This window comes from Desmodus rotundus, chromosome 12, assembly GCF_022682495.2.
Source record: "Desmodus rotundus isolate HL8 chromosome 12, HLdesRot8A.1, whole genome shotgun sequence".
Lineage (NCBI taxonomy): Eukaryota > Metazoa > Chordata > Mammalia > Chiroptera > Phyllostomidae > Desmodus > Desmodus rotundus.
The window spans coordinates 31,434,478-31,495,425 of NC_071398.1; the positions used below are offsets into that span (position 1 = coordinate 31,434,478).

The 60,948-nt window shown below is 54.8% G+C and overlaps 5 protein-coding genes across 11 annotated transcripts; 2 read left to right on the top strand and 3 right to left on the bottom strand.

The window, feature by feature from the left end:
- Positions 1-2,902: 2,902 nt before the first annotated feature.
- CDT1 (chromatin licensing and DNA replication factor 1) lies at positions 2,903-7,769 on the top strand. 2 transcript variants are annotated; one of them, XM_053915842.1, is made up of 10 exons: positions 2,903-3,424; positions 3,931-4,086; positions 4,160-4,314; positions 4,905-5,102; positions 5,189-5,334; positions 5,487-5,587; positions 6,050-6,238; positions 6,534-6,674; positions 6,748-6,949; positions 7,366-7,769. In XM_053915842.1, exons 1-10 carry the CDS (start codon positions 2,936-2,938, stop codon positions 7,554-7,556), a joined length of 1,968 nt encoding a protein of 655 aa, XP_053771817.1. In that variant the 5' UTR covers positions 2,903-2,935; the 3' UTR covers positions 7,557-7,769. The 2 variants fall into 2 exon arrangements, with proteins under 2 accessions (XP_053771817.1, XP_045047864.2); XM_045191929.2 differs by having other exon boundaries at positions 7,393-7,769.
- Positions 7,770-8,437: 668 nt separating this feature from the next.
- On the bottom strand, positions 8,438-11,067 carry APRT (adenine phosphoribosyltransferase). The gene is made up of 5 exons (XM_024555908.3): positions 10,927-11,067; positions 10,620-10,726; positions 9,324-9,457; positions 8,990-9,068; positions 8,438-8,798 (listed from the first exon to the last, which is right to left on the bottom strand). Exons 1-5 carry the CDS (start codon positions 11,004-11,006, stop codon positions 8,656-8,658), a joined length of 543 nt encoding a protein of 180 aa, XP_024411676.2. The 5' UTR covers positions 11,007-11,067; the 3' UTR covers positions 8,438-8,655.
- A 3,717-nt stretch (positions 11,068-14,784) lies between these two features.
- Positions 14,785-46,371, bottom strand: GALNS (galactosamine (N-acetyl)-6-sulfatase). 4 transcript variants are annotated; one of them, XM_024555989.4, is made up of 14 exons: positions 46,230-46,371; positions 38,451-38,574; positions 37,612-37,686; positions 36,710-36,812; positions 33,428-33,571; positions 31,898-31,964; positions 31,687-31,814; positions 31,188-31,327; positions 28,479-28,582; positions 24,138-24,274; positions 23,382-23,484; positions 19,266-19,387; positions 17,456-17,573; positions 14,785-15,764 (listed from the first exon to the last, which is right to left on the bottom strand). In XM_024555989.4, the coding sequence occupies exons 1-14, from the start codon at positions 46,353-46,355 to the stop codon at positions 15,678-15,680; spliced, it is 1,578 nt and encodes a 525-aa protein (XP_024411757.1). In that variant the 5' UTR covers positions 46,356-46,371; the 3' UTR covers positions 14,785-15,677. The 4 variants fall into 4 exon arrangements, with proteins under 4 accessions (XP_024411757.1, XP_045047667.1, XP_045047668.1 ...); XM_045191732.2 differs by having other exon boundaries at positions 36,710-36,894; positions 46,230-46,368; XM_045191733.3 differs by lacking the exon at positions 19,266-19,387.
- A 46-nt stretch (positions 46,372-46,417) lies between these two features.
- Positions 46,418-50,561, top strand: TRAPPC2L (trafficking protein particle complex subunit 2L). 3 transcript variants are annotated; one of them, XM_024555932.4, is made up of 5 exons: positions 46,418-46,529; positions 47,956-48,128; positions 49,088-49,175; positions 49,294-49,373; positions 50,351-50,561. In XM_024555932.4, the coding sequence occupies exons 1-5, from the start codon at positions 46,497-46,499 to the stop codon at positions 50,394-50,396; spliced, it is 420 nt and encodes a 139-aa protein (XP_024411700.1). In that variant the 5' UTR covers positions 46,418-46,496; the 3' UTR covers positions 50,397-50,561. The 3 variants fall into 3 exon arrangements, with proteins under 3 accessions (XP_024411700.1, XP_024411701.1, XP_045047670.2); XM_024555933.4 differs by having other exon boundaries at positions 46,464-46,529; positions 47,979-48,128; XM_045191735.3 differs by lacking the exons at positions 46,418-46,529; positions 47,956-48,128 and adding an exon at positions 48,135-48,278 and having other exon boundaries at positions 49,021-49,175.
- Positions 50,562-50,763: 202 nt separating this feature from the next.
- Positions 50,764-57,844, bottom strand: PABPN1L (PABPN1 like, cytoplasmic). The gene is made up of 7 exons (XM_053915093.1): positions 57,581-57,844; positions 57,010-57,148; positions 56,619-56,686; positions 55,996-56,102; positions 55,812-55,899; positions 55,079-55,224; positions 50,764-50,866 (listed from the first exon to the last, which is right to left on the bottom strand). Exons 1-7 carry the CDS (start codon positions 57,842-57,844, stop codon positions 50,764-50,766), a joined length of 915 nt encoding a protein of 304 aa, XP_053771068.1.
- Positions 57,845-60,948: the final 3,104 nt, after the last annotated feature.

The following is a 60,948-nucleotide window of genomic DNA, read 5'->3' on the forward strand; positions in this document are numbered from 1 at the left end:
TTACGAAGGGTTACTAAGTAACCTGATAATGTCAGTGTCACTAAAGTTGGTATACAAGCCCCCAATGCTAAATTTGACTGGCTTTGAATAAAAGTGTGGGGGGTGGGGAATACAACCTGCATACTCTCTCATTGTCTCATCTGGGGAGCCCAGAGCTACCCTGAGGGTGCCATGCTGAACACCAGGAGGAGAGACCCACAGGGTGGGGGGGGGAGAGAAGAGGCCCACACAGTCCCCACTCTTCCAGCCCTGGGTGCTGAACTCTTCCCATGTGCCACACTTGCGAAGGAGGGAGCATTCCAGGCATCTCCAGCCCCAGCTGCCATCTGTCTGCAGCAACATGAGACCCTGAGTCAGAACTACCTAGCCAAGCTGTTCCTGAATTTCTGACTCAAAGAAGCTGTGGGAGGTAACATGATTATTTTACGCTGCTAAGTTTGGGGAGATTTGTTATGCAGCAGTAGAGAACCAGTGCACCTTCTTTGGGGACACATATTCACCATATATTTGGGTACCTGCTATGTGCCAGAAATGAGTTAAATCAAGGCATAGCACTAATTCTTCATTCACCAGTTGGCACTCTGGAATAAAACCATACTCCTCTGTGTTTGGAGACACACATGGTAGAAGCTGGCACCCTACTCCATCTCACTTCTTGAAATCAAAAAAGACAGAGAGGTGATTCCAGCTCCAGAATCTCAGATCCCAGGAGAGGATCTGACTGGCTGGCTTTGCACCTCTCCTCGGGAGTGGGGGGTTGTCATATACTTTGCATTCCTTTGTTGGTGGGTAGGAAATTTTTGAGAAGGTGCTGCCCTGAAAAGGCCTACTCCCTAGGGGTAACAGTGGCCCAGCCAGACCCTGTGTCCAGGCATGGATACTGACCATAGCACTGGAGAGGGTACCGAGGCCCCAGATGTGTGGCATGCCCCCTTCTTGCTGGCTGATTGTGAGGGGTCAATGCAGACCACACTGTTAAGTCCCTAGAGTACTAATGTTTCTGGCCCCTCATCCCACATGAGACAGACTCATTTTACATTCACTTTCTAGGTCTACAAGACCCTTTGGATGGTCCTTCCAGGATTCAGCTCATCCTCAGAGCCATTTGGGCCCACTAATGCCTCCAGGCTCTAGCCCTGGGGCTGGCCAAAATGATTGCAATGTTGTGCCTGACTCTTTCCTTCCCAGGAGTCCCCTTAAGGTGGATGTGCCTGGCTGTGCATGCCTGTCACACAGCTGTACGGTGGTCAGGAGGGAAGGGAGTCCCCTCCTTAGGTGGTCTCCTGGATTTCTTACAACCCTGGGACCTGCCTCCAACCCCTTCATACAGCACTGGGATGGCATGAGCACAGGAAAGCACTCTGTGTTTCCACCACTTTGTGGGTGGTCAGGTGGCAAGACAAATGAAATGTTGGTGGAGACTGCTCAGCATTTTGGAGGCTCTGAGGAGGCCTACCTGTCACATCCTCACCATCAACTTATCTACAGCGGGCAGGGGCAGGGCCAAAGTGCCAGCAGCGGGAATTGACAAACCTCTTGCAATTAGATCCAGCTGCCTTTACCTTTCCAATAGCAGGTGCTTCTTTATTTCCTAAATGTGAAACAGAGAGTGGAGAGCCACCATGTCACTGGGAGAGTAGATAACTCCCTCTCTCCTGATGAGCAGCTGTGAGTCAAGAGATTATGCTCCCATTACAGTTCTGGAATCATGCAAGCTTTCCCTCTTTAATGAATAGTAGGCTTCATTCATTTGGAGTGCTCCACTTTGACTCAGGTCAGTTCCTGCCTCCACCCCCCTACCACTGTTTTAAGAAAAAATTTTAAGTGGTGGCCCACAGCACACATACCAAAACAAAACTTTAACAAAGACATGGCCTTAAAAATGCTGGCCGCAACCTTCCACACTGCTTTCTGTTCTGCTAATACTTTGCCACTGGCTGTTTACAAAATAAGGGTCTAGTTGCTGGCACCCTTTGTACACCTAGGAAACGCGTTGCTTCACCCGCCTGTTCCATCAACTTCCAACTTTATCATTCTTGTCATTTTGCAAGCACCAATGGCATCATCTGATATTTCTGTTAAACTTTTTTTTTAATAAGGCACAATTCATGCTTTTTACAGAAAACTTGAGAAAGTAAAGCCCCTTTCTCAGCCCTTACCCTTCCCAAAGACAACCCCTGTGATTTCTTTCAGATCTGTAGACCCACTTCGGGACCGGAGGAACGGCATTCTTCTGTGATTGGAATCACACCGGTATTGGGACTTGCTTATCTGCTATCGGGCTCTCAAGTTTTCCAACCTAAGCTTTAGGTTTTAAGAACACATCTTTTAAACTCAGCTATTTTCACAGCAACTCTTTAAAATAAAAACAAGCTTGAGCTATAATTCACATCACAAAGTTCACTCTTTAAAAAAGTATATAATTCTAAAATCAATAAAAATTAAACAGTATATAATTCTGTTTTTTAATGTTTCCCTAATTCCGGAACATTTTTCTTTCCGAGTTGTACCCTCCGCGCCCCCGGCCAAGTTCACTCTCCAGCTGGGGGGACCGTTGACAAGTCGCCCACGATCTGCACCTGACTTTTCTTGTCTGTAGTACGCGCGCACAGAGAGCCCTGGTTGTCTTAGGAAACGCTGAGGCCCGGACTGCGCGCCCCGCCCTCGTCACTGGCGCAGCTAGGTCACGTGTGTAGCCGGGTGACACGCGCAGCCTCGCCACCTAGCCTACAGCGCCCCTGCGCAGTGCAGTTTTATTGCAATATAATTAAATTTAATCTGTAAACAGCGTAGCATTTTCCTGTTAAACACACTGTATCCTTTCCCCGTACTGCACTGGCTTGGTGTCCAAGCCCAATCGCGCCAGCCCACGCAGACCCCACGGAAACCCTGAGACGCGGCAGATCAGCGAACCCGCAGAAGGAGCTGCAATGAGATGCGCGCGCACCGCCCGCGCGCAAAGACAAAGCGCTCAAGCGCAGGGGCCCGGATGCGTCCATTTCCCATCCACCCCCACGCTCCTGGTTCGGCCCGCGTAGGGGGCGGGGCCACGGGTGGCGGGAGAATCGGAGTGAAGCGCGGCTTCACTTCCGTCCGCTGCCGGTCTCCTGCTTTTCTGTTCCCGCTGTCCGGCTTCTCCTTCCCTGTTCCCGCCCCCGGCCCTGGTCTCATCCTCGTCATGGCGCAGCGCCGCCTCACCGACTTCTTTGCGCGCCGCCGCCCGGGACCCCGCGCCGCGTCGTCGCGGGCCAAGCCAACCTGGAGCACCCCGAGCTCCGCCCAGCCCGCGCCCCACGCCCGGGCTCCCAACTCGGGCGGCAGGCGCAAGCGCGCCCTCCTGCCCGACGATCCCGCTTACGACGAGCCCACGCGCGACGAACCCGCGCCACCCGCGCGCAGGAGGCTGAGGTTGCTTGCAGATGCGGTGAGGGTGCAAGGAGACCGGGGCCGTGCGGGGAGGGCTTCTGCAGACACACAACCCGGAGGGAGGACACAGACCAGGGGGGTACACCGAGGCCCCAAGTGGGACGACTGGGCATTGGTCTGGGCGGAGAGAACAGACTGGGAGTCATTGCAGGACCTACTGTAAATCCGAGCCACCAGGCCGGCGTCCTGTGGCCACCGTAAGGATTCAGCTTGGAAAGGACTTGAGTGATGGGGAAGAAGTTTTGAGCCCGCTGATCTGACTGATGCTGGGGAGGGCCAGAGCTGGGCGGGCTGGTAAATACCAGGCCCATCTGCAAGGCTATCTTGGGGGTCAAGCCCTGTATCTCTTCCTGAGAAGAACAAACAGGTGGGTGGGCCAGGTCCTTCCCTTAATGGAGATGCTTCTAAGAGGCTGGACTGAGGGCAGCAGAAGATCTGCCTTGTGTAGAGCCAGTACCCCACAGAGTCTTGTCATTTGTTCACCTATGGGGTCCTTTCCCCCAGGTCCCTGGCCCTGGCTCTGCAGAGGCTCCTATTTCCCTGCGCCCTGGCTCCCCAGATGCCCCTAGCTCTGCGGAGCACTCCTGTCTGAGCAAGAACACAAAGAAGGTTGCCTTCTCAGCAGGTCAGCTGCCCAGACTGGTACCCCAGGAGGACAAGGTGAAGAGGCTGGACCAAGGGCTGGGGGTGGGAATGGGGTGACTGGCTGGCTGACAGCACCCTGTGTCTACAGGTCCCCTCAAAAAGCACCTTCTCAGAATTCAAGTCGTGCCTTCATTGGGCCCGGGAGCTGGGCACACGGGTCCAGGAGCTGAGGGCAAGTGCTCAGAGGAATGATGCTGGGGAACCCAATGCACTGGAAGCCAATGGGCACTCATCAAGGCCAAGGTGAGTTTTAGTTTGGGTGGTCAGGCACCCCAGGAAAGGGTAGGCTGGTGGGAGGCCTGGTAGGCCAAGGGGTAGTCAGGGCTGGGGCTGCTATGTAAAAGAGCCAGCACAGTTCATAAGGCACTCAGACCCCAGGAGTGCCAGTCACTAGATCCTTCACCTCTTTCATCTGGAAGAGGGCTCCAATTCCTGCCTCAGTGAGCCCTTGTGAATTTTTAATGATATTGACTGCCAGCGGTTATTATTTGATTCCTGTCCTCATGTCTGTTTTCCCCAGGTCCTGTGGTCATCATGCATCCCTTAGAGATAAGGAAACCATGGCTGGGGGTGGCCAGGGACCTCCCTAGGTGATGGGGCATGACATGGCAGAGCTGGGTTGGAAGCCACCCCTTTCTGACTCCATCCCTGATAGAGTGCTTGTCATGGGGAGCTGGGCATATGAGGAATTTATAATGTGGTATGCAGTGTGTTGTGGGAGTAGTTTTGTAAGCCCCAGCTCTGGGGTATCCCTAGCTGCTTTGCCAGCCATTGGGTCCTGGAGGGGGTATAGGTCTGGTGCTTCTCTCAATCCCTGGCTTCCTCCCTGGCAGTGGAGAAAAGGCACCTGCCTATCAGCGGTTCCATGCCCTGGCCCAGCCAGGGCCTCCTGGCCTTGTGCTGCCCTATAAGTATCAGGTGTTGGCTGAGATGTTTCGCAGTATGGACACCATTGTGGGCATGCTGTACAACCGCTCGGAGACTGTGACCTTTGCCAAGGTCAAGAAAGGCGTCCAGGACATGATGCGCAAGTGAGTGGGGTCCCTGGCAGGGTAAGGGCCTTGTCATGCAGTGGAGGCTGACCGGCTCTCTGACCTCTGGCCACCTCATCCCGCAGGCGCTTTGAGGAGCGCAACGTGGGCCAGATCAAAACCGTGTATCCTGCCTCCTACCGTTTCCGCCAGGAGCGCAATGTTCCCACGTTCAAGGATGGTGTCAAGAGGTCTGATTACCAGCTCACCATTGAGCCACTGTTGGACCAGGGTGAGTGTGCTGTGGGTGCACCTGTGACACTGCAGTTTTGAGCATGGGTGTGAGGTGTTGGGCACGGGGCCCCTGGTCTGAGACCCATGGTTGTGGGGCTTGGTGACTGGGCGGGCCTATCCCAGGGGCTCAGACTTGGATTCTTCCTGCAGAGGATGGCAACATAGCCACCCAGCTCACAGCCTCACGCCTTCTGCAGCGACGACAGGTCTTCAGCCAGAATCTGTTGGAGCGCGTCCAGGAGCACCACAGGGTGAGCCAGCAGCCCCAAGATGCCTCAGCCGTTGCTGTACGAGTTATCTCCTCTGTGCTGAGCCTTGTGCTCCATACCCTCTGTCAGAGCTTGTTCTGTCCTGTGTCAGAGCCCCATTTTACCCAGCAGGAGATGGGTCCTCCTGAGAGGCTGTGTTCTAGAGCTCTCCTCTCAACTACTGGCCTCATATGAATGGGGTGGGTATGGGCTGAGGGGGGATTCTGGTCTGGGCAGCGACCCTGGCCCTGGCTCCCAACTGAGGGGTTGGGCTGCCCTGAACACAGGAGCAGGGAGCTCAGAGATGCCGCCTCAAAGCTTAGAAGTCTTGTGGTAACTTCACTGGGCACTGGTGAGTTCTCTACTTATGCCTGAGGGTGCCCAGCTGGATGGGAACCAGGACAGCCCTGCTGTACCCCAGCCAGATGAACCTAGGGTCATCTTGTGCCCCCCTTACTTGGACAGGTATTCCTGGCCTCCCTGAGCCCCCCCATGGTGGTGCCCGAGGACCAGTTGACACGCTGGCACCCCCGCTTCAACGTGGATGAAGTGCCTGACATCGAGCCTGCTGAGCTGCCCCAGCCACCTACCACTGAGAAGCTGGCCACCGCTCAGGACGTGCTGGCCCGAGCCCGAAGCCTGATGTCACCCAGGGTGAGGCTGGACCCTCTTTCCCAGGATGGGGTAGCCTGACGCCCACGTGGGCACCTGACAAGCTCTATGAGGCTGTGGGCCTTGATGGTAGTGGGATGTGCCCTCCCTGTATTCAGAGTGCTTGGCGGGTTTTACCCTGGGGTGCCCAGCACAGGTCTCTGACATCCTGGGGTAAACTTGGGCTGGACATAGAGGGCCTCGTGGGCAGGGGGTCCATGCAGATGGGGTGTGAGGGGCCTCCTTTGGCTGGGCCAGGAGAGGCTTCTCCTGAGCTCTCCTGTCTGACCTGCTCCAGATGGAGGCGGCCTTAAGTGACTTGGCCCTGCGTACAGCTGAGCCCAGCAGCCCCCAGTCCTCCAGCCCAGCACTGCCAGCCACCCCCCCGGCCACTCCACCTGCTCCCCTAAAGGGGGTGTCCCAGGACCTGTTGGAACGGGTGAGTGTTTAGGGTCTAGGGATGGGGGGAGTGGGGCCAGCTGTCCACTGACCACTCCCCATGCCCAGTGCAGATCCGGGCCAAGGAGATGCAGAAGCAGCTGGCACATATGACACGGTGTCCAGAGCAGGAGCAGAGGCTGCAGCGGCTTGAGCGGCTGCCCGAGCTGGCCCGGGTGCTGCGTAACATCTTTGTTTCCGAGCGCAAGCCAGCGCTCTCCATGGAGGTGGCCTGCGCCAGGATGGTGAGCAGCTACTGCGTGGCCATGAGTCCAGGTGCGTGCAGGGGCAGGAGCCAATCCCTGTGTCCCTGAGTCCCAGGAGGGTGGGCACCATTCTCCACACATGCTTGTGTGCACTGGCTGGGCACAGTGCCCTTGTGGTCACCTCCTGAGCCTCCGCCTGGTCACTTTAACCCTGTAGCCTCTTGAGGCAGCCTCTCCCTCACAAACCTGCCCTTTGCCCTTGAGGTCCCAGGAGAACCGCCCCCCCCCAAAGGCTTCTGGTCCCACAAAGCGTCAGGATACCTCTGCTTCAGCGTTTTGGAGGGCTGGGACATGTGACAGGCTCAGTGGAAGAGCTACCTCCTTGGGAAAGTTGTCAGTTACTGCCCTGATCCCAGTCCTTGTGGGGGGAAGTGCTGGGGGTGGGGGCAGACACTGGGAGTAGCACCTGTGTGCACCCACTTACAGATTTGCTCACAGGCCCCCTCTCTGCAGGGGAAATGGAGAAACACGTGCAGCTCCTGTCCGAGCTGCTGCCAGACTGGCTTAGCCTGCACCACATCCGCATGGACACCTATGTCAAACTGGACAAGGCTGCTGACCTGGCAAGTGTCGCCGAACAGCTGGCTCGCCTTACCCGTGCCGAGGAGGTGCTGTGAGCCTGATGGCTGTGCACTAACATACATGTGAGCTCAAGGCCCAGCCTGGCCGTGGAAGCCTGTTTTATTCTCGAAGAACATGATGAACTTTGCTCACATTCCTGAGTCCCCATGAGCGTCAGAGGCTTAGCCGGGCTCTGGCTGCAGGGCCTGGGGGAATTGTCTGGCCACTGTGGGTGGTGCGCCCACCTCATACTGCATGCTGTCATTAAACTGGTTTCACTTGGCTTTGTCTCTTGCTGCATGGAGTGCAGGTGTAGGGTGGCTTTGCTGCCTACCGGAATGGGTTTGGGCAGTGTGGTTGGCAGAATAACCCCTCCCCCAAACCCATGGAGGAATCCTGAGACCGGACTGAACATGTATGGATGAGCCTGTTCCCCAAACAGTAGAATATAACAACTATTTAGTGCAGAGGTTATATGTAAATACTGTGCTATCTTTTAATCCTCACTCAAGGACATTTTTTCATTGCTTGAGAGAGGGAGAGAAGCATCAATGTGAGAGACAGTCATTGATTAGTTGCCTCCCGTACATGTGTGGACTGGGGATTGAACCCCCAACCTTTTGGTTATGGGACATTTCAACCAAGCCACACTGGCCAACGCATAAATAATAGGCCATATTATGTAAGGTACTTCTAAAGTTTTAAGCCACCAAGTTTGCATCTTCTGATGCAGCAGTGGGAAACCAAACCAATTTGAGCAGCACCTGCTTCCTAAATCAGCCTGCTTCCCTACCAAAGAGAACCACAAATGGGCTGTAAATGATCGGAAAACACGCACATGCACACCCAGGCCAGCACGCGGCCCCCTGCACCCCTCCCCCGCCTCCTGGTCCTGAGGCCAAGATCCCACCCTGGGCACTGAAGAACACCACTCTAGTAAAATTGGTCATATATGTTCTCATTTCACCGTAAATAAACCTGAGTAGTCTGGGCTTGGCTTTGTCCTGGGCTATGGGCTCCAGGCCTATAACTTCCTGAACCCACAGGAAGGTCTCTGGGTGCTGGATAAAATCCAGGTGGGCAGTGAGTGCCTGCTGGCAGCCAGTGGAGGCCGGACCTCTTCTTTTCCTAGTTGGTGTGGGCAGGGTATCGAGGTCACTCATACTGCAGCAGGGAGAAAAAGGGCACAGCCCCCAGCTTCTCCCTGCCCTTCAGCGACGTCAGCTCCACCAAGCTCACGCACTCCAACACCTCAGCCCGCAGCTGGCCCAGCAGCTCACAGGCTGCACGCATGGTTCCTGGTGGGGTGGGGGTGGAACAGAGTGAGGCCCCCATGTGGCCTAGGCCACCCAGGGGGTTGGGGGAGGAAGGAGCTGGCATTCCAACAGGGCTCCCTTCTGGCAGACAGATGAACTAGTGTCAAAGACTTAGTCCACTTCTCACATGCAGCAAGGCACCTCCACCCCCACAAACTTGGGGAAACCCTCACCGCCAGTGGCCAGCAGATCATCCACAACTACCACCTTCTGCCCTGGCTCCAGGGCATCTTTCTGGATTTCCAGGTCAGCCTGTGGATGGGAAGCAGGCATGTGGTCAACACATCTGCGGACGGCTTTGGTGCGCAGAGCCCAGGAGCTGACAAGGGGCTGCCACCTGGGTCCCAGTTTCAACGCACCCGGCTGTTTCCTGGCTGTGTGAACCTGGACTAGTGTCTTGGCCTCTCTGAGCTCCCATGTCCACTCCAACTGTGGCAACTCTACTTGATTCTATACCTTTCCCTTTTGGAATGGAAGGTCCATGGCAGCAGCCCCCTGCCCTCTCACCTTCCCATATTCCAGTGTGCAGGAGGCGGACACTGTAGGGCCAGGCAGCTTTCCTCGCTTTCGGATGAGCACACAGCCCAAGCCAAGTTCCTGGGCCAGGGAGGGGCCAAACAGAAAGCCCCGGGAGTCCAGGCCTGTTGGAGAGAGCTAAGGTACTGGGAGGCAGCTGTGTGGCATGGCAGCATCAGGGTTCCCATGGGTCAGGGCTGGATGATGACAAGTATTTGCCTCAGTGACTTAGGGTGCCTGACCTTGTTGGTGCCAGCTAAAAGGCCAGTGATGTCCATCCATTTAGGGAAAGTTGACCTAAAAGGTGCAGGGACTGCTGGGTGCTGGAGAGTGGGAAGTTAGAGAAGCTGGGGCCAGGGACTAAATACAACCTACAAGGTTCAGTAAATAACCAAGTGACCCTGGGGAAGTCACCTGACCTCTTGCCAAAGCTCAGCTGTATCTCTAATGGGGCTGGTAGTAACTACGAAACACGTTCAGCACAATACTCTTGTCTTTACAGCAGCGCCTGCCCCGCAAACTTCTCCAGGAGAGGCAGTGACAGGCCATCTCTCACAGTGTACGGAGACGTGGGGTGAGAGAGGGCTTCCGAGAGAATCCTCTGAGGGACACACACAAGTGAAGAGGGGAACAGCAGTGCTGTGCCCTCAAGGCAGGCGGGTTCCATGGGAGGGTCAGCGGTGGGGCTCCCACAGGGAGACAAGACCCCAGGGTCCTCCCTGATCTCCTTAGCTCCCTTCTGGAGGCCCCACACTGGGTCAAGGGCCTGGCACAGGGTGGGTGCTCAATATGTGCATGTAGAAGGGGTACAAGATAGCATGCCCTGCCCAGTGGATCTGGTCAGACACTCCCTAGAGATATTCCCTGGAGCTGGAGACCAGGAACTGGGTGGGGGTGGGGGTGGGCTGTCCTCAGCCCCACAGCCGGAAGGGCAGCACCCGCCCAGCCATTCCCCAGGCCGCTGGAGGGGCCTGTTACACGTTGCAGGTCTGCAAAGTAGTGGGCAGCGTGTCTATCCTTATAGCCCACGCCAGAGTTACTACCCAAGTACCCTGCAGGCAGGTCCCCTGAGGAAGCCCCACCAATGACCTCCCCGGAGCAGAGGTGGAGCCGCCCCCTCCTCTCTCTGCCTGGCTTAGGCGAAAGGAACCCCACACAACCCGCCTACTGGGGCTTGGCCCAAACCCAGTGACCCTTCCACCTCCCAATCCCGAGTAGGACAGAAGCCCCCCCGCCCGCCCCCCCCCCCCCGCCCCGCGCCCGCCCCGCCCCAGACCCTCCACTTGCCCACGATGTAGTCTATCTTGCCCCCGTGGGTCTTCTTCAGGTGTTTGGTCAGGAGGTTGATGGAAGCGCGGAAGGAGTCAGGGTCCTTTAGGAGGGGAGTGATGTCCCTGGCGCGTAAGCACAGGCCCGGTAATTTTGGGAACGGGTCCCGGCATGCAGGTGGCGGTACCCTGGGGAGGATACCACGGCACCCCGACAGCCCCACTCTACGCGCCGGATGACGGCCCAGGCCAGCGGGGCCCAACGCCCAGCGGGGCCCTCAGGTCGCCTGGTCCCAGGTGGCCCACCAGCGCCCACCCGCGCGCACCTAAACAGGACGCCCGGAGTCGGGAAGTCTGGGAAGCTGCGGATGCGCCGAGCCACCAGCTGCAGCTGAGGGTCCGCCATTGCCGCCTCCACTTGAGTCCTTGGGCGGGACCGCTGGTGCGCGCCTGCGCAGGGGCGGACAGGCGCGTGAGGAAGGGGCCGCTGTTTGGAGGGAAGGTGGAGCTGGACACTAGGGGCGGGGCTCGCTGGCTCCTGTAGGAAGTTCCGTGTTTGATGGAATACCCTTGAATTTAAGAACTGTGTTTATTTTTTTAGCTTTTTTTTTGTTTTAAAATCACTTTTTATTTTTCAATTATAGTTGATGTACAATATTATACTAGCTTCAGGTGTACGCCCCTGTGATTAGACATTATATAACATCCCAACAAATCATCATACATAGTTAGAATATTATTGACTGTATTCCCTATGCTGTACTTTACATCCCCATGACTATTCTGTAACTGCCTATTTGTACTTCTCAATTCCTTCATCTTGTTCACCCATCCTCCCACCACTCTCCCATTTGACAATGCTCAAAATGTTCTCTGTATGAGTTTGCGTTATGCTTGTTCATTTATTTTAACTCTTAGGTTCAATTGTTGATAGATATGTATTTATTGCCATTTTATTCACATTTTAAAATATTTTCCCCCCTCCTTCTTAAAAAAAGACTCTTGAATATTTCATGTAATACTGGTTTGGTGGCGATGAACTCCTTTAGCTTTTGCTTGTCTGGGAAGCTCTTCCATTCTAAATGATAGCTTTGCTGAGTATTGTAATCTTGGCTGTAGGTCCTTGCTTTTCATCACTTTGAATATTTCTTGCATTTCCTTCTGGCCTGCAAAGTTTCTGTTGAGAATCAGCTGCATGTCTTACGGGAGTTCCCTTATAAGTAATTAAATAACTGCTTTTCTCTTGCTGCTTTAAATACTCTCTTTAACCTTTGGCACTTTGATTATGATGTGTCGTTGTGTGGGCCTCTTTGGGTTCATCTTGTTTGGGACTCTCTGTGCTTCCTGGACTTGTATGTCTATTTGCTTCCCCAGGTTAGGGAAGTTTTCTATTATTTTTAGAAATCCTCACCCAAGGATATATTTACTGATTTTGAGAGACAGAGAGAGGGAGAGAGAAAGAGGGAGAGAAACATCAATGTGAGAGAAAAATATCAGTAGGTTGCCTCCCTTATGTGCCCTGACTGGGGATCAAACCTGCAAACTTTTTGTGTATGGGATGATGCTCCAACCAACTGAGCCACCCAGCCAGGGATTTCTGTCATTTTTTCAAATAGGTTTTCAATTTCTTGCTCTCTCTTTTATCCTTCTGGCATCCCCATTATGCATATTTTGGCTTGAAGTTGTTCCAGAGGCTCCTTACACTATCTTCATATTTTTTATTCTTTTTTTTTTTTTTGCTTCTTTATATTCCAAATCACTGATTTGATTCTTGGCATCATCTACTCTACTGTTGGTTCCTTGTAAATTATTCTTCATTTCTTCATTTCAGTTAGTGTATCCTTCATTTCTGAGAAACCATTTTTTATGGTTTCTATGTTCTTTTTCATGCTGTTAAGGTTCTCACTAAGTTCCTTGAACATCTTTATAACCATTCTTTTGAATTCTGTATCTGGTAATTTGCTTGCCTCCATTTAATTTAGTCTTGTTTTCTGGAGATTTATTCTGTTCTTTCATTTGGGACCTGTATCTTTGTCTCCACATTTTGGCTGCTTCCCTACGTTTGTTTTTATGTATTGTGTAGAGCTGCTACATCTCCTGGACTTAGAGTGGCCTTATGCAGTAGGTGCTCTGTAGTGCCCTGTGGTTTAGTCTCCCCAGTCACCCGAGCTGGGTGTTCTAGGTGCACCTGTGTGGGCTGTGTGCAGTGTCCTGTTGTAGTTGAACCTTGATTGCTGTTGGTGTCACTGGGAGGGATTGACCCGCAGGCCAATCAATCATCTGTGAGGAATGTGTCATTGGTGGAGGTGGTGGGGTTGTAATCCGGCATGGTCTGTGGGTGCACTGGCTCTGGGGCCTACTGAGAGATGCAAAGTCAGCCACTGCCTGTACCCTGCCTGGGGCCACCTGGCATGAGCTCCAGAGCAGTCTGCGGATGGCTGCTACTTGTGTTGGGCTTGGAGTTGCCCAAGAGTCCAAGCTGTGAAACAAGACCAGCTGCTGCTAATGCCAGGCCTGGGGCCACTTAGCAAGAGGTTGCAGGTATGCAGAGGCCAGATGCTGCTTGTTTGAGGGATTTTAGGAAAGTCCAAAGCATGAGGCAAAAGAGGTCAGTTGTATGGAAAAGCCATTGGAAACAACTTGGATGAGCCTACAAGTTGGATGGGGTGGGTTCTCAGGGAATCACCAGGGTGGGGCAAACTGTGTGAGCCAAGATGATGGAGACTCAGATATGGTGCCTACCTGTCAGCTCTGTGTTTGGGGTGGGGAGCCTCATAAAAGGAACAGTGGCCTCTGCCAGCAATTTTGCCTGGCAGAAAGCTGCCCCCCTCCCAACTCTCACCCTGATTCTAGACAATTCAGTTCCTCCCAGTACGTCTCTGGTTCCTTTCAAGCTGCTGCCCCAGGGCTGGAGCTCAGAGGGAGTGAGTCCGAGTAAGTCTGAGAGTGGGCCCTTTGAAAGGAAGCCTCTGTTTCACTCACCCACAATCCCTGCTGGTTTTTTACAGCCAGAAGTTGTGGGAACTTGTCTTTCTGGCACTGGAACCCTGGGCTAGGGGGTCTGGTGTGGGGCTGGGACTTCCTTGCTCCTCAGGGGGAAACTCTACAGCCAAGATATCCCTCCCAATTTTATTGCCATACGTGGGTGTGGGACCAGCCCCATCCACATCTCTGCCCTTCTTCACCCTTTCTTCTGGTCTCCAAGTGGCTTCTTCTTTAAATCCCTAGTGCAGGACTTCCATTCAGCTAGATTTTAGGTGGCTCTACATGATGGCTGTTCAGTAGTTTAGTTGTATTTTTTATGTATTTTGACATGAGAAAATTCGAGTATCCATTTACCTATGTGGCCATCTTTACCAGAAGTCGCCTACTTATTTCTCCTACCCTGAACACACACATCCTGCCTCAGGGACATTTGTGTGGGGCCAAGGTGCAAGTCAAGGTCGATGGGATAGATCCTCTATGCAGGCCGGGCCGGATTTGGGGGAAAACCCTCACTTGGTTTTGGCCTTCCTGAGTGCGTCTGGCAGGCCCTTTGGGAAGCTTTGGCAGGGACCCCCAGGGCAGGGGCAGGTGCATTCTGGTCCTGCCATGCTTTCGGTATGTACTCTTCTTGCTGCTGCGCCCTGCCCTTCTTGACATCCTGAAAGTGTGGCTGATCTCCTGCTGAGAAGTGCCAGTGGGTGGACACATGGGTGTGGCACGAAGGCATGCAGCAGCACACACCAAGGACTTGTGTGCAGACGTGTGGGAGTGGTCTGGGCCTTCCCTCCAGGAGCACGTGGGGTGAATGAGAATGGAAGCAAGGAGGTGTACCCAGCAGGACAGCGGTGCCATGCAGTAGCCTGGAGGGGAGGGCCAGAGTTGGGGCACAGTTCGGGGAGGACCAATGAGCCTGGGTTGGCCTGGCCAGGGAAGGAGCCGAACCAGTGGTGGAGGCCTGAACATAGGGTGCCTAGTGCCTGGCTTGGGGTGGGGTTTGCAGTAGGAGGAAGCCCTTGCCAGCCTTTCTGCAGAGGGGGCAGGAAGGAGGCTGGAATGCTTGGCCTGGCCAGAGGCCCACCCTTGAGAGCAAGGCGCTCGTTTCTGTGGAGGAAGCTAAGGGGGGCACCACTGAAGCCCCCCACCATGGTACCTTTGGGACAGTTCCCCTAAAACATAATCTCAGTTTAAAAAACAAGAGCTAAAATGCCTGTTACTTTATTCTGAAACCGTTTTCTTTATAATTTCCAGACTTACGCAATTACAGTTTGGGCAGATAATCACTGCAGGTGTGCAAAGCCATTCACTGGAAGGAGGTCCACGTGTTTTCAAGGGAGTGACCTTGGAGTCTGTGCTTGCTTGGTTACTTCCGATCCGGGCCTGTGCTTTGCCACACCAGGCATCAAGGGAAGGTGGGTGGTCAGGATGGCTGTGAGAGAGAGACACACCTTACAGTGTGCTGGAGTCCAGGGTCTAGATCCCTATGAAAGGTGGAAAATTGAGGGTGCGACATCCTCATGTCCCAGGGAAGCAGCAGCATCAGCAGTCCCCACTGGGTGCGGGAGGCCTTGGCTATGCAGGATCGAGGTCAGGGAGGCCCTCTGCCTCCTGGTGTGGTACAGTGCAGGGAGGTGAGACCAGAATCTCTCTGTGCAGCACCAAGGGGCTCAATGCAGCATTGGCACAGCCTCCCTTGACACCGTGCTGAAGTGCTTGAGCTGACAGGCCAGGGCATCCACAGTTGTAATGCACTCCGGGTCCTGGGATGAAGGCCAGTCTGAAGGTGGTGAGAGCCAAGTGGAGGGGAAGAGAAAGGTGGGAGGACTGAGACCTGTAGGCAGCACAGTGTTCAGCTCCGAGGTTTGATGTAGGGCTCAAGGCAGCAGGGCCAGGTGGGCCAGGAAGAGGGCTGAGGAGTGACTTCAGGGCCAGGGAGTGTATCCTTGCAGGTCCAGCTGCAGGCTGCAGGTGACATCCCTCTGGTGGTGGTGGGACAGAGGGCAGCTGAGGCTCTTCCAGTGTGGGAGCCAGACTCTCCTACCCCCAGGCACTTGCAGGGCCAGTGGGAGGGCCTGGGCCTGGGCCTGAGCAGGTGCTAGTGGGGCCAGGAGCACTTCTCAGGGACAGACTCTGGGGGTGTCAGGCACTTCCCTAACTTTTCACAGCCTGGAGGTGCCCAGTTCTGGAAAATGAAAATTCAGAAAGAGAATGTGCAGTTATTTGACACTGAGCACTTAAAGACTTAGCAGGTTCTAGATGGCTCCCTCACTTGGCCCCTGGCCCGGCCTATTCGACTGGCTGCGGTGTGGAAGGCACGATTGTCTCCACTGCAACCCAGGTGATGCCAGCACAGGAGGCCCCCTGGTTCCCGGAAGCCTATAAGATCAAGAGCGTGAGGCCTTATGGTGTGGGTGGCCACTGCGTGGGGCCCACCTGAGCCTTCTGTTATCCAAGGGGACCATCTGCTAGCTGCCCCAACCCCTGGCCATGTTCCCAAGCAGATCCAAGGCCAGGGCCTGCACACAGCCTGCTGGATAGAGAAGGAGCTCCGTGTTCCAGCAAGGGCGGGCAGGCTCCATACACCTCTGCACCATTCCCCACAGAAAGCTCTTTACTTGTCAGGAACCCTTTCTCCAGCGGAAAGCCGGCCTGTTCCACTGCAGCCCTAGTCCAGCTGTGTACTTTGACGTGTGGACTTACTTTACGTGGCCATATTTTTCCTGGCAACAGAAAGACCCATAACCTTAAGAGGGAGTTGTCCTGGTTTTGCCGTGTCCCCTAGTGTCCAGGGGTTGTCCCTGTGCCACACTTGGGAGACTCAGAATGACTCCAGGGACAGTACCCTGGGACAAAATCTTAGGTCTGAGTGTTAATGAGTTGGAGCATCAACAATAGGGGAAGCTCCCTCACGCCCCATCTGCCCACGTGGGGAGGGGCTGGCCATCTGTGTCCAGACAGGTGTGTATGAGGAAGCCATCCTTGGTTTTTCAGGTAGAGCAGCAGAGAGGGCAGCAAGTTCCTGTAGAACAGATTTTTGGCCCAGCCTGTGAGTCTGGGGGTTTGGGAGGGCCAGTGCCTTGGGGCAGGACAGCCGACCACTGCTCAAGGGCCACAGCGGGCTGCATGGGACTGGGCTTGTCAGAGAGCCCAGAGGCCGCCACACTGAGTCCTTATGTGGGCTGGCCCGGAACTGCAGGGGCCAAGAGGTGAGCTGGAGGGTGGAAGTGTGTGTGTAGGGGTTCAGGGCTTAGCTAGATGGCCTGGAAGCATGGGTGGGTGGAAGTATGGGGGCCAGGGCGGAGCTTGGGGGGATGTGTGAAGGAGGGGCCAAGAACAGAGAGTGGGACCTTTCCTCCATCTGGGGATTGAGGAGGGCCAGGGGTATGGAGAGAATAAGTGGGGGACCCCTCACACTCCGCACACACTCACACACACCCACATGTGCTCACACACATGTAAATCCACACACCTCTCCAGTGACTGCTCATTTTAAGTCTGGGGGCTGACTCACATTGTTCCCACTTGTCTTCAGTTCACTTTCGATGTATGAGGGGGTCCCCCACTTTCTCCCATTCCAGGGGTGGCCAGGCTGTGGCAGTTCCCACAGTGGCCAGGTCAGCTGCCTCGCCTCGGCTCCCCTTCCCTCCCCTCCCCTGCAGTCACTAAGACTCTTCTTTCCCAGACGCTGGGACTCTGCCTGCAGCTATACAGCAGTCACCAATGGGAGATGGTGTGTTGGGGGTGGGGACAGTACCACTTTCACAGACGAACAAGCCAGGGCGTGCAGACCCCACAGCACTTTCATGGTTCCAGGGATGTCCCCCACAGGAATTGCACCGTCCCAGCATCAACAGCCACATATAAGCCACTTACCATGACTGCCTGGTTGCACACATTGAGCTGGGGCTGCCCAGGGACCAAGGCCTCCTGGTGCTGCTGAACAACCGGGGTGATCCTGTGGAGGACGTTCAGGTACTCGGTGCTGGCAAAGCTGGAGACGAGAGAGTGAGAGAGCACCAAACCAGTGAGGCGGGGAGGGCCGTGATAGGGTGGGTGGGGCAGGACACCCAGCTACGCTACCAGCTAGGCTGGGAAGAGGCCCCAGGAACCAGGGGGCCCAGATCTATTTCTCTCAGGTGTGGCTGGCCCTGCTGTGACTGCCACATCTCGGGCCGTCTGACACTGTCACCCCCCCAGGCCAGCCCGGCCCCTCAGGCCTCCCCACCGGACTGGCGCCCCTGCTCCGTTGGCTGCACGCCTTCCACATGCAGCCCCCAAGCTATTCCAAGTAGGTTGCAGGCATGTTTCATGTCTTTCCAGGATCCATGGCCAAATGTGCTGGAAAAGAGGGGCTTAACCAGGTTCAGCAGTTTGGGGACAAGGCTTCTCTAAACAGAGTGTGAGCACAGGTGGGAAGCTCCAGGAGGCTCTGCATTCAACCCTGCACAGTTCTGGCTCAGGCGGTGGCTCCAGGGTCTTCTTGCCCAGAGCTGTGCCCTGTAAGTGACCCTGGGCAAGTCATGTCCCAACCCAGGTCCCAGCCTCCTCTTCTGGAGCCCAGGAATGAGGTGCTGTGAGCTCGTGAGGGAGTAGGGGGTGTGGGTGGGTGCCCAAGGGGGTGTCCAACGGGGGCAATAACCCTGAACGCCACAGCATCCCTGCACAGTGACAATGTGGATCTAGGGAGGGCCCTCTCGGTGGGTGAGGTCCACACATCCTCGGTCTGAGCAACAGGCGCCATGGCCTCTTGTTTCTGGGAATGCGGAGGCAGGGGAAGTGGTGCCTTCTGGCCATACCCACAGCCAGCAAGGGGCAGGGACAGCATTTGTACCAAGCCTCATCCACCTCAGCCAGCTCACTGCATCGACTCTGAGAGGCCACATCATATGTGTTGCCACAGGGCAGGGCTATCAGAGGCTCAGCCGCCACCTCTGTCCTCATGACCTTGAGGGATCCTGAGCCTGGGTGTCCAGGTTTGCTCCAGCCATGAGGGGATCAGCAAGGTGAGCTAAAGGCTTGGAGGCTGTGTGGGCAGGAGTGTGCGCCCTGACCAGTCTGCCTATAAGAAAGCCCTGGTGGCCACAGACTGGGGGGATGCTATTTCATCCATGACGTTGGCCCTCCACGTTTCTTCCCCATGGTCCCAGTCACTGAGCTGGACAAAGCTCCAGTAGAGTGAGGTGCCATTAAGGGATCCCCCGGGGCTCCCCAACAGCATGGAGAGGCCCCATCTGACCTTCAGTGGGTCTTTCTGGGCTGGCAGTGCTGCCCTCCACGTCCTCAGCACTGCTTGTCACGGAAGAGGGTGGCCATGTGGGGAGGTTCCCATTCACCCCACACCTGGACCATCACCCTCCACTGAGGCCATCCCTGAAAGCAGCTTGGGGCGGGGGTCATGTCTGTCACTGGGCCACACGGAGTGGGGAGACAACCAGGGGAGACAGAGGCACCTGGGGAGGAAAAGGCCACAACACACATGCCCCATGTGGAAAACTGCAGAACAGGTTTCAGAGCTCCAGGGGGAGGGGAGGCCTCATGCTTCCCTTCCCGTGTTCATGCATCTCCAAGTGTCCACAGCATGCTGTCTCTCCTAGAAAACTCAGCACGCTGGTGTGTGCTTGCACTGGTTGGGCCTGGCTAACATTTTCTTGGCAACTTCAAGGCCTCCTTGTGCCCTGCTCACCTGAGGGGGTACCTCTCCCCTGGGTCTCGTCCCAGGTGGAAGATGAGAGGCAGCTTCGTGTGCTCCTCCTGCATGTGGGTGGTGACTCCCGAGACATTCTGTCCGGGGCAGAAATCAACGCCCTAAAATGAGAGGCAGGGAAGGCAGGTGAGTGCTGTCTCAGAGGGAGCTCCTGCCACGAGGCTGGCCAGTCTGTCCTGAACGAGTCCAGGTGGTCAAGGCCCGAGCAGTTATGCCCTGTGTACTGACCCCTAGATTTTCTGGAACCCCCTTTTGTGGGGGGAGGAAGTGAATCTCGAACTATTTTAGCCCGTCTCACATCTCAACTACCTCTAATTTCTTCTTCTTTTTTTAAAATCTCACCTGTGGGCCAGTTTATTGATTTTAGAGAGAAAAGAAGATGGGGGTGGGGGGAGAGAGAGAAATATGGACGTGAGAGAGAAACATCAATGTCAGTCGGCTGCCTCCTATACACACCCTGACCGAGGATTAAATTGAGACCTAGGTAAGTGCTCTGACCAGGAATCGAATGCACAACCCTTTGGTGTACCTACCGGATGATGCTCCAACCAACTGAGCCACTTGGCTTGACTACCTTTAATTTCTAGGGCAACGGTTTTCAACCTTTTTCATTTTGTGGCACATAGAAACTAATTATTAAATTTCTGTGGCACACCTAAAAATGTTTTTTGCCAATCTGACAAAAAACGTCGATATAATTTTGATTCATTTGAACCAGATGGCTATTATTGTGTTGGCTGTTGTCATTTTTTAAAGTGTGACAGTCTAAGAGAAAAGAGTCAGTGCCCCGGACTGCACAGTCAGGTGTGCGTGTTTTAAACACTCTTGCAGTGCACTGGCTGAAAATCGCTCTAGCTTTTCACCATCACTCAACCCACTTCACGGCTCAGCATTCTCTCAAGGCTCCTTCACTGGTCAGGAAGGATCACAGGCCTGAAGGCTGGAGATACACAGAGACAGGAATGGCCCACAGGTGACCCATATGCCTAAGTTAACAGGCAGGGACCCTAAAATGACAACAGTTAATATCTTCAAGAAATAGGAAGAGATGGAGAGAGCAAGTAACACCAGGCCCCTCTAAGGCTCAGGTGTGGCACCCATGGCCCCTCAGTACAGCCTGACGTGCATCTGGAACGGGCTTCCAACATCTGTGTGTGGGCTGAGCTTTGCCCAGGTCTTCGGGCAGCCCTGAGGCCCCAAGGTAGCCTTGGGCCAGGGGCTCCCTTGAAGCTGTGGCCTGCAGTCTGGAATTCTGTCCCTAAGGCCGGCTGGCTGTTCCTGGGCCTTTCTGAGTTGGAAAAAGTCCCCAGCCATCCAGGGGGAATCAGAAGAGGCCAAGGGCCACATCCTGAGGCACTGGTGACCCCAGGGCCCCACAAGTGGCTTGGCATCAGTCCCCAGGCAACACAGGGCACTACCGATGGGTCTGGAGAGGTGGCCATGACTCATATATGGTAACCAACTGAAGGGCTTTCTTGTAAGTGTTAGTGCCATTGATGGGCAGACCATTTCTAAGCCCAGTGTGTCTGTAATTGACAGATGGTCACTGGAGCACTTAATATTATGCTTTTCAATAAAGCAGAGAAGTTAGGAGCCCATGAAATTCCATTTGTTTGCACTTAGCAGTCTATTCCTGAGCCAGGGCTGCAGTCTAAGTCATTGAGGGCGGCCAACAGGGGTGTCCTTTCAACCTTCTGGGAGCAGAGCTGCTAGAGAGCAAATATGGATGGAACAGTGGGAGAGGTAACCACAGCGTAAAAATGCTGAGCAGTTCAGGGAGAAGTATCTGAGTCCAGACAGAAGACACAAATTATAATTTGGATGCAAATCAAAGAATCTATTTAATTAAGATCCCGCTAATTAGTACAGGGTTTTTCTCTTACAACTGTTGTCTTGCCAGGAGGCCTCACCCTGGGGGCATCACAGCTGAGCCAGCCTCTACCTCTCCCTGAACCTCTCCTCCTCCTCTCCCAGCACTGAAGTTTTGGAGGGTGGGAAGGGAGGAGGGGGAGGGGTGTGCCCTGGAAACGCAGGCACACAGGTGCCTCCCTCTGGCCTCTCACCCAGGGCCTCAGGTAGCCCCCATGGCAGGAGGTCTGGGGCAGTGGCCTCCCCGTCAGGCCTCCACCATCCAACAGTCCTGAGAAGACGGAAGCCTTGGTGGCTGCCACACAGCAGGACCCCGGATTGGGAAGGGGGTTCCTACAGGGCGAGTGAGATGCTCCAGGACAAGCATATAGCCAGGAAGCTAATAAGGTCCACTCAGGTGACCCCCAGACCTGGGGACCACAGACTGGCACACATGCAGCTTAGGCCATACCTCAGGCCTCTCCCTCAGGGCAGAATCAGCCCAGGACTGGTTGCTGGGCCCCAACTGGGCGCTCCGTGGCCTCTGAACAGAGCTGTCCCTAATGTGTTAATAGTCTTGAGGAGGATCGAGTCTCCCCTGGTACTCAGGGGAGCTACTGATGGCCACAGGGCCCTTCCAACTTTATGCACCCCCTTAGTTTTATTGATCTCTTTACTGACCCTGGGGAAGAATGCCCATCAAACAACAGTGCAGCCATCCCCATGAGTGCACTGTGATGCAGTGAACCCACAGCCTGACCCTGTGTCCAGCAGCTGCCTTTGGGGAGGGCCTCCCCTGATGTCTACACACTCAGAAGAAAGGGGTTGTTTGTGTTTTACCTCCTGAGAGACAAAGGCCGCATACCTTTTTGAGTCCCAGGTGGGTGGAAGCTGGACTGTGTCTCACTTGGGTCATGGCTGATGGGACTTGCCCTGAGAGGCCCCGAGAGTCCACACGGCCACTCAGAGGCCTGGAGAGCGGCTCCCAGACTCCCAAGCAGCCAACAATGGGGACCATAGAGGCCAGGTGGGGGCTGTGGGTGTGATTAGGAGAGGCAGGGAGGGAGAAGCCAGACCTCACAGCTGCTCCCTAGGGTCTCCAGACTGCCACCCCCTGGGCCCCTCCTGGGTGCACCTATGGCTTCTCAAAAAAGGGCAAGTCAGGCATGGCCCAGCCTGTCGGGGGACAGGGACAGGTGATGACCACAAGTCAGAAGGGCCAGTGGGGACTGGGGAAGTAAGTGTGGTCACGGGACAAGACTCTGCCATGCTGCTCACCGAGAGTTCCGGAAGAGGCCAGGCTGGGGGTTGTTGTCACAAAGTCTGAGGTGCCCACAGGATGCTCAGGAGCTCAGAGGGCAGAAGAGAAGCAAAGGCTCACTTGGTCCAGCTGAGCCCTCCCCATGCCAGAGCGTGTTTCAGGCACTGGGCCACGTGGAAGAAGCACACACTGTCCTTGGCTCTGCCCAAGTGACCACATCTGCATGAGGCACCTGGGTCTGGGCACTGCACGGGCGGCCCCTGGCTGTGCCACCCACTCAGCCCGGGACCAGACCTGGGGCTACTAAATCTGCAATCTGCATCCCAAGTGGTGCGGAGTGTTCCAGTACTTAGGTTTTTCACTAACTTAAATTGCTTTTCCTCCCAATTAAGGCACATTAGCAGTCTTTTCTTGTGTCTAAAGACCTACTGCTGGGAGGGAGGGGTTGTATGGGAGAAAGCAGCAGCAGGCACAACGGGCAGTGGGGAAAAGGTGCCCTGAGAGGCAGCAGGAATCCCAGAACAGGTGCTGACAACTCTGAGGCCCCACATGTATGTGGCATTTCCCCCCCAAGCCCTTGGAGCGGACACTGTGATGCGCACACTATGATAGCCCTTCAGAGGGGCCACAGAGCCCCTGACCAGGCCTGGAGGGGGACAAGCAGGAGGGGTTCAGGAGAAGGCACCCTGGGTTCACCTGGACTTTGAGGTATCTGGCTTGCAGTCTGAGCCTGCCCAGAGGCCTCCTTTCCCCAGGTACTGGGTGGCCTGAGAGGGTGGAGTGCCCAGGATCCTAAAGGGCCATCCTTGTAGCTACACCACGGTGCCCCAAATTCTTGCCACAGATAAACACGCAAGGTGGGAATCACAAGGCCATGTGGCTGTCACCACTCCACAGAAGCCTCCTGCCAGCCTTCTCTGCTTGGCTGTGTCCTCCTCAAGGACAGGGTATGGGGGTGCAGAGTCCATAGCCCCGAGCCTCCCTACCTGACTGAACTCCTCCCAGGAATTGGTCCAGGTCCAGAAGTGGGCCTTGTACTGGCCAAGGGTGACTGCCATCAGTGTGTTGCCACGGTAATAGAATATTGGCCTGTTAGGGAGGGAGGAGAGGGTCAGGTGATGTGAGGAGTTTGTGGGCACAGGGTCAGGGTAGAGGTTTTACAGAAATGACCATGCTGATATCACATGGGCACAAGCTGCAAGGCCCCTGTGACTGCGGGGTGAGCCCATGGTGCCTGTTATTCTTGGCTTCAGGAGGCCAGGCGCAGAATGAGGCAGTAGCAGACGGCTGCCAGAGCTCGGTCCCACTGAGGGGCAGATGGCTCACTGGGCCCACAGCCTCTGGCAACTTCCCTACCCCACAGTAAAAAAAAAAAAAAAAGAACAGAACATAAACCCATCTAATCCCTGCCCTAAACCCAAAATGGGTACCAAATCTCAAGCTGAAGCTGAGAGAAGCTGACTCTGGACACAAAGCACTCTGGTGCAGAGGAGGAAGGCAGGACATGGCCAGGTTACTGAGGTTTGTGGTAGCTAGTCTCTCCTTGCTCCCACAGTCAGGGCAGAAGTGACAGACCCCACAGGGAGTGTGCATCTTGTGCCAGAAGGTCCCAGAGGTCTTGTCTCCGGTTGCTCCAAGTCAGTCGGGCAAGGAAACCAGCCCTGTCAGCCAGCTCCGGCTCCACCACTGGGTCACTTAGTGCTGGGAATCTGGGTAGGGGAGAGCATCTGGGGAGAACTAACCTGTCCATCAGCTGGCCCTGCAGCATGGCGGGGAGGAGATCAAGGCCATCGATCACTCTGTCGCTGGGTGGCTCCAGGCCCGCAAGGGACAGGCTGGTAGTGAAGAGGTCCATGATGCTGCCCAGCTGGTGACTCACCTGAAATGGACACATGTAGCTACTAGCTCAGGACACTCTGCCCTTGTGTGTGTGTCTTGCCGCTGGGTCTACAGAGGCATGTGCACTCACACACATGTACCAGCAGCCGAGTCCCTTACAATGTGCCCACGATGTGCATGTGTCTGCACACACCCAGCCCTGTCTACCTCACCCGGCCTGGCCCCCATCCCACCTGACCCCAGGCCCCCTAGAACTCCTCACGCGTCCGGGTGTCTGGCTGAGTGTGGCCACCACACAACTCTTCCACCTCAGGGCCTGAGAGGGAGGAACAACTCTCCTCATTGGAAGAGTGGCCTCGGGGACATCAAACCAGCTGTCTGACCCCAGACAGGCAGGACCCTGTCCCGTCCCCCATTCTGAGCCCCCATTGCTGCCCAGTGCCTGTAAGTGGGAACCAGACAGAAAGTAGACGCAGCCCCCCAGAGAGCCACCAGCAGCAGCATCCCACCTCGGGAGGCTGCCCTCTCTGAGCCTGGTTGTCATGTTGTTTTAACACTGACATTATGAATTCTCAGTTCAGGTACAAGTGCAGGTAGAAAACACACCCTCAAGGCCCAGAGCAGCGCGGAGAGCACGAGGGAGGGGGACAGAAGGGGACAGCAGACGGACTGGGGAGGGGGTGAGGCTGGCCCTTCTCCCAGAGGCTGCACCCGCCAAATGTAACGGTCCAGTTCCACAGTCAGGAGGAGGGAACCTTTTGCACAGGCCCAGGAGCAGACCGCTGCTGGCAAGGGGCTGCCCATGGTGTCAGGTGCACGTTTGTTTCCTGCACTCGGCTCTGCCTGTCCAGAGCCACTCCAGCCCTTTCCCTCCTGGACTCTGGATCTGGAGGCAAGAGCCGGGTTAGTAGGGAGAGCCCCAGAGAGCCTGCCGGCAGGTTTGGCAAGGCAGTCACCCCTCATTCCTGCTGTCCACCGAGAACTTGAGCCACTGCCCAGCTCAGCACTTTCCACACCCTGGGGCATGCTCGTCCCCTTTCCTCTGCACAAGGAGAAGCTGTAGAAACCGAGCACACATGTCACGGCCACTTGGGTTATCTGTTCTGCAGCCCAGGGTAGGCTGGGGCATGAAGGTCAACATTGGCTCAAAAAGCCTGAAGCTGGGGAAGGAAAGGGAGGTTCCCCTCTCTTCTCACTTTTCTTTTTAGGAGGAAGGAAGGAGGGAGGCTGGGAGGAAGGAAAAAGAAAAGAAAAAGAAAGGGAGGGAGGAAGGAAGGAAAAGGAAGGGAAATCCAGAAGCTTTAAGCCCTATGGAAAAAAAAACGAGGAGGAGAGATTGCAGTGTCGGGCGGGGGCAGAGTGGGAAGGAGCGGGTATCTGCAGCCCTCGTATCAGCACAGACCAGCTGTGCGTACTCATGGAAGATGCTCTTTTTGAAAAATAGACACTCTCAGTGTGCACGTAATGCCTTTAAGAAAATGCAATTTGTCTGCCGTGGGCCCGTGGCAGGAAGTCACCAAGGCTGTTATCAGCACTTTCAAGACTTAACTTGGAATCAAAGGCTACAATTAATAAAGTCACCCCACCAGGCGTGAAGGGGAGAGTTAAATATTTGAAACTGGTTGGACAAATGGCGGGGTGTTTTTAAATAAAATCCTCTCATAGTTATCACAGGGTGCAGGCCTGATAGCCCCGTCTAATTCAATTTCAGCGCGTGCCACGAAATGCAGTGGATGGAAGGTGGCTGAGCAAGCAGCTCTGCGCAATGTTCTTCCTCCAGGGAGCAGGGCCCAGAGGAGCAAGGAACCAGGCAGGCAAGAGGCAGAGGATCCCAAAGGCTGGAGATTCCCCGGGGCAGAGCAGGTGGGGAAAGGGGTCCTAGGAGAGAGGCAGTGGGGGGGCGGGGTGGGGGAGGACGGTAGGCTCCACCCCCCACTCCCCACCCCCCATACCTGGGAGTCTGCTTCAGCTCTGCCACCTGCCAGCTGGGGGTCCCTAACAAGAGACTGTCTCTCATTGGGCCTCAGCTGCTGACATGTAGAGTGGGGGTGATGATGGTGACAGGCTCTCTGGGTTCTCTGAGCTGACCCAGCTCCTGACCCCAGGTCCAGCATTCAGGAGTGAAAGAGCTGGGTGGGCTCTGGACAGGTCCCAACTCTGGACCCTGCTGAATATTTTTCCTTACCAGGGGTGTCCAACCTGTGGCCTGTGGGCCACGTGCAGCCCAGGATGGCTGTGAATGTGGCCCAACACAAAGTCATAAATTTACTTAAAACACCAAGATTTTTTGTGATTAGGTGTCACAATGTATTTAATGTGTGGCCCAACACAACTCTTCTCCCAGCGTGGCCCAGAGACACCAAAAGGTTGGACACCCGTGCCAGAGAAGGGGAATCAGGTTGTCAATCAGCTGACCTTAAACAGGGACTGACCCTGGGTCCCTGTGAGACAGGATAGTGAGAAGCTAGGAAAATTCCTTGGCTAGTGGAATAGGGAAACTGAGACAGACACTGAACCTGCTGGCCGAGCAATTTACAGGGATACAAAAGGTCACCTCCCTGGAGATAATACCTAGGCTTCAGCTGTATTTCAGCTCCAGGCCCCAAAAAGCAGCAAAACCATGTGGGTGATGCCAGAACCAATGGCAATGACTGAAGACCCCCTGCCCTGCCACTGACCAATCAGTGGAGACCATGACCCTGACAAAGCACCTGGAGAAGTGATGAATATTCTCCTACAAACCTCCCCTGAGACCTCCCCTAAGATTCCCGCCTGCAAGAGAGATAAAAGCCTCAAGACAAAGGACTCAGCTTGCCCGTGCTCTCCTTCTGGGGGGCAGTCCCTACCATTCCCTTTCCCTTCTTCTGCCCCCACTTCTTTCCCCACAGGCACACGTCTCCTAAACTCTAGGCAGGGGGCAGCTGGCAGCTCGTCCCAGGCTGATCCCCTGAACCTGTCCCCAAGCCCCTCTGCTCTGACTTCCCAGTGAGCTCTGGTAGCCCAGCCCAGGTTCTCCTGTTGCTTCCTCCATGCTAAGCCCTTCCGCTTTTCACTGTCCCCAGCTTTAATGAACGTGCCCTCATAGTCACCTGGACTCATGTTGTGAAATCTTCCCAGCACGAAGTCAAGGACCCACACACTCCAGCTGTCCCTGGGCAGCCCCACTCAGGGCCAGGTCTTTGTCTGGTGACACCTGGCTGGGTTCAGGGTAATCAGAGGGTGGGGAGAGGGGCAGGAGGGCCAGAGTCAGGGTGACAAGGTGACACTCAAATGGCCATCGCTGGCCTGGATGATAGAGGGAGGGAGGGACCAAGGGCCAAGATGCAGGAAAAGATGAGGAAGCAGGTTCTCCTCGGAGCCTCCAGGAGCCAGCCCTGAGGCCACGGGAGGTGGTGCTGGACTCCACCCCCCAGACTGAGAGAGCACACAGGTGTGTGGCTCCATCCCTTTGTCAGTCACTGTTCCAGCAGCCACAGGACTCAGAGTCCCCTCAGGGTTCTTCTGTGAGGGCTGAGCTGACACCAGCACTGTGAACAGTGTTCTTTGGGGAAGCTCACTAGAAAGGAAAAGCCCAGCTGAAGACAGTGACCCACATGCTTACAAACGTTAGTCTGGACACCTCAACGGTGTCTCAGTCAAGGTGCCTGGTTACAGAAGACCCTGTGCTCTCAGCTACTGGGGACCAAGTGAGGGCTCTGAGGAGCAGGACACGCACCTCGTCCAGCAAGAGGACGGGGCTGCCTAGCCCTGCAGTCTACACTGCGCACTGCAGGCAGACCCCAACCACATGGTTGGGCTGCTGCGGTCCCTGGGAGTGTGTCCACAGAACGGTAGCCTGGGAGGTGGGCTTTGGAAACAAAGGTTCTATGGCCAAACAAGACTTAAAAAACTCAGCTTGCTCTATGCCCCTTCCAGAAATTCACTATACTCATTAGTACACCGAGGAGGGTTCTGACAGGTCTTGCAGGAAAGAAACCAGGTCCACTCAGTGGTGCTCAGGACTGCCATATTCACTGACCACAGAAGCCTCCTCCCCCCAACGGCAGCCACAAGCACCCCGTGCCATGTCAGTGGGAGACCACTCCGGTGCCCACCCCACGCACCCTTCACTCACTAGCCGTCTCCCTCAGGAAGTGCCCTGCTTGGAGAAGAGCAGCCAGTGGAGCGAGCAGGCCCACAACGGGCCAAGTCTCCACACCCCAGAATGACCACAGGCCCGGCCACGTGGCCAACCTCTGACTCACCTGGCCTGCTGGGATGTGCCCGGGCCACCACACAATGGCGGGCTCCCTCATTCCACCTTCGAATGTGGTCTGCTTCCCGCACAGGAAGGGGCCATTACTGCCTCCTGGGGTGGGGAGAGATGTTGCCCATTAGCTGTCTCTGCTCGGAGTCCCTAGGGCAACACAAGCCCTACCAGCTTGCCAGCGCTTGGCCCCACCCAGCCTTTGGAAGGTGGCACTGCCAATACACTGAGGCACCGAGACCATCATGGAGGCGGAGGGCCAGCCACAGGGTCAGAAAACCTTGAGATGGCTCTGACCCAGGCGACCGCCCTAGGTGTTCTGGTTGTGCATTGTGTCCCATTTTTTCTGTCCTAAGATGAAGAGCTGGAGAAACTCAGCTCAGAACTGGAGAACTCAGAACTGGAGAACATGATCGCTCTTGTTGGCACAGGACGCAGATGTGCTTCAAGCGGGGCCACAGAGCGCTCCCTGACACAGGTCACTGGGACTCCTACTGCTGTTTGGGAACAACCTTTCTTACACGTCGGTGCCTGTGAGCATCCACGTGTGCTTGGGGTTGGGGAGCCCAGTCCCTGGGCCCCAGAGGGGTGTCCCACTGCGGACGAGATGCAGATTCACTTCTGACAGGCCCTGCTGTGAGCTCGGAGAAGTGTCAGAGGGCAGAGCCCCAGGCCTGGCTGACCGAACATCCTGCTGGCTCCTGGAACACAGAAGCCGGTTCCTAAGGACAAACAGGGTGCTGCTGCTGCAGCATGAACTGCCCAGGGCTCGCCTTGGGCCCCTGGAAAATGGAGAAAACAAACTAGAGCAGTGTGTCTCTAGCAGGAAGCTCCTCAGCCCATGTCTGCACTGGAACCTGAATGCCACCTCCACGTGTCAGCGCGGGCAGGTCTCCAGGGAAGAGCAGCGCCAACACGTGAAGGACAACACCGGAGTGTGGACAGATTCCGAGTGTGTGAGCACAGGGAGAGTGAGGCGACGAGCCGCACCACACGGAGAACTCGCTCCTCCTGGGAAGTCAGGGCTCAGGGTGCTGATGAGGGCCTGCTTCCTTCCTCCTTCTGTTCCTCAGGCTGGGTGGTAGGTGCATGGATTTCCACCACGTCGTCATTTGGGCTTTAGAGCTCTATGCAGATGTTTCTGTCCACGTGTGCCATTCCATAATGTAGAAATGAAGACTGTGGTGATTAAGCTGAAGCCTGCTCTAGGAGGCTGGTGGTTCCGGCAAGGCTGGGCTATCAGGGGAGGGCTCTCCCGAGTGTCCCATTCAGATGCCTGCAGTGACATCAACATTCAGCTGGCCCTGGGCCTTTGCTAGGAGATGGGGGTCTACCCCTCTCTGAGATTGTCAGCTGTAGGAAGATAAAGCCCCCCCAGAAGTGAGGCTGGGCCACGGACAGACCACATAACATCCTTGGGACCCTGGCCCAGCTGGGCCTTAACCTGGAACTGCTGTTCTGTCTTCAACAGGGTTCCTTCTTGACTTGAGCCAGCTGCACTGTTCCTGTCAATTGAAGTCTTGAAGCCCCCGAAAGCCCCTGACCACAGGGTCTCCCAGTGCCTGCCCCTGCAGGCCTGTCCCTGGGGGGTTTCCTGCCATCTGTGGCCTTCCTTCCAGAGCTCTCTGAGTGACCCAGGGCCATGCTGAGGCCCCAGCATTTTGTAAGAAGAATGGGATCAAAAGATAACGACCACTAGGGTGAAACTCTAACAGGACAACAAAACGCCAGGGTGCATGTGGCCAGCTCACTCTGTGAGATGGAGATCAGAGCTCACTGAAGGACTGGGGGTCATGGGCCTCAGGAGGCTGCAGGTCTGGCTGGCTCAGGCACAGAGACCCAGAGCAGGTCTGGGGGATGTGGGGGCTCTGAGGGCTCCCATTAGCCAGCATTGCATGGGTGGGAGCTCGGTCCCTTCCTTTGTGGATACCACCCCTTGTGAGGCCATGGTGAGGGGGCTTTGGGGGGCAGGGGAGCTGGGAAGTGTGTCTGCTGCATTTTCAGCTCCTGAGAGAGATGGTCATTGCCACCACCATGCAGGGAGGCTCCCTAAACTCAGAAAAAGGGGCAAATGGGGCTGACTAGGCACATGACAATGGCCACCGTGTTTAGAAAAAAATGCGGATGGAGAACATCAGAGCTTTACGGAAGAAAGCCCAGAAGTGACCCCATTCAGCTCCCAAATGTGCAGGAGGCTGAAGTGACCCGCTCCTAGGGCCAATCAGTGGCACAGCTGGGACAGGATGGAAGTCCTGGCCTTGGTCTCTGTCTTCCCCCACTGACTCTCCCTCCTGACCAGGCACCTATGAGGGAGCTGAAACAACAAGTAATTCAGAAGAGGGGCTCGGGCAGTTGCTGTTTCACACACTGACACACCCTTCCTGGGCCAGGAAAGGCCAAGGCGCTCTCCAGCCTTTCTAGGGAGAAGAGTGCGTCACTGAACGTGGGTGCCGGTGGGCACCCCGCCAGTCTTGTGAGTGACTAGGCCCCAGCCAACCCCATCGGGCAGCTCTAGCATCTCCTCATACCTACTCCTACTAGACGGGGCCTTAGGAGGACAGTGGGCATCTCCCCCATGGTTGGGCCCCCCGGGCCGAGCCCCCTTTACACTCTGCCCCAGGGGTAGCTGAGGGGACCCGGAGTGTCTCAGGGGGCCAGAGTTCCCGAGTACAGCCTTGTTTGGGGAGGGAATACTCTGAATACCTGCCTTGTTTGGGAGCAGAAATAAGGGCAGCACCGTTGTCAGATGTGAAGAAAACAAACGTGTTCTCTGTGACCCTCAGGTTCTTAAGAAGGTTCAGGATTTTCCCCACGCTGTCGTCAATCTCCCGGACAGCATCCCCGTACCTATGGGAAAGATGGAACGTTTGCCAGGTGCCCGAGGGCATCAGTGTGATCAAAGAGCAGTTAAATCATAACTTCAGGGACAGACAATGAAATGGACTGGCTAAATTCACAGAGGAGGAGGAAAGTTCAAGTTCTCAGAGCTAATCCAGGAGAGAGCGGACCACACTGCTGCAGCACTCCCCTCACTAATCCTGGGCTGGCAGATAGCTTCAGAGGCACAAATGCTTCTGTCTTTTTCTATGATTGATAATTAAAAACATGACAGTATTGAGTGCCATGTCCCTGGAAGTAATCAAGCATGGCTGAACCCCCCAAGTATGTATGTGGGGTGGTCTATGTCTCTATGACCAAGGACTCACCGCCCTCGCTGACTGGTGCCCAAGAAAGGCTTAGAAGCATAAACAGGTGCATGTGTGGCGTCAATGGCCCAGTAGAGAAAGAAGGGGCGCTGAGCTGCCTGCTGCCTCTTAATGAAATCCAGAGCTTCCTGAGGAGAACAACACACCATGTGCCTCTGCCCGGAGACTGACCCCCCCTGCCCCAGAGCCTGCCCAGCCAGGCTTCTATTACCTGTAAGTAGATCTGGGTCAGGTTGGCTTCTCCAGTTTTTGTATTAATTGGAAATTCTTCATAAAATCTGAATGAACAGATCCAGACAGAAATCAGATTTCAGGTAAAGAAAGCCTCTTCTTCATGATTTCATAGGCAAACTCATGAGCCTCATTTAAAAGAATGATGGAAACGTTCAATCTATGAACAAATGAAATTGGAAGCTCACACTGCTCCTGAGGTAATGGTCAAAGTAGGGCTGAGACTGGGCATCGCCTGGGAGAAGGATGGGGAGCAACGTGAAAGGACAGAGAGGACAGTGAGAAAGAGGCAGGCAAGAGGCAGATCCCACTCACTCAGGCCTGGGGTGACACTAATGAGTGTGGGTTTTCTTTCTGAGGCGATACAAATATTCCGAAACGGGCGATGGCTGCACGGTGCTGTGAATGTGCCAGAAAGCACTGAACTGCATACTTTAAATGGGTGAACTGTCTTGTGTGCAAATTCTCTTAATAAATCTACTATTAAAAAAGGTAATGAGTGGCCCTGACCGGTGTGGCTCAGTTGGTTGGGTGTCATCCTGCAAATTGAAAGGTCACCAGTTCGGTTCCGGTCAGGGCGCAGGCCTGGGTTACAGGCCAGGTCCCCAGTTGGGGTGCACATGAGAGGCAAACGATAGATGTCTCTCTCTCACCGATGTTTCTCTCCCTCTCTCTGATTCCCTTCCCTTCTCTCTCTAGAAATAAATAAATAAAGTCTTTAAAAAAAAAGGGCAAGAAATGGGTCTAGTTTCTTGGTCCACTGATATATAAATGAGGTCCAACCAAAAATTAATAATGAAAAAGGAAGAAACAAAGATGAAGCCAAGCAAGACTCATGAGAGACCAGGGTCCCGCCTGGCGTGGCCATGCTCGGGCACCCCAATGCCAGGCACCCCGCAAGTGGTGCAGGCAAGACCACTGAGCTGTGGGCAAGACCATGGCCAACCCGGGGCCACCCAGCCTTCAGGCGGTGATTCACTCTTGGCACGCTCAGAAGGAGACTTCACCCCATCAGGTCCTCTGTGATGACGCCGATGTCCTTAACACCTAGTATGCAGCTGACATGTCAACTTGGCGAAGGCAGAAGGCAGAGGGCCTTTGAAGCTGGGGCCCAGGACCTGCCAATGGGCTTCATGGACCTGAGTCCAGAAACCACGTGAATGGCTACTGTGCAGACGACCTTGTTCTGGAGAGCATCTCTGGCTCTCGTATTTTCTTTTTTTTTCTCTCTCTCCTTCTCTGGCTGTCCTAAATTGTTCATTAGATAAGAATTTTACAGACCATAGAAAGCTCATATTTTCTAAAAAGGTAAGAGATCCCCTAGGTGTGGCTAAGCAGTAGCCTAGGCCATGAGTCCTAGAAGGTTCTGGGCCCAAAGCAGGGCCCAGCTCACCGGGACACGGGTGTTGGTGGGAAGGTGCTTCTAGAAATTCCATCCAGCTCCTGGGCAGCCCCAGGGGCAAGGTTGCTGGGTTTCGCACCAAAGGGTGAGAAGGGAAGGGACTGTTACCTGCCGACCATCTCCCAGTCCCGGTACACAGGGATGTTGGGCCTGGCCCTGTTGTCATAAGGTCCAAAGTGACAGTTGGGGGATCCAAACCACTCATCAAATCCATGCTTCAGGGGGTGGAACTGAGGCCTGTGGCCCAGATGCCTAGGAACAGGAATCCAGGACACTTCAGGAAGCCCTGCATGGGGACACCCCAAAGTTCTGAGCAGCAACACCCCATTACCTTCGCAGAGCATTCAATGAAGTAAACATTTCCCCAGAACCCGAAGTGTGCTAAGCTCGGCACAGAAAGACCTTACCCTCAAGGCGACGTCAGGACCTCCCGGCCTCCCCCCAGCAAATTCCGCCAGGTTGATAGCTAAGGGTCAGGCTGCAGCAGGGCCAGGATGGGCTACTGCTGCTCACCAGCTCAGTGCCCCGGCCAAGAATGAGGATGGGCACAACCAGAAAAAAACAGCAATGTGCCTACAGGGTGACAACTGCCAACTGCTCAGAAACGCAGGTGCCTGCTTAGAACGGAGTGGCTGACTGCAAGCTCCTGCCACACACTGTGGGTGCCATGCAAGGCTGAGAGAGCTTCTTGCTGGGTTGTGCCCTGCTCTCCCCTCCTCACATGCCCCTTACCCTTGGGGGCACCTAATGTTGGGTCCTCTCGCCAATGAGAGGTGCTGACATGCTCCCATCTGACTCAGGTTCCAGTGGTCATTGAGCACGGCCCCACTTGTTCTTTGGAATACAAGGCTAATAAAGGTAGTTCTGGAGCACAGTGGTTCTGGGTTCCGGCCCTGCAGAGGGAGCCAACCCCACCCTGCAGAGTGGATGGGTTTCCTAAGTTTTTGTTTGCAGAAAGCCTCTCGCAGAGATGTGTTTGGAAAGCCGCATCCCTGGAGCAGAGGGTCCTGTTCCTCTGCTGCACTTGGGCGGGCCCCATCCTGACCACTCAGAGGCCCTGCAGCGGGTCACACAAGTCCCAAGCCCCCGTGAGCTCAGTGCACCACTCAGTCACTTGGGCAGAGAGAACATGATGTGCGGCAGTGAGGGAGGCCGGGCCAATGCAGGCCAGAACTGAGCCAGCCAGCTCGAGTCTGGGCAACTGTAAGTGAGTCTCCTGGGGCCCCAGTTCCCCACTGCTGGTTCTGAAATGCTCTGCCTCCACATGGCTGCCCAGTGCCCACCTTGGGCCTCTCCAGCCTCTCTGCCAGGTGCGTGTCAGCTCTGCAGTTACCTCTGTGCTTTGTGCTTCCTGTTTATGACTCGTGTCTTCTCTGGGCTGCTGCCACACACCTAGTCATTTCCAAATGCCTCACTCTAGCACTGCCTGTGTGTAACTCTCTTGTTCCTATGTCCATTAGCTCAAATGGCCTTTGCTTAGCAGAAACACCACCTAAGGTCCTTTTCATGCTAAGCTGTCAATTTCAAGTGCTTATTTCAGAACAGCAGCAGGGCCAGCCCTACCCAAAGGTGAGCTGGGTGGGCATCGCATTGCAGCCTGCTGGGGCTCAGGGCAGATGGAGCAGCCTGTACAGGAGACCAGATTCCGTCTAGCCCAGGCCTTGGTTAGGCTGAGGAAACCCAGATCCGTGGTGCTGGGGCCCAGAGGCAAGATGTCAGGGCAGTTACAACCATACTAGCCAACACCCCCCCACTATGGATGTTCCTGTGACAGGATCCCCACTGAGATGGGGAACTCTGCTGGGCCTCCCAGACCCCATCCTCACTCTGGCCATAGCTGCCCTGACCCTGGCCCACCCACCAGCACTGTGTCCACTCCTCAAGTTCACCCAGAGCTACTTCTCTGGGCCCTGCCCAACTCTCCTCTGCGTCTGTGCTCACCTCTCCTCATGGAGATACACTTCTGTTCCAGCTCTGGCTACCCCCATCAGTGACTATGAGTGGGAGGCTGCCAGACCCAGGGCAGAGCTACCAGGCCGGGCATTGAGGTCTGGTCACCGGGGGCTCTCCCTCTACCAGCACAGCCCCGACACGGCTCTGGCAGGCCTCATAACCGGCCTCTGCCACATTCTTCCCCACAGTCTCCTGGGGCCTTCCTGGTAATGCTTTACACTGTGCAGGCAACAAGGGCTCTCTCAGCCCAACACACCTCCACAGCTCTGCTGTGCAGCCACCACCTCCTCTGAGCTTGCCTGCTTGGCAGGCAGCTCTCAGCTTGTCTCAGGAGGGAGAAAGTGTTCATTAGGCAGCCTCAAGATCACCAGGATTTTCTGATGATTACTCTCCCAGTTTCTGTGGATCTCCTATACCTATGACTATCAACGTGCAAAGAGCAGCAGTTTCCAAGGGGCACAGACAAGGCATTCATCCTTGAGAAAGCAATACTGCTGAGTTCCAGAGTGATTAAGGGCAGAGGGTTCACAGAGTGTTGAAAATCATGGAAGGCTTCCTGTAGGAAGTGGGCTTGCTGATTCCCAAAGGCCTCAACACCCAGAAAAGAAAAGAGGACATCTGACCTTTACACCAACCCACCTAGGCATCCTCAGGGAGTAAGAGACAGAACCACTTAACATGCTCAAAACAGCATAAACACTGTGTGTGATAACGTGAGCTTCCTCAGTCATGATCATTTAATGCCAGTGAGTCCATATTGCATGACCACGTGACGATTCTCTACCTCCTGTTAGCTGCTGCTGCTTCTTTTTTTGCTTCTCAATGTTTTTTATTCCAGGATTTTAAAAAGTATTATAAAATATTTCAGAATGACACAGAAACACCTCTGTAACCATAGGAATCTCCACATGGCTTCTTCTGGGCACCCCTAATTACAGGACTTCTGTTCAGCCAGACCTCAGGCGTTGTCAATGATGGCTGTTCTGTAGTTCAGCTGTAATGTGATGTGGTCGTGGGAAGAGGTGAGCACGTTGACCTACTCTGCCACCCTGACCACTGGCTGCTTCTGCATTTCACCACCAGACAGAGCCCTTGTGCTTGCTGACAGTGTGTCATCTACGGCAGTACCACGTGTGTCACGGTGTGGCACCCTTGGTGACACTGCAGCAGCAGGCAGCACAGGGAGTAGACACAGAGAAGGGGCAGGTGGCTGGGGTGTGCAATATTTGAGAATGATGGGCTCCCGGCCCACACTGCAGCCTGGAAGCAAAAAGCTCCAGTGGCGCGGCCACCCCAGCTTCTAAAGGAATGCTTCAGGTATCTAAACGGACCTGTAATCCAAAGACACTATTTCCCATCCAGGAGGTTTCCCTGTTTGGAAATGTTTAGCGATGGCCCTGTGTAAACACGCCCAGCTGGGCAGGTGTTGGGACTCACCACTTGCCCACGATCTTGCTGACGTAGCCGGCCCCCTTCAGCAGCTTGGGCAGGAGGAGCTCGGTGTCTGGGATGCCACCTACGATCTCCTGTGGTGTGTAGGCTGGAAGAGCACCACAATGCATGAACCACCCACACCCATGGAGCAGGCTGTGTTGCAGAAGGTAACGGATTTGAACACTGGCCTGTCGGAGTCAATGGGAAGAGCCCCGGTGAGGATCTGACACTGCTGCACAGTACTTTTGGGGTCTTCCAGGCACCTCCCCAGAGTCAGCACAGTACTGGATGGGGACGGACAGGGCAGACTGTATCTCCCTTCCCCCAGAGGAGCTGGGACTATCAGGCAGAGTCCCCAGCCCCTACCCCTTTTGCTGATTTGCCCAGAGGTCTCTGGAAAATGCTATCTGATGCCATAAGGGTCTCACTCATGCTGGGCTCCCCTCTGCTTTCTGCACTATGTTTCTCCAAGGGCTGTGCCCTGCTAACTTCCCGGTGCCTGGCTTCCTCTGGCAACAGCCCCTTATGTGTGTGTGTGGGGGGGCAACGTGCTCAACCCACAGGATGTGCTGGGCAGTCCTGGGACAGGACATAGCAGGGAAGGACCAGTGCACAGGGCTCATCAGCTTCAGTCACCCTCCTCAAAGCAGGAGGCGAGAGGGAGCTCTGCCCTGAGTCCCTAAGACCTTGCATTAACCTCACCTTCCTTTCTACTTGCCTAAAATGCATCATTTTTGATGAAAGTGCTGCGACCTGTTTTATCACGGACAAAGTTCTTGACCGTGGGTAATAAGTGCTGTCCTGGAGAAGGAAGGTCCCATGTGAGAACAGGGAACAAACACACTCCCCTGCCCACTCTGGTCCTCAGCCTCCCAGAAGTTCAGCACAGCCCAGTGCACACGCACCGTTCCTGGCCTGCCCGTTGGTGGTGTAGAAGCCGCTGCGAATAGGCAGACGTCCAGTGAGTAGGGCTGCCCTGGCTGTGTGGAGGCAAAAAAAAAACCAGAAACATGGTGAGAACACATGACGTGTCAGGCAGCTCTGCAGAGCTTCCAAGTCTGTCAGCCTCCAAGTCAGGTGGGTGGGCCATCCCTGCACTGACTGGCTCAGGGGGGGCCACGGGGAGCTCAGGCCCTGTAGCTCAGCATGATCCAACCCCCCTGTAACTCTCTCTGGCTCCCAGGACACCGAGTAGTGGGGCCCACATGGCTCCTCATGTGCCCTCCCCCCAGCATTCATTCTCTTTCTCAAGATTAGCATTCCCATAGAAGACTCAGCAGCAATGGTTCTTGAGGGTGGTGGGGGGTGGGGAGGAATAGGCTGCCACACCCCCGTGACCCTGACCTCCCTCCCCACAGTGGAGAACCACTTCCCAGCCAAGTGCTTCTGAACAAGCCACAGCACTTAGCACCTGGAAATCAGCACCACCACATGCAGCAATTTTGGCCTTCAAAGATCCATACAGGGGACAAGCCCTCAGTGTCCTAAGGCCCTGCCCCCACACAGCGTGGAGCCTGGGGGACCCAATGTGCCAGGGAGCCAATGGAAAGGCCGCACATGCCTGCCAGAAACTCCTGGCCCTCAGAGGAAATGTGGTGAAGCTGCCGCCTTTGTCAGGGCTGTCTGCTCCTCATGCCACCCCCCCCTCCCCCCGCCATGGCCCCATGCTTGCTCACGGTGTCTGCTCTCCCTGCTATACTCACTCCTCCTGCCTCAGCCTGTGCCCGGGCTAGCCCTCACTCACACGGTGAGCACAGGGGGTTGGCCGTGTAGAAGTTCGGGAAAAGCGTGCCCTCGGCGGCCATCTGGTCCAAATTCGGGGTCTCTCTGGAAGGCTCTCCATATACGCCCAGGTCACCCCACCCCATCTGCAGGAAAAGGCATGGAGAGGTAGACTGAATCTCCTTCTACCTTTGGGGTCTGGGCCCCAGAACTCCCTCACAACCCAATGCCTGGCCTGGGCACAGAAAGCATGGGCAATGGCTGAGCTTTGGGGCTCAGCTCCACCCTGGCCTTGGTGTGGAGAAGCACTTTTAAGTCTGTTGCACAGGCTGAGATTTAACATATCCCCACAAAGCTCAGTGGAGTGTGGCCATGTGACCTGGCTGTTCCACCCCTGAAACGTACACCACACAAAACTATGTGTGTGTCTACAGCAGTACGGTTTGTGATGACCCAGAGGGAATACCCCAGTAAGTGGGCAACAAATAAACACGACGTGGTCTATCCATCTGGCACGGGGATGAATAGCAGCCCCCCAAATTTATGTCCACTTGGAACCTGTGAATGCGATCCTGCATGGACGTTCAGAGATTACTTGCTGAGGTGAGGCCATATTAGGGTACAGCGGGCTTCAAGCCCAGGGACCAGAGTCCTTATAGGAGGAGGAGAGGCACAGACACACAGGCGACAACGGAGGCAGAGACTGGGGCGAGGTATCTATATGCCAAGGAGGAGAGGCCGGGGGAGCTGCCCTCTGAATCTCAGGTGAAACCAGCTTTGCCAATACCTTGCTTTTAGACTCTGGCCTCCAGAGCTGGGAAAGAAAAGATCTCTGTTGTTTTAAGGCAGCAAATTTGTGGCAATTTGGTATGCCCCAGGAAATGAATGCACACACTATGGAGCATTACTACAGCCTGGATGAACTGTGACAAGGTCCCTCCAGGCTGGGTCTCCTTAGATGTCCTCTCAGCACAAGCCCCGGGGGCGTCACTTCCACAGTGGCTAACTGCCGTCCCTTCTTCTCCTGGACAAGGGGCAGGGGTGGAAAGAGCTCCAGCTATGGAACAGGGCCCAGAGAGCCAAGGTTGTTCCAGCCTCCAGCCTCCCCTTATGGAGAGACATGTCCCTCCCTCCTGACAAGGTGTCTGAGCACCAGATCTGGAGTGACCCTCAGACCCAGTGATTCGACTCCTGGTGTCTCTGCAACACAGGCCAAAACATGTCTGCGTGCAAATGTATGGATGACGTCCATAGCAGCATGCTCCCAGGTGCCAAAAGGTACAGACGACTGAGTGCCAGCTGAGGATGGGTAAACACAATGTGTCCATCCAAACACTGGAATACTACTCAGCCATAAAAAAGGAGTGGAGTTCTGGGTTGGCCAAAAAGCCCGTTTAGTTTTTTTTTTTTTTTTAGTAAAATAAAAGACATATTTTTCATTTTCATCAATAACTTTATTGATTTGGAAATTTTGAGTATGCCAGCTATCTCCTGTGTGGCATAATGTTGACTGTTCTCAATTAATGTCTCGATTTGATTGCCATCAACTTCAACTGGTCTACCTGACTGTGGAGCATCATCCAGTGAGAAATCTCCAGCACAAAACTTTGCAAACCACTTTTGACACATTTGGTTAGTCACAGCACCTTCTCCATACACTGCACAAATTGATTTTTGAGTTTCGGTTGCATTTTTCCCTTTCTTGAAATCATACAGCATAATATGCTGAAAACGGTGACTATTTCCTTCCATCTTCAATATTAAAATGGCTACACAAAAATTCACCAATTTTGATGTTTTTTTAAATGCATGCTGACATGACAGCTGTCACAATACAATCTAACAAAGTTGTTTCAAATGACGTAAAAGACAACTAAACGCTACTAGAGTCATCTTACAGAAAAAAAAAAAGAACTTTTTGGTCATCTCAATACTAGTACACGCTACGACATGGACGAACCTCAAAAGCATGATGCTTTGTGAGAGAAGCCAATCACAAAAGGACAAATGTTGTATAATTCCATTTGTGTTAAAATGTCCAGAACAGGCAAACCACAGAGACAGAAGGCAGACTGCGAACTGCCCGGAGCAAAGGGAGAACAGGCAGTGACTGCTAGTGGGGATGTAGCTTCTTTTGGGGGCAATGAGAACGATCTGAAGTTGACTGTGGTGATGATTTCACAAGGCTGTGACTATCCCACAAATCACTGAATTATACATTTGTTTTTTAAAAGACCTTATTTACCTATTTTTAGAGAGAGGGAGAGAAACATCGACATGAGAGAGAAACTGATTGGTTGCCTCTCTCATGTGCCTTGACTGGGGACTGAACCCGCAACGTAGGCATGTGCCCTGACCAGGAATCGAACCGGTAACCTTTCACTTTGCAGTACAATGCCCAACTGAGCCGTGCCAGACAAGGCTGAGTTGTATACTTTAACTGGGGGTATTACACTTACTGTGAACCCTATCTCAACACAGCAGTGAGAAAGGTGCAGGCACCTGGTTCTGCTGAAGCCTGGTAGGGGCCTCTAACAGCTCTTCTCACTCACTGGGCTCTGGTGAGCCAGCCGAGCAGTCTCGGGCGTGCATGCAAGAACAAGGGTCTGAACGGCACGCCTAAGACTGGATGCAGCAGTGTGCTGACCTGGAAAACTCCTAAAACACTGGGCTGACTCTGCAGATGTTTTGGACAGTTGGGCCCAGTGATCTCATCATCAAGGGATCTGGCAACTCTGGGTCATACGTGGGTGGCTGCATGCACAGACTTGTCCAGGACAGCCCCAGCTAGTCTGCTGTCTGACTGAAATTGTTAATGTCCCTGCTCTGCATGAATGGTTACACAGCCGCCCTCCTTATAAGGATGAGCGCAGGAGGGCGACACTGCCTCTCCTGACGTCTGGCCTCTGGCTTCTCCCAGGCACTACCATCTCCTGTTGTCCTTGCCTCCTAGCTGTAGACTGGCAGTGACACACAGAGTCTGAGAGCCCACCCAGGGCCTTTGCCTTTGGACTGTGCTGTCTGCTCTTAAAGGCCCTTATGGTTGTAGGGCCCTGGTTTGGGCCCTTGCAGCTTTGGATTTCTTTGGAGATGATTTATTTTGAAGTCACTGAAATGGCTTTTCCATCTGTGGAAACAAGATGTTATCGTGTGGTAACAAGAGGAGCTGAAATAAAAATGTGCCTGGAGAGAAGGATGGCCGACAGAAGAAAGGAAGGTGGGGTGCTCTCAGGGGACAAGGGATAATGTGTCTGAGTTCCCGAGGCCCCGCAGGAAGTTTGCATGTCCAGGGACAAAGCCTACGTTCCTGAGCTGGGACTGTGGGGCAGGGGGAGGGCAGGAAAGCATCCTCAGTAATGTCTGCTGACTTAGCAAGAGCCCCAGTGCAGGCTGAGATGGCACAGTTTTTGTGAGGCCTGCCCTTGAGAAGGCACCCAAGCTGCATGCTCAAGGGTCCTTCTTGCTCTCACCCCCACGCCACCCTGTGTGCAATTTGTCCTCACAGGCACAAGTGAGCTGCTGTCCCTCTAGGGGTTGGAGGAACAGAGGCGGAGGGGGTGGTCACATGGCGAGGCGCCCTTTGCCTGGCACCCACCAAAGTTCCAGCCTCCCAGGAAGAAGGCAGGTGCCCAATATCAATCACGTTCGCATATATAATATAAGCACAGGGAGCCCTTCTTATTGGGGAATAGTGGGACACTCCCCAAATCTCAGGTCCCAGACGCCAGCCAAGGGCCAACCTACTTACAGGTAGGCCTTTCTGCAGCCAGCAGTCACTGGCCAACTGTGTTGACTTTTATCTGCTCAACACCATTCTATTATTACTTGTTAATCAGCTTTCTTAACTACAAAAATAGGAATTTTAACATCCACCTTGCAATTATTGGGGAATGAATGAAATCATCTCACCTGCAGTGTTTAGTATCTTTTTCCCTCTCCTACGGGACCACCCACGTTCACAGGGAACAAAAGCCAGCTGGGTCTCCAGACTTAATCCTCTTCCTGCCTTCAGGGCACCTTCCTTTCACCAAGAATCTCAACACTTTGGAGCAATGCAGGCATCACTCACCTCTGGCTACAAGGGACTGTTATAAAGACACACTGTGACTGAAGGACTTCCCAGAGTCCACTGACTGGCTCCGGAGGCTCAGGTTGGGGGCACCTGCTTGATGGGCCCACTCTGGTCACATCAGAGCTGGCCTCTGTGCAGCTTGACTTTAACTTCCTCGGCAGTCAGGGTGGCCCTTCTTAACGCTGTTCTATAAATAAGGGACCCAGACACAAAGAGAGCCAGGCCCCTGGGCCCAGGAGTGGTGTTGGACCCAGTTGGGCTGAAACGCCCCGGGGGAGGGAGCTGTGTCCCCAATCACCCCAGCCTCATCAGCCTTGGAGAACAGAGCTGAGTCAGGTTCACTGAAGAAATGGTTCTCAACATCTAAACTCAGTCAATGCATGTCTACCGGGTCTGTCCCAAATCTGAGGGCACCCTGGGGAATGAGGAGGCAGATGCTATCCCTACCCTGGCCAGGAGGGCCCCCCTGGATGAAAGGGTTTGCACGCCTACCCCATCCTGCTCCCTGACTGGCTCTCTGAGGGTGGGGCAGGGCATTGGCTAGAGCCACAGCTGCACAGGCCAGCAGACCCCTCCCTAGCCAGTGAGCCTGGCTCAGGGATGCAGACTGAATCTTCATGGCAGCTTGCCCTCCCACTGGAAGTGGGACACAGTGAGGGGCTTCTGGATGCTGCTACCAGAAGTCACAGCTGCTCCAGCCTGTCTAGCCAGGAGAGCTGGCTTTCCTATTTTGCTTAAGGCACTTTGCATGCATTTTCTGTTACTCGCCTGGCTTATTCAACATTTGCTGCCTGGGACAAAGGTCTTCCAGACTTCTTTGGTTTCAGCTGCCAGAGAACCCCAAAGCCACAAGAAGAAACTTGCACTGGGGCTTCTGGCCACTGTTCTGGTTCCTGCTACCCCACCCTGGTGCACTCAAGCAGGGAGGCTCCCCACATCAGCGCCCTTGAGTGAAAACACTCCCAATGCTGGTCACGCTCCACCACTCAGAACCTGCAGGGCCTAAAATGACACTTCCAACAGAAATACACAGGAACTACCTGCGTAAGTTTGCACTTTCTAGTAGCCTCATTTTATTGCACTTTGCTGTCTTGCTCCACGGGTGTTTCATGTTTGTTTTTTTTTTTTTTAAACAAACTGAAGGCAAGACTCTCCACCAGCGAGAAGATCACGACTTGCTTTATTGTGATACTCTCTTTACTGCAATACTTGCTCCATTGTGGTGGTGGAACTAGACCTGCAGATTCTCTGAAGTATGTGTGTATATCAAAAATATTACAATTTTAACAAGCCTTCAATAAACTGGAGGGCACATGACTTGCTTCACTTACCCACTGCCACCCTGGAGAGAAGGGGAAGGGGCAGAAATCTGAAAGAGCACTCAGCTAGAGTCTCACCATCCAAAAGAGACTGCTTGAACAAGCCTTGGCGGGGACTCCAACTTAGAGAAGACTAATACTGAAACAAAAACCAAGCACTTCCCAGACTAAAGTGTTGTTAGGAAGTGGTATCCCTACTGGCCATTAGCATGGGACTGGCTGAAGGGCTGCAGGGCTTGCTTTAGAAGCAGTCGTCCTCTGAATGTGTTTGTCTTTAAAAAGAAGCAGATCCAGCCCTGGCTGTTGTGGCTCAGTGGTTGAGTGCCAGCCTGCGAACTAAAGGGTGGCAGGTTCAATTCCCAGCCTAGGGCACGTGCCTGGGTTGCAGGCCACATCCCCAGTAGGGGGCACAAGCCAGAGGCAACCACACACTGATGTTTCTCTCCCTCTCTTTCCCTCTCCCTTGCCCTCTCTAAAAAATAAATAAAATCTTAAAAAAATAAAAATAAAAAGCAGGCCCAGCATTATCTCTGGGTGGTGGAATTAGAGATGGGTTTCCATGATCTTTGCAAGCTCATCTGAATGTTAATTTTTCATAATCAAAATCATTATTGTAATAAAAATTGAGATTTTTTAAAACATTCTTTTTCTTGTACTGAGTCTTCAAAATCTAAGGGTAGTTTACACACTCAGCACCTCTCAATTCCAACCATCGAGGACTGTCCAACAGCCACGTGAGGCTCCTGGCCGTGGTCCAAAGGCTCCTGTGACTGCTTTGCTGGCCTTTTGAGGAACTCTGAGCTATATTTATTCACATTCCTGACACCAACTCTGTGGGGGATTTCCACACCGGCCACTTCTCCAACTCTCCAGGCACCAGCTGCCAGTCCAACAATTCAGTTCAGTTCTGACACTATCTACCAGGATGTAGCCTTAGACCCTACAGGTCAAGGGCTCAGTCCCACAAGACTGCCCCCCTTCAACCAGCCACAAGTCCCCAGTCTCCTGAACTGCTGACCAACCTACTACAGTTGGGGGTACAGACCTGCTCAAGTTCCAAAATTTGCTAGAACAGCTCACAGAATTCAAGAAAGTGTTGTATTTACTCTTATAACTTCATTATAAAGGACACGACTCAGGAAGAGGTGCTGAGGTATGGGGAAGGGGCAAGGAGCTCTCCACCCTCTCTTGCTGCCCTCCCAGCTCCCCCACATGTTCCTGTAGTTTAGGTCCCCTCCCCACCCCTCTGCCACCGGCGTCTCATTACACAGGCACAGTTGACTGAATTATCATCAACATCTGGTGAGGGAAGGCAATCTCCAGCCACTCACTCTTTTCTCCCAGGAGGTCAGGGCTGCGCTGAAAGCTTCAACACTCTAATCACACCTTGGTCTTCTGAGGACCTCTTCCTGAAGCTACCCAGGGCCCCAGCCATCTCATTAGCACACCACAGACACCGCTATCACGCCAAGGGTTTTAGAAGCTGTATGCCAGGACACTGTCTTATATCATACCACAGGACCTGACATCACAGCCTGTCCTCTGCCCTGCCTCGGTCCTCACATCACCGTGAGGAGAACTGGACAGAACGGAGACAAGCTTTGAGGAGCTTCAGTCACTTCTCCAGGCTCAGGGGAGTAGGGTCCACCCACCCAGGTTTTCTGCATCCCCACTGTACTGTGAAGCCTCACACTAATTAATTTCAGAATTTGCATTTCACTCCCTGCTTCTTTGGGAAAGGAGCACAGGGGATAAAGTTGCAAAGGGACAACTGAATGACTCAGCTCCCTGACAGCAATCCCGCTATCTTCCTACTCTCCAAAGGGCTTGTCCACAAGTGTTGTGTGCCTGGGGCTGAATACATACACCTGACAGGGGACATTCTTCCTGCTTCAGCTAAAGATCAGACCTTGGACTAGAATTCTCAACAGAGCCAGAGCAGCCTGCCCAGGTGAACAGGGGAAGCCCTGGGGCAGGGCAGGTGTAGAGGAATCGGCTTTCTAAGTGCAGATCCTGGCTCTTGGTGGGCTTGTCACCCCCCTGCCCTGCCCCCTCCCCGACTGCGTGGGAGGGCAGGGGTGAACACGGGCTGCTACGTAGGTGGTCCTCACCTGGCCGGGGCGGCAGCTGGTCTGTGCTGCCCTTTCACCCTTCCAGAGCAAAAGGGGCAGGAAAGGGAACAATGCAGAGGGATCTTCTCTCAGCCTGGACACGACTACCTCGCTTCAGTTTCACCTGCCTATGAGGTTGCAGCTCGCAGGGCCAGGCGTTATCCCTACACGCCCAGGGCCGCTCTCCCAACAGGACTCCTCTAACCCACAGTCCACCCTCCAGGGGCCTTCCCCACCCATGGTCGTCCCAACCCACCGCTCCGTGCGCAGCGTTCCCCGGAAGCCCGGCCCGCACTCACGTCGTCCATGAGCAGGAGCAGGATATTGGGTGGCTGCGGGGTGCCACTTGCCCCCAGCCCAGCCACAGTCAGCACCAGCAGCACCCGCACCACCCGCCACCTCACAGCCGCACCAACCGCCGCCATGGCAACCACGTCCGGCTCTGCGGAGCCAGGGCTGGCGGGTCGTCCTACTTAGCGGGCGGGACGGGGCGGGGCCGGCTGAACGACAGAGGGCGGGGCCTCGTGAAGGGCTGGGGAATCACGTGACGTGGCCGGCCTCCCAAGATGGCGGTTTGCGTGGCAGTGATCGCTAAGGAGGTGCGTACTCCAGCGGGCGGTCGGCGCTGCGGTGCTTCGGCGCTCGCCGGGACCCCTCCCTGGGTCGCGCCCTCGCTCCCCGCCTTTCCACTTCCCCCTGTTCCGAGGGCGCTGGACGGCTGGCCCGTGGGCTTCCCCGAGCCGACGGTGTTTGGGCGGTTCCGGGGAGGTGCCGCCCACGCCCACTTCAGCGGCTGCGGAAGCGTCATCTACCAGCGCCCAGAGGCCGGGACCTCCTCTCCCTTCTGGGCCCCGGGCCTCTGCCCCCACTGCCCCACACCGGTCTTGCACCAGAGTTACTTGCCCACACTTCATCCTGCTCCACCGCGCACACCAGACGGCCATGCCTTTCCCCACTCGGTCAACCGACTCAACACACATCATTCACAGTGCTACTTTGAAAACAAATCAGATCATGTCATGCAGCCGCCTAAAATTTCTCCAGTGGCTTCTCATCGCCTTAGGCTAATGTCTGAATAACCTGGTCGCCTCGCCCCCCTCCCCCATACCGCTAACACCTTCCACTTCAACCCAACGGAATCACTTGCAGCTCCCTGACAGGATCTGCTTTCTCACCCCCAGCCTTTGCACCTAGAACTCCTCTCCCCTTAACCCCCTTTCTCCATCTTCCATCCCATTCACTGGCCACTATAGATTTCATTTCCACTAGAAAGCTGTTTCTGAATCCTGATACTGCGCTGGGTAGCTGTCCACATGCTCCTGTTACCATATCCTTTTGTGTCCTCTGCATCAGGCTTATGAGGCGTGCCACCTTGAAGCTCCTCATTGCCTGATTTCTTCTTAGCACGTGCTACACCATCTTATTTATTTGGTGGTGGATTTGTTGACTGTCTACCAGATGTCAGCCCTATTAGAGTAGGGGCAGTGTAGTGTTCACTGTATCTGGGCAGCTCCAGGCGAAGGACAGAAGCAGTAAATTGTGACATGAGGGAGCTGGGGGAAGATGCTAACTCTGGATTAAGATGGTCAGAAATGGATGTGCAGAGATGAAGGGAGGTTTGAGCCAAGCCTTGAAGGGTTTAGTGAGAGGGCATGCCAGCCTCTCTGCTAAGGTGATGAGTTTGCAGGAAACTTCACCTTATCAGGAAACAGCCAGTATTGTAGGGCCAGGAGGAGAGCATGTGCTGTGGCCGGGCCCCACACATAAGGTGAGTGACCCATCCAGTTGACATGGTTAGTTGTCAGGCTGTGCTCAAACCCATTTTTGTGAGCCATCTTTTTTCCCTGCCCACCATGTTGGTGCCCCTGTGCAGACCATAGGTAAACCTTCCCTGGAGGCAGTGCGTTTCTGTGGCTACTTGACAGTTGGCTGGTCCTCCACCCTGAGTGCTCTGGCCTTGTTTTCATAATCGGTGCACACAGGGTGGATTCTCATCACTTCAGTTGCTGACATCCTCTCTTGCAGAATTACCCTCTTTACATCCGCAGTGTCCCCACGGAGAATGAGCTGAAGTTCCACTACATGGTGCACACGTCCCTGGATGTGGTGGATGAGAAGATCTCTGCGATGGGGAAGGCCCTGGTGGACCAGAGGGAGCTCTACTTGGGCCTGCTGTACCCCACAGAGGACTACAAGGTGTATCCTTCACGCCCAGCAGGGGCCTGTTGGTGGGCCTCTCCCCACAAGGTTCGAATCCTGGGACTACACCTGCAGTTCTGTGATGTTCTGTGTAGGATCAGATAACCTCAAAAGGCATTTTGAACCATCGCTTGAAAAAAAAAAAAAAGGTGAGAGTTTTCAGCCCAGGGGGAATTAGGGCAGCTTGAGGCTGATTGAGATCTTGCCCCTTTTCCTTTTAATTAGGAGAATAATGTGGGAAAAGCCAGGCTTGAATTACCTAGAGAATTGTGACAGTCTGCATCTGTCCTTTGTTAGGTTTATAGATGAGCAGGGGAAGTTCCTACTTTGTGCCTGTAAGGATTTCTTTTTCAGTGGGGGCTGCTGCCTCTGAGCAAGGGATGATCAGTTCACTGATTTCATTGTCAGGCCCATCCCCCTATGAGTCACTATAAAATCTGGACCACTCCCCTGGGGGCAAATGGCTTGAAACTCAAGGAGTTCATAGATGTTCCCACGAGCAGTAGTGTAGCTTGCGCACAGTGACACTTGCCTGGGAGCCTGTGTTCTACAAGACCTAGTGGCTTTGAGAGCTGTGGGTACTGCAGGTAGGCTCTGCCCTTTGTGAGACCTCTACATTTTTGTAGAGGGTAGGGCCGAGGCAGGCAGCCCCGAAATTTGAATCAGGACGTGGCTTAGCTGCCTGCCTTTTGCTTTTCTAGTAAACACCAGAAGCTGCCCCGAGGAAGTGTCTAGTCATGCCCTGTGTGGCCCATGTGGTCCTCTTGGCATTGCAAGACAGGCCCAGCCTGGGGCACTTCCTGTGATGCAAGGTTGATCATGTTTCTCCAAAGTGGCTCTGGAGCCAGGGATGTGCACAGATGGCCTTCTGCTTTCATACTCTCCACACAGTGAGGCTGCATGTCATGCTGCCACAGAGTCCCTGTGTTCACAGTGTGTTCCCTAACCAGCTGTGCAGATATGGTTACGTGACCAACTCCAAGGTGAAGTTTGTTATGGTGGTAGATTCCTCCAACCCGGCACTTCGAGACAACGAGATCCGCAGTGTAAGTGCAGGGGTTTGGAAGCTGTGCCTGGGGCTGTTTGTTTTAAAATTTTGAAAGGCAAAAAACATGGCAGTGATTGTGTGTACGCATGAATTAAAAATGTTGGCTCTTGTTTCAGATGTTCCGGAAGCTGCACAACTCCTACACAGATGTGATGTGTAACCCTTTCTATAATCCAGGGGACCGCATCCAGTCCAGGTGGGCCTGCTGCTCTTGGGTTTGCCACCTTTGTTTGCAGGCTCTGACTCGCTTAAAGGCAGTGATTCTGAAAGTAAGGGAGGAGGTCTTTTTAGGCAATGGGCAATGTCCTCCTAAGGCAGCAGCTCTGATGCAGCAGAACCCTGTTTTTTTCAAACGAACTTTCCCACAAATCTTCAACATATAAAACGGGAATTAGGGGGCAGAGCTTGTCCTTTTGTTTTCCCATGTGTGCCCAGCAGTTACTGGGGTGCCGTCAGAGAATCCAGTGAGGGCCCAGGCATATGGACAGGAGCCTTCTAGGAAAACATCCTCCTGTCATTGCCTAATTCTTTGATATTGAACATGGATGGTGAGGGAAGTGGATTGCAGAGATCTTCAAATCGCCTTCAAATGAATACAGTCTTTGAATATTGGAACATCATGAAGATGCTTCATAAAGAAGCATTCACACACTCCAAGCCTGCTCCTGTGAACTCCCTACATTTCTAGACACGTTTCCCAAGGATCTTCTTGTAGCCAGCAGGTGAGAGGACACTGCAGTGACCTGAGCCAGGTCCTTCTGTGGTGCCTTCTTTCAGCTGTGACACTGCTTTGGGTCATCCTGGGTCTCAGCGGGGAGAAGCCAGTGCCGTTCTGTAGAACCCTGTGTCTCCTGGGCTGTTCAGGGCAGCGACGGCCACTGTTCTCGCTGAACTGCAGCCCTGCGTGGCCATGCTGCCGCTCCTCCACCCCTGCCTGGAAACCCAGCAGGCAGGGCCTTGGGAAACCGAAGGGAAGTAGGAGGCAGGAGACTTAGATTCCTATTGCCAGGTATGGCAGTACACACGTCCTGGCTTCTCAGACAAGTTTATCTGGACGGTCGAGACTGACTCCCAGAGTGTCCTAGGATGCAAGCGGTGCCACCAAGCCTGTCCCTGCGTCGGCAAGGGGTGCAGAGCGGGCCTCTTCTCCAATTGGTCTATTTCTGTTTTCAGGGCCTTCGACAGCATGGTGACATCTATGATGATACAGGTCTGCTGATCTAGAACATTGCTGCCCGTTGGTTGAAGAGAAGTGTTTTGTACATAACCATATTGTGTAGATGTGTATTTATTATCATTTCCCTCTTCCTGAATGTCACAGACGTACCATATGGGGCCAAGGCCTAGTGCAGCACATGTCAACTAAATGTTTTGTGACATCAGATTTGGTGTTTTCCTTCTGTGTCTCCAGAGGGTTTAACTACAGAGTTTAATGCAGGAATTTTCAAGGAGGGGGAGAGGTGAGGGAACTCTTGTCCCCACGAGGCATAAAGGGGCAGTGGGAGCTGGGTGGCAGGAGTCCACAGAGCTTGGAGCCCTGGAGAGGCTGAGCCCATGGGGCAACAGAGGAGGCTGCAGAGGAGGCTTCAGAGGGACTTGTGGACCGGCTTCAGCTCCACCGGCTGCTCTTGCAACGCCCTCCAGTGGCTGACCAGGTGGCGTGGTGTATGGGGCCCCCTGCGCCTGTAGCTGGATTTAGAGGGGCACAAGGGACAGCAAAGTTCTCTTTCTGGTCTCACACCAGCCCGAGGTCTGGACCTGGCCCAGCCTCGGGAGGCAGCCCTCACAAGGTCTAGGACCCTTTGTGTACCAGCAGCGTCTTGCCTGTGGCTGCTTGCTTTCTGAGCAGAAGGAGCCCTCTTCTGCTTATTAGTGTATGGGGTTTCTAGTGGCCTGAGGGCCAGACGGGGTTAGGGAATAGGCCCCTGCTGCCCTCTGGCCCCTGGGCAAGCTGCCTGGGTGGGGTGGGGCTTACATTTGAGGAGGAGCTGATGTAATTGGTATTTGTCTGCATCCTGCTTCCCCAGAAGCTTGTTCAGCCAAGTCTAGAGGACAAGTCCTAAGAGTTAACTGTGACTGAGGTGTCAGCCCCTTCTGGGGTCAGGAAGCCCAGGTTCTAACACCCTTTACAATTTGGTACTGTGCCCCGTGAAGTGGGAGAGGTGACAAGGACCTGCTGAGCCTGCACTCCACCCGCACAGTGTGCTCTGCATTGTATTCAGTGCAGCTGGTGGCTGGCTTCCATAAGTCAGTGCCCCAAGACAGTTGTGAGTCCCTCCCTCCCCCGCCTCAGTCGCTGGGGAGAGGGTCTCTGACCAGGAGGAGGGTAGCTTGGATCCCTCTGGGGAATGGGAAAGGCTACGTGGAGCATTGGTTAGCCTTGGGCTGGAACTGGGGGATGAACTTTTCTCTGCCTGGCTAGGTTTCCCTCCTGGCTAACAAGCACAGGAGTAATTTTTTTAAATTACAAAAGTAAACAAAACAACTAGGAGTGCGTGTTAAGAACAGGTCCCAGCCCTCCCCCCCCCCCCCCCCCCCCCGCCCCCTCAACTGCAGTTGGAATTGGAGGCCCTAGAGTAGGGCTGAGAAGTACCCACGAGCAGGCACTGGTTGCAGTGCCGGTGGACCCTAGGCCACCCTCACACAGGGTGTCTTCCCTGCAGTCTGGGGGTGAGACTCCAATAGCGATCTCTCCTGCCTGAGTAGTGGCTCTGGTAGGGATTGCAAGTTGCTGACCCAACATCCACTCTTCCTTGCTTTCTTTCTAACTTCCGCAGTATTATTGAGGACAGTTGTCTAGACAAAAGATAATTTCCTACCTTTCATAGTACACAGGATAGGTTGTTATGGCATGTAAGTGGGTGGTGTTGGGAGGGACTTGCAGGAAAGATGCTTTAAAGGGGTTCACCTGGCAGATGGAGTACCCTTCCTCCTTTGTCTTTTCCCTCCTTCCTGCCTAGAACTTGAATCTGTTGGCTGGAGCCCTGGCAGCCATCTTGAGAACACGGTAAGATTCAGCCCCTAAGGACAGGGAGCAAAAAGCTAGCAGGAGCCGATTTGGGACACTAGCCCTGGGCTACTTGTGTTCAGCAATTTATGTAAAAAACAAACAACAAAAGCAAACCCTTGTTGAAGCCATTGCTATTTGGGTTTTTCTGTTGGTGAAGCCAGACCAGCCCGTAAATGCTTTCTACTTAGGGACTTTCCAAACACATTGTCGGGTAGCATCACCACATTAAGCCTGAGGAAATCGAGTGATAGAACTAATTTGCTAGTCCTCGTCCTGCCAGCTGAACTGTCAGATGGCAGTTTCACGTTATCTTTTTACATCTTTATACAGGAGGTGCCCTCACTGAGGCCCTCCTGCCTGCCTGTCCCCTGCCACCACCATGGCTGAGCCCCGAGGGTGCATCTCCCAGTCAGCCCCTGACTGTTGTTCCAGGTGACTTCTTTGGCTGAAGTTCCTGCCGGCAGTAGTAAGGTAGCCCTCCCTCGGGCATCAGTGCCTCTCCCTCCTTCCTGTGCCCCAGACCAGATGGGGCAAGGCGAGTGTGCGTCTCAGCTTTCTCCAGGCACAGCCACTCGGGTCTGCTCAGTGGCCCACTGCTCAGAGCCCTTTCCACCCGAATGGTGGCCCCATCCAGGAGTGCTTTCTGGCCCCCCTCTACCCTGGCCTGCTCAGGCCTGAGATCCACTGGAAAGGAGGTATTCCCAGGCCCACTCTCTCCTCGACATGGCCACCCAGAGGGGATCAGGCAAATGCTTCTGAAGAGGAACTAACTACTCAGGGTGGAAGACTCAGCAGGACCTTAGCAGAAAAGCCAACTTGCACAATGAGTGTGTCAAGACCCACAAGGATGTCCCCTGCTTGAGGCCTGAGGTACTGAGCTAGCAGGAGCCAGGTCACCTGCTGGGAGCAACATCTGATGGCGTGCTTCCCTGGCAGCCCCGCTGCTCCTGGTCCTGACCCCACACAGGAGTTCCACAGCCCAGCCTGGCTCTGCCCTGAGTGGCTGGGTGACCTTGACAAGGCTTCCTGACAATCAGATCTCCTGCCCACCCTTTCACTGGAGCGGGGAGGGGCTCAAAACTGTAGAAATTGACTCTTGCAGCTCTGGAGACCAGAGCCAAACCGAGGTATCAGCCAAGTGGGTTCCACCTGGAGGCTCGGAGGGGGGTCCATTCCAGGCTTCTCTCCAGCTTCTGGTGTCTGCCCATGACTCGGGGCTCTATGTGAGACACATCACTCCAACTTCCGCCTCCGTCTTCACATCCTTCTCCACGTGTCTGTCTCAGAGATCCAGTGTGAGTTGTTGGGTTTCGGGTCCATTCCCAGATGATCCAGTGTGATCTCATTTCAAGATCGTGAAGACCCACTTTCCAAATAAGATCACATTCATAGGTTCTGGAGTTTAGGATGTGCACTCTTTTTTTCTTGAAGGCCATCACTCAGTCCACCACAAGGGACAACATTGACCCCAGGTCACAAAAGACAAGTGGCCTGGGGGAGGAAGTTAAAGACACGTGGGTGGAGAGCCAAGAGGCAGTCCACCATCCCCTGCCTTTGCCAGTGCTAGAGAATGGGAACTGGGGACAGAGACAGGGGCCAACCCATCTGTGGACTAACTAGGTGGCCCCACCCGGAGATTGAAGCACAAGGCATTTCTGTTTGAAGCTTAAGGATTTGATAATCAAATAAGCATAACAGGGCAGAGAGAGTTGCCTTTGAAAAGCTCAGAGAGGGCTCCTTAGTAGTTCATGCCAGGCCCAAGTGTGTTGGCACTTGGCTCCAAGCTTCCTTTCCCAGCTTGGAATGCAGTCGGGGGACAGAGAAGATGCTGCATCTGCAGGGAGAAAGCCAGTGTGTCCGTCCGTGCCAGAGAGGACAGCAGTCAGGGTGCCCAGGAAGTACGGAAAACCCCTCAGCTTCCTGAACTGCTGATGAGGCCGGACCTGTGCTGGATGCCTGAGGTGTGTACGTACCCCTTTGCACTCCCTCACGGTGAAGGCACACAACAGCCAGTGTCTGGGTCACTCACTGTGGGGGGAGCATGTGCCCTGCAGGCCACCAGACCTTGGGTGAAGGCAGAATTAGCTACTGCATCCCCTGTAGCATGGTGGTCAATGGCAACACTGTAAGCCCCGACACCACCCATTGGATCTTAGCAATGAAGTGGGGTGGAGGTGGGTCTTGGCCTCACAGCCACATCCTATTGCCTGCCTTTCTCTGTGGTGTCTGCACCTGAGAAAGAGTGAGCGCATGTCCATGAGAGATGAATAAAGGGAGGTCTGTTGTCATGTGCTTTCAAAAATTACTCAAATTTAATAATTTATGCTTTATCATTAAGACCCATGTTTCTATTTTTCTTTAAATGGAGGTAGTTGAGGAGCCCCGAGTGTGACAGCCCTGAGCTGACGCAGCACTGCCTGGGCCTCCCCTACCCGCAGCTTGCCCAGTGCCCTCCAAAGTTCCAAGTTGCATTCTCCCCCAGCCCCACCCTTGTACCCTGCTAGTGACTTGTGGCTTTAGCTGTCGGTCTGGGCCACCATGCGTGGCCCTTGTGGGCCGGGCCATCTTCCTGCAGAGTGGTTTCTTCTGGACATGGAGGCAGCTCTCCACTGACCCCCACCTTTATCCTCTGGCCTTATGCTCTCTCCCCACTGCTGCTCTTCCCGCCAGCCTGCTGTGTGACCCCAGAGTACCCAAGACCTGCCCCCCAGAGTACATGGTCCCCCATGGAGCACAGCTGCGTACTCCTGACCAGCCCCACTCTCAAAATCTGATCCTTCCTTTAGTACAGTGAGACTCTTCCACGACCCCTGTGCAGAGAGATAATGGGAGGTGAGTGTCCACCCAGAGCCTTGCCCAGCCTGGGCCAAGCCCTTTCCACCTGCACTCACCTCTTCCGCCCTTGCTGTCTGAAGCAGGCCCCACCTTGGAGGCTGTTGCTGTGAGAGAAGGGTGCTCCCCTGGCACCTGGGTGTCCCTGCAGGCCCCCTCGGTCTGTGGAGCTGATTCCTGGTAAGTTGGTCATTTTGGGCATTACCTGGAACCAAAAGCCAAGTGGTCCAAGACCCTGTTCTCACACCCTCATCTCCAGTGCAGCCCAAATCCCTTCCCCAGGGCAGATCCCAGGACTAAGGCTATCTCCAGGAAGTCTTCCTGGGTTTCTTTTCTAGAGGCTCATAGGTGGTGGCCCCAGAGCCCACCAGGCCCCCATGGCCTGGGGCCTCCCGAGGTATCAGACCCGGACCTTGTTCTCACACTTGTCAAGATCCCCACTTAGGCCTAAACTGTCTGGCCTCAGCGGTGGGCACGTGATCTGTCCCTGTTGAGCCAACATCTCCCCCTTCATGGGGTGGGGTCCAGCTTGAGAGAGGGTCCAGCGCCACACACAAGCCAAACCCTTTGGAGTCTGGGGGGCCTTCACCCCGTCCCTGCTCCCAGCAGATGTACCCAGAAATGCTGAGACATTGGAGGAGGGTCAGGCTGGGCCCTTCGGTCAGCCTCCATAGGCCTGCGTTTCCCAGCACCTCAGGGGTTAATGGGCTAATGTAGAGAAGCTCAGAACACAGCCCACACCCCAACACCCCCACCTCAAGTTGCCCTGGTAACTCAAGGGGTTTCACACACCTTGATGACTCGGCCTCGGAAGATGCTCTGGTCCAGCCCCACAGCAGCCTGGGCTGAGCTCTCAGTAGCAAACTCTATGTAGGCATAGCTGGGGTGTAACAAGGGCTGGTGAGGGCCAACCCAGGTCACCCATGCTGGGCAGTGTGCTGAGGTGCCTGGCCCCTCCCCAAGGCCCTGTGCTGACCCTTTGGGCTGTCCGGAGAACTTGCTGCATGGGATGCTGACCCGCTGGACCTCCCCACAGAGGTTGAAATAGGCCTCCAGCTCCTTGGCAGTGCTCTCGTAGTCCACCTGGCACAGGAATGGCCTGGTGGGGGCACTCCTGCAGAGGCCTCCCCCTCTGGGCTCTCCTGAATTATGTTTTCCCCTTAGAGAGGGGCTTACTGGAGCCCAGGCTGTGGGGGTAGCAGAGGCCTCTGTCCCCACCCCTCCTGGAGGTGGACTGGAGACTGGGATGAACCCCCCCCCCCACATGTCAGGTGACATTCCTGTGTTTACTTGGCCTGTGCAGAGAGTGTATGGCTTTTTAAAGTGGAATTTGTTGCCAATGATTGATCACCTGGGAGATTTCATGTGGAAATGCCAACTCCCAGCTCACTGGGGAATCAGAGTACTTGACAGCGCAGGCCCACAGTCCCTTCCCCCGCAGTTCAGACCCGCCCTCCTGCTTCTCCCCTCAGGCCTGTGTGCCTTTGAGTTTGCCCCATACATGTCCCTTTCTTTTTATCCTCACAGCCAGGAGGAGGCAGCAGACCTTTGGTCGTCCCTGAAAAGACCCACCCTATCTTGCTCCTCTTCTGCACTCACATTGCCCACATAGATAGATCTGGGGTCCACTTCCACCTTCTCCACAGGGTCCTCAGGGCAGGGGCAGCCTGTGGAGAGAGTAGCCTCAGGACAGACTGGGGGTGGAGGGCCTCACTGTGGGCCCGGGCTCTCTGCAGCTGCTAAGGCAGGTACTTCATGTTTATGGCTCATTCCTCAATCCTGAGGAGAGAAGTCCTCCTTGGGCCTGTTCTGGAAGGACCTCTGTCACCTGCCAGCCTAACACTCCCTGTGAGCTGGCCCCTTCCCAGCACCAGCTCACAGTCCACCCTGATATACAGAGCAGGAAGGGGGCTCAGAGACCCATGGCCAAGGACTTGAGGGGCCACCTGCCCACCCAGGGAAGGGGTCTGCCTGGCCTGCTATCTCCTACCTGTCTCAGGGCCCAGAAGCTGTGGAGCCAGTACAGACCCAGCCCCCTCCTCTTTTCCTGCCCGGCCCTGTGCCCTGGGCAGTTCCAGCTCCTGGGCTTGCTCCATTGCCCACAGGTTTGGTTTGATGGCCTCCAGCTCCTGCCAGCACACAGCCCCAGGTTGAGCCCCAGCTCCTCTTGAGGGAGGGAAGAGGTGGGCAGGCCTGACCCCAGTGATCCTCAGGAACATGCTGGGGGCTTCTCCAAGGGGAATGGGAAGGCCATGAGAACTTGGGGCACAGAGAAGCCCTTGCAATCCTCACCCAACATAGCAAGGCCCCTCCAGAGAAGCCGCCCTGATCCCTCCAGCCTGTGCAGGGCTGGGCACCCCCAGGACCCTCTTCCAGGCAGGGGACAGCGGCACCCCCACTACTCTCTTCAAGGCTGGGGGCAGCTCTGAGGTCAGAGCTGCAGCAGTTCATCCCCTGCTCCCACCCCCAGCCCCCACAAAGGGTGCCCGAGGTCTCCCGCCAGCTCTCGCCCAATGCTCCAAGCAGCTGTGCTCCATGAGGCTGCTAACCTGGCCAGGTACCGGGTGCTCGGGCAGGTCCTTGGGGAGGGCCTCGGGCAGGTTCTCTCTCTCGAGCAGAAACAGAGGGAAGTCTGCATCTTCCTCGTTGTCGTCTTCTTTCCCAGTTTTCTCCTCCTCCTTCCTGTCCCCACACTCCAGCTCCAGAGGGGTCTTCTCAGCCCAGCTCCAGGCCCCCCAACCCTGCGCTTTGGGGTCTGACAAAACCCTCTGGAGCCACTCCTCAGTGGGGGGTGGGAAGAGAGCCCGGCTACTGAAAGGCCACATCGTGGATGAAGATGAGGGGACGGGCAGGCAGGACCTCCAATGCTTGCCTCCACACCAGCACCTACTGGCACCCTCCTTGGGTTTTAAGCCTTCCTCCAGGCCAGCTGCTCCCAGTAATCACTTAAAAGGCCACCAGCTGCAGCCAAGCTTCCAGCCCTGGCTTCTGGTCCCGGAGGAGCCAAAGGCCATGGACCTCTGCCCCTGCCCACCTCTTCCTCACTGGGGCAGGCATCTCCAGGACATTGGAGGAGTGTAGCTGAGGTGGAGCCCAGATGGGCCTCCCGTACATCAGCTCAGCCAGGCTTGCTTTGAGGCCTGAGCTAGGGACAGTGACAGCTCAGGAAGCTAACTGGAGGCACCAGTCCACACACCAGTGGTAGGCCACTGTTCAGTGTACACAGATATGAGCAAATGATCTGAGCGTGCAGGAGGAAGAGCGGCATGTGGGTTCAGAGCAGGCTTCCTAGAGGAGGTGGCATTTGAGCCAGCCTTGATGGACTGGGTCACGTAGTGTTGGGGCCATGGATGGCCTGGGCAGAGGGAATAGCTTGAGCAAAGGCCTGGAGTAGTGAGGACAGAGTGGATGCCCAGGGGTCAGAGGTCTCCCTTCTCCTGACCCCTCCATCCATTCCCTATGGACCCTCCCCTCCCTACTCTCATTCTGGACCAGCTTTTAGGTGGGAGCCACTTAAATGAAGCCAGAACCCTGCTCTGGCTACAGGGCACAATGTTTGAATTAAATGCAGATCAGACAGTGGGTACTGGGGGCCTGAAGGCAATTTGTGAAGCCTGCTTCTGCCTCCTCTACGACTCCTCACTGGCTGCCCACGGAGGGCAGCTGCAAGCCCCTGTCCCTGTGTGCCCTGGTCACCTCCATCTGGCCTCACCTGTCTCAGTTTTGGTGGAGTTCCTCTTGTGGCTTTTCTGGCCTCCTGACATTTTTACAGGGGATGCCTCTAGCACATTTGTTCACACCAGGCCGTAGCTGGTAGGTCCAAGTTGGGCCAGTCGAGGGCTGTTCCCTGGGAACTTGTTATTGGGGAGGAGAGTTGCAGGCTACAGTGGAGCTGGACTGTGAGCCTAGAGCCAGGGAGCATTCCTCCCCCAGGGGCTTTGAGGGGGACAAGGCAAGTGTCCCAGAAGTGAGGACACTTGTGGCTGCTGCCTTAGCCCTGGGTGAGCTTCTGTCTCTTTGCTCCCATGGAAAGGTGGTCTCCAGACAGAGTCTCATGGCCCCCAGTCAGCTATGGTCCTGAACGCACAGGCCTCTCAGCTCAAATGCAGGTCTTCCTCACCTCTCCCCTTCCGTCTCCACACAGCTGCCTGCACTGACATGAGCACGACTCCAGGGGACACTATCGCCATGGTACTACTGCTTCCAGGGAGCCTCCCTGATTGTTCCCTCTCCTTCTTGTGGTCACTGCTCCTGGGCCTCACCCTCTGTCTGTTGCATGTAGGTGACACATCCCCAGGTCTCCCCTGGCAGGCCAGAGTGCCTCAAGGGCAGTGTCCATGTCTGCACTGAGGACAGGGCCTCGGCCTAAGGCTGGCTGGACCAGGATGGAAGTGCAGCCACCACTTGGCAGTTGGTACCCGCCCTCCTTGGGTCTGAGGCCCCTCGCAGGGCCTCTGGTCAGGGCCCTTTCCTCTACCTCCACATGGGAGGCAGGGCACCACGGAGCTGTGTCCAGGCGAGAGCCGCTGGACTCAGGCCCAATCCCCGGCAGCCTCCCTCTGAGCTCAGACCTCCTCAATGGAAAAATGTGGTCATCCCACTCTATGCTGAGATTGCTGGCATACCGGTCCCAGCTGGGGCACCTCCCAGCCTCCTGGTGTGGGGACAACCTCACCCCCACACTGGCCTTTGCAATGATGCCTTTCAAAATACACCATGTTCCAAGCCTGGGTCCGAGTATTAATAACATCCCTCCCCCAGGGGCCGCCCATGAAGCAGGGGTAGTGAGTACTGGGCACCTGACTCTGGATGGGACCTGCCCCAGGAACGGGGACCCCATGGCTGACAGCCTGACTACTTGGGGGTCAAAGTGTTCCTTCCCTTGGTGTCCACCTTCAGGGTCTTGAGGGAAGTGCCCAGCACTGCCACCGGCAGTGGGACTTGGGGTCATGAAGCCATGGGTGTCATCTGGGGTCTAAGGTCATTTAGGTTACCTTGAGGACACAGCATTGGAAAGTTTACCATATGGGAGACTGTGGGTGGACGGAGCAGGGGTCACTGCTCATGTCCCACTCACACCCCAACTTACATCACATGGTTGTTCACCCACTTGGGGCAGGTTTTGTGTCTCTTGCCTGGAAGTGAGAAAGCTCCCAACACACATTTAGTGAATGTATGTGTGAAATGGGGCTTAGCCAGAGTCGCCTGGAGTGCAAGGAGAGGCAGAGCCAGGATGGCAAATGTTGGGCTTTATTTCACAACACAGAGGTAACTTACGTGACCTGAACTGTAACATCTTACAGCATCTGGGCCAAACAGAGTACATCAGAGGACACGCGACAGGGACGGCATGCCACGGATCCTACACAGCGCGGGGGAAGCCCATCACAGGAAAATGGCCCAACACTCACTGTCCAACTCCTTTTGGGGAAATTTTTAAAAAAGCACACACACACACAAACAAGAAGAGGAAGAGGAAAGAGGAAGTGGAAAACCAATGTGTTCTTCACAAGGTTGTGTGAGGCTGTGCCCTAGCCATGTTCCCATGGTCTGAACCCCTCGGCCCGTGAAGGATGCAGTGGGTGAGCTGACGACTGGCCTGGCTGAGCCCCCTGTCCAGGCTGGGAGCGAGGGCATCCGGCACCTTCATTCTAATACTTAAAAACAAGGCTCCACCTGGAGTCCTAATACTGCGTTCCTGCTACAAGGGGCATTTGTGGTGGCACTCCAGGGCTGGCCGAATTGAAACCGGAGGAATGGAAGCATGCATGATGGTGTGTTCTGGAACTTTGGGGCACCAGTGCAGCTCCCTCAGGCCTTATCTGTGAGGTGTCCAGGGAGTAGACACGCATCCTCTCTGCTTTCCTTTTCTCTTTCCTCTCCTGCCAGAAGAGCTATGATCCAGGACCTTGATCCCAGCACTACCCAC

Coding starts and splice junctions, on each gene's coding strand:
- PABPN1L (XM_053915093.1), bottom strand. CDS start 57,844: ATGTGGCCTTTCAGTAGCCGGGCTCTCTTCCCACCCCCCACTGAGGAG. Junction 56,687..57,009: donor GCTTCTGGGCCCTGAGACAG/GTAGGAGATAGC, acceptor CTCTCTCCACAG/GCTGCCCCTGCCCTGAGGAC. Junction 56,103..56,618: donor GATCTATCTATGTGGGCAAT/GTGAGTGCAGAA, acceptor TTCCTGTGCCAG/GTGGACTACGAGAGCACTGC.
- CDT1 (XM_053915842.1), top strand. CDS start 2,936: ATGCGCGCGCACCGCCCGCGCGCAAAGACAAAGCGCTCAAGCGCAGGG. Junction 3,425..3,930: donor TGAGGTTGCTTGCAGATGCG/GTGAGGGTGCAA, acceptor CCTTTCCCCCAG/GTCCCTGGCCCTGGCTCTGC. Junction 6,239..6,533: donor GAAGCCTGATGTCACCCAGG/GTGAGGCTGGAC, acceptor GACCTGCTCCAG/ATGGAGGCGGCCTTAAGTGA.
- GALNS (XM_024555989.4), bottom strand. CDS start 46,355: ATGGCGGCGGTTGGTGCGGCTGTGAGGTGGCGGGTGGTGCGGGTGCTG. Junction 23,485..24,137: donor CAGGGCCAGCTGATGGACAG/GTTAGTTCTCCC, acceptor CCTCCCTAACAG/GCCAATATTCTATTACCGTG. Junction 19,388..23,381: donor CCTGGGAGGAGTTCAGTCAG/GTAGGGAGGCTC, acceptor CTCTCATTTTAG/GGCGTTGATTTCTGCCCCGG.
- TRAPPC2L (XM_024555932.4), top strand. CDS start 46,497: ATGGCGGTTTGCGTGGCAGTGATCGCTAAGGAG. Junction 46,530..47,955: donor TGGCAGTGATCGCTAAGGAG/GTGCGTACTCCA, acceptor CCTCTCTTGCAG/AATTACCCTCTTTACATCCG. Junction 49,374..50,350: donor GGGGACCGCATCCAGTCCAG/GTGGGCCTGCTG, acceptor TTCTGTTTTCAG/GGCCTTCGACAGCATGGTGA.
- APRT (XM_024555908.3), bottom strand. CDS start 11,006: ATGGCGGACCCTCAGCTGCAGCTGGTGGCTCGGCGCATCCGCAGCTTC. Junction 9,458..10,619: donor CAAGATAGACTACATCGTGG/GCAAGTGGAGGG, acceptor TCTCTCCAACAG/GCCTGGACTCCCGGGGCTTT. Junction 8,799..8,989: donor TGATCTGCTGGCCACTGGCG/GTGAGGGTTTCC, acceptor CCACCCCACCAG/GAACCATGCGTGCAGCCTGT.